Here is a 72089-nt window from a genome sequence, read left to right on the forward strand (position 1 = left end):
AAAATGAAGTGCAACTGAATGCATGTAAATTGCTGAGCACAAGCTAAAGACTCAATTGTGTTGTCTTAGTAATGTCATATGCTGATGTGTGTCCTCACACCAGAAAATAATTACCCTATTAATGCAACCAGATCTAGATCTAACAATGTATATCTGTTTTATTATAAATTGAATTTTAAGTTTATTAAAAAAAACCCTCAGAAGACTGGAAGATCTTTTTTGATTTCTCAGCAGCAGTGCTGTTTTCTCATTGCATTTCAGATTGAATTATGTTTGGAAGAGTGGAATTCTGTATCTCACATAACGTAATAAGTATTCTGGGGTGTAAATTCCGATTTCCTGAGGATTTGACTTGGGAAGGAATGGGGGTCATAAAATGAAGGCATTTGAAAAGCCAAATCTAAAAAATTAAATGCTGATTCCACCGGCCAGCAGAGCAGTCTCCCTGACTCACCAGGGAATACAGACACATACTCACCTCTACACTGGCAGGGATCAGATGCAGACACATTCCCCCCTCCCCCAGGCTGATCAGCATTCCAATGTCACCAGGGAACATGGATGCATGCTTGCCACTAGATTTCCAGGGATTGGATGCACACTAGATGTCCTGGGAAAACTTATGTATTTTTGTCACTGGATTTCCAAGATTTATAATACTCTCCTGTATACCCATTGCCCTTGAAAAAAACTAATGCTTTAGATTGAAAGACTGAAACCACCCATTATCTCACTAGGCAAAAAAAAACACTATTAATGGAAATAAATATTTATTTATAAACTAAAATAATAAGATCTAACTTTACTCCATTGTTTCTGGAAATGAAACAGCAGCTGCTCATCCATCATTTTCCTGTTAAGTGGGAATCTAATGGTTGGACACACAGAAGGATGTCCATCTGTACATGTGCCACACCATTTATTAAAGGGACAGGCCAACTAAACCCAAATGAACTGAGCATATGGGTCATTTCAGGGTTTGAATTTGGTTCAATTCTCATCTATGTAAAAGTAAGCTTCAGATAAAATGGAATAAGGTTCGAAAACCGCTGTACCATCTGCCAATAAGAATCGTGGATGTTCTAAGTGAACATTTTTTCTTTAGAAATAAATGTGAAGTGAGATGACAGAGGCTACACATAAGTGACCTGGGAAAATTTGAACCTTTTGTTCTATCTGGAAATGGTGGAGAAAGTTTTACAGTCCTCCAAAGGACTAACTTTTCTCTTCATTTTCATTGAATCGCTCTGCCTTTCGTGTGTGTGAAGTAAATAGAAATCCACAACCTTTCATAGTCAGAATTTTATTTGAGGTATGCTTGTTCTTTTCTGTTTCCATATTTAGTAGCATAGCCATATACAACAAATTGTACAATAGAGAAAACTTTTCATAAAAATATCTGCCTTGAACCACAAATTTTCTTTTAATGGTAACTACTTAAACTAGTTATTCTATATGAAAATTTACTCCAATAATTTCCCTGTGGTAGCAAGTAATTATGAAAAGAAAGATTCTATGTGGCTAGATAATATAATAGGATTCAGCACTGAATTTCCAGACTACAGTGCCTTACTACTTCCTAGGACTGAGATGCAGAGGTTTACAATGATACTGCACCAATGAGGACAAAATGCATTGCAACAATTTCAGGAACTCAGTCGAGACCTCCAATTTAATTGTAAAGCAGTTTCCAATGCACATACATTCAACCATATAATGATCCCATCACATCAGCAACTGAAAAAACAGTTTAAACCAGAAATGTTTCATTTACACAAATAATGTTCACAAATGATGTGAATTTATTAATTGATCTTTTTCTTAATTAATGATACTGTGCAGCCTAAAAGATGGGAAAGTCTTTACACAGTGCAGTAAAGACAAATTTGGTTTCAGCAGATACAAAATAATATGTGCATATATTTTAAAACCTGCTGAAAATATTTATATTTTATGATACTGTATAGGACTTTTATGTCTATAGAAGCTATTTCTTTCTTTAAAAAAATGTTAATTTACGGATCAAGTTTTCTTTAAATTTTAGTACAATCCTTAATTATTGTTCATTTGATGGGCCAGAATTAAATATGACACACAAAATATTTGTAGCACTTATTGCTACACAAAAAGGCGTATACAGTAACAAACATCCTACAGAAATGGTCTGGTCATGAGTAACATTTTCCAGTCCAACAATATCACCAGTAGGTGTGCATTATCTACACGGCCACACTTTCCTAATGCTTCTATCATTTAAGTTGATAATACTGTTCAGTGTAATGACAGTCTTTCTGAGGTAGACTGTTCCAAGTTCAAGGACAAGTCTTTTATTTTACAAATGCATGACATTCAAAAAGGACATAAAATAATAAATACTACATGTACAATATGTAGCAATGAGGTAGAAATGGTTACAAAGAATGCAACAATGTTTGAATTTACAACAGATGTAGGATAAAAGAAAATTCTGAGTGGCTAAACTGCAAATAATTTTAAGCTCTTTTACAATAGTAGCTTTATGATGTTAAAACAGGAATGATTGTGCTCAAAACACTTCAGTAGGACCATTTTAAATGCTGAACATTCTGTTCTATCATTTCATTTTTCTCAGTCCTGCAGCATGGCTGACCCAAACTGCCTACATTGTAGCTATCATAAGGACTCAGATGTGCCATCCTTCCATTTTAAATTAAACTGCCTTTAACAATGCTGTGTATTGTGCTACACTACTAGTGTTACATTTAAGAACGGGGAAGAATTTAGAATGACAGGCAATGACTGTGTGCTGTAACAGGAACAGCTGATTAGGATTGGGGAAGGAGGTAGAATGTGCCATTGTAATTAAATGCTGCCTATCTCTGTGCTATAAGGTGTTTGTGTAAAATTTAACAATGACTCAAAAACATAATACAGACTTTCGTTGCCTGACACACTCCAGCATCTCTGGCTGAATGACCTCCAGCACAACATTAAACCTATTTACACTTCAAGAGCATGAGTGCTGACTAAAGAGCTTTCACAAATAAAACTAATTTCGCTTTCTGTTAATTAGTTTAGACGGTCAGAATTTAAATTACTGTTAGAAATACTGGGCTGTTAAGAAAATTCTGGAAACAAATAAATTCTACCCATGTAAGCTGGTCTTTTACTGCTCACAAATCGATAAATCAAAAAAAATGTTTAAAAAGGGATAAAATATGAAATTTATTTTGGGACAAAACAAATTATATTTTTCACCAACAAGCCACAAACTTTGGTTTCCACGCTGCATTCACAACAACTATAAATGGTAAGTACAGATGTGGAAAACCCAGGGTAATTTTGTTTTTTTAATAGCTGCAGTCTGATGGCATGCATTGGTTGAAATGTTATGAAATTTTAAAATTTTAAAGCCTATTTTGATATAACATGGATGCACAATGTCACATTTAGGTGGCACATTAGGGTGGAATGACCCACAGCGCTGATGTCTGTAATTACACTTCCACTTCACTCCAAAATAATCCAAGCTAAAGAAAATATTACAACCCATTATTGGTCTTACAATTGATGGGTTAGCTGGAATCATTGAATTAAGTTTCGCATCATCATTTCCAATAAATGCATCAAGACTGAAATAAAAATCTAGTTTGAAAGCAGACACCAAAATTAATGGCTAACCTAAAGACAACAAAAAGGGTCAGCACAGTGCATTGGCAAACTTTAAGAGAAATATTGATTTTAGACTGTAGCTTGTTAAAAAAAAAACTGTAAGAAGGATACTCTGAAATTCTAATTAAAATGAGCTTTTTCCACAAAAATAATACATGGGGGCAAAACCTAACTTCTTTATCTTCTAGTTTGGCGTTTTCAGTGCAGATTTTTTTAAAAATGCTTTTAAACTTACATTATTTAATGGCAACACAAAGTACCAGTGCTTTGCAACAGTTCTTTAACTGTATAAAATAAAGAATTGGAAAAAAACAATACATTCAGCAGCAAGCGAGACTGTTTTGCTCATGCAGTCACAAGCTTTGGGGCAGCTGCAGCCTAAGCTACTCCTGTTCAGAGACATTACCCAACATCAATCAGCTGTCAAAAACAAAAAGTTGCACATAAAGCATTAAAGGATAAAAAGAAAGACAACACAGGAGGGGTGATAAAAATGCCACACATGCCAGCTAATAGTTGTTCCAGAAAGAACACTCCACAGAATGTATGGCTGAAGGAGGGAAAAACGTGAAGCTCACTTGAGGGAAAATTAGCAGCTCACAGAAACTTGTTCTGCAGGTTAGCATACCAAAGTGTAATCTGACTTCAAAAAACCCTCTAATAATCTGCTTTCAGAGAGAATATAACAAAACTGAGGTAGAACAGAAAGCAGGACACACTTCCTCCTTGGGCACATCTATGAGGAATGGTAGTTAAATTAATGTGAAACTGAACACAAAAAGTTTTTTTTTCAGTGTGCTGAAAATCTTGCACTCATTTTCAATGCTTGGCTACTGCTTATCCAGCAGCTAGCCAACTGCCTGCCACATGTAGTAGCTCTGTGACCCATGACCTTCCAACTTTGACATATAATGAACCCTTCCCCACCCCCATCTCAATAACCTAGAAGCTACAACTGTAACCAGTCGGCAGTGGCTTGAAGGTCAACAGTCATAGTTCACAGCTAAGTGTGCCTTTCAGATAGTAGTGAACCACCAAATAAAGAATATGAAAAATTATTTCCCCAAATACTTAATTATTAAAGTGGCTTTCAATTGACATGTGCACCTCCTGACTGGGTACTGCAGCTACTGTAAGATCACAAACATTATTGTCAGTTGCTAAAGTTCACTACGATAAAGAGGAGCTTGGGCTGAATTTACCCCCAAGTTGGAAAGCAATCACTTTCACAATAAGGATTCATCCTTCTGTTTAAGCCTGGAACAGCTAAACAGTGTAAAAGGTTCTGACGGACCACTTCAGAATAAACCTGGATACATTCAAAGTCATCTCCTCGCTATTATTTTTTTTTGAGGTAAACATACAGTAATATTAGTAATGAGAAACCCAGCCTATGACTCTCAGCAGTACATAGTGCTTTCAACACATTCCTTTGAGGTACAAATCACAATCACTTTCCTGAGTATTTGCGGACAGAACATTAAAAGAACTGAACTGCTAAAATTAAGGTCCAGATTATCAATACCCTGCTTTAACTGTTCCCAGGTGATACTGCAGAACAGACAGGATTGAGGAATACTGTTGTCCTAAGAATGGCAAAAGCTGGCTAGCCACCTCCTATTACAACCGTTCATTTCTCAATAAACATTTAGTTCAAAACTGTTTAAAGTTAAAGCTCTTGTATTAGCACATGCCACCTACTGAATTGTGAGGCAAACAAAAAAATAAAGCACCACTTCAGGCACTTGACAGCAACTGAATCTCAAGAACAGCAGAATGGAATCAACACAGAGGGTTCCTGTCCTTTGAAAACAACCCACTTTTCTCTGCACCTTGGTGAGCGTCGTCTTGTTTGAGAAGAACTAAGCATCAACATAAGCTTTTCCATATACAGCTTACATTTGAGTAGCTCTGACATCTTGCGCTCTTCCTTCAAGTTTACCCTGACTCTTAGTCATATGCCAAGGTCACTGTTGTCTCCTTAGTACCTTTTTCAACTGTAATACTACTGAAAAAGGGGTTTCTAATCCCTATGTAGCACATTACTGTGACCAATGATCACTGCATATTCACAGGCTTATCATTGGCTGCAGCCAAACATTTTGTTCCATTCAACATACACGTCCAGCTCTTTCTGGGAAATGCTCGGCTGGATCTTGCAAAAAGCATTATCGAAGTCCTGGTAAGTGATTGGCCTTAACTGATTAGGCATGATGGCTGAAAGGTCTGTGCCCTGCATGGCATGGAGGGGGCCTACCATTGCTTCCTGACACAGTCGAACTACATCCAAGCCAGAGAAGCTCTCAGTACGCTGCACAATCAGTGCAATCTCCTTGTCACTGAGGCAGTAGTTGTGCTGTGAGAGCAAGTGTATTACCATCTGATGCCTTGCTGTACTGTCAGGTAATGGGATTAAAAGTCGTTTCATAAAGTATCTGCGACCAGCTTCGTCTATTTCTTCTGGTTTACTGGTGGCACAAATTACCACAACCTGATCCTCCACAGAGGTCACTGAAGTGTTCAGCTGCATGAGGAGCTCTGTCTTAATACGGCTGATGGGACTGGGTTCTTCGTTCACTTGTGACGAAAGAAGCAAATCAACTTCACTGATGAAAATGACTGAGGGCTGACGACAGCGTGCCACAAGGAAAGAAGCCTGAATGATTTTGTCCCCTTCCCCCAGCCACTTTGAAATAAGTGCTGAGCCATTGATTCTGAAGAAGGTGGCCCCCAGCTGACTAGCTATGCACCTGCCCAATAACGTTTTGCCTGTTCCTTGAGGACCAAAAAAAAGGATGCTTCTAGGTAGAGCACTGAGTCCGGTGAAAACATCAGGCCTCAGTATGGGCCATAAAACCTCCTCCTTTATAGCTGCCTTGGCCATTTCAAGGCCTGCTATGTCACTCCAGTCTATTGGAGGCCCTTGGTTTATAATTTCATTGGTTACAAGTTCTATAAGATGTGAGTCAGTGTTCTTCAACTGTTCATCAGCTGGCCGGTTGGATGAGGTAGCTGCACGAATGCCTGGACCTTGGATTGGATGTGGGAGGAGCTGTCTATGCTCATCACTACGTTCATTCATTACCGGCGAGGTGAATTTGCCAAAGGATTCAGTTGATCTTGATGGTCCCAAGGAGTTTTTACCAGCACTGTACGAAGGGGGTGTGAGGGCCCTGTTTGACTGGCTGCTGAATTTTCTTTGCTGATCAGTCACTATCAGCTGCTTTGTTGGTTTAAATGCTAGAGATGCCGACTCAGCACTCCTGTCAAAGCCATTTCCTCTGTTTGAGTTTGAAATGCTATTATCTGGCATTCTGTACATGGGGCTCTGCGCAGTCCGCTGTTGTCCATAACTGTAATTTCCATAGCTAGGGTCCATTTCTCCTTGTCCAGCCATGTAGAAAGCTTTTCTTTTCAGGGAATTGGCTGAACTGTTACTAAGTGGTGATGGAGCAATTGGTGGTAAGCCATGACTCTGGTAACTGTAACCTGGTACAGTGGTTGGAGGGAGAGGAGTTGGAGCAGCAATGCCTGATGGCAGATATGCAGAAGGAGGTGGGGCTGCACCAGGACTGTATCCAGGGCCAACAGGAGTCTGTGGGGGGTAGCCAGCTGAAGGATAATTATACACAGTGCCAGAAATGTTGGAGGAGCCAGTACTATAGCCTGGGACTAAGGAAGGAGGAGGGGGAGGGGGAGGGGGAGGAGGGGGGGGCTGCAGAAGGCCAGAACTGTGCAAAGGTGATGGATGAGGTGATGGAAGTGCTGGAGCTGACTGGCTACTATAACTTGAATGCAGATAAGAGCCATTGTAAGCTGTGGCATATTCCTGAGATGCACCGACTGGTGGGAGCCCAGAATGGAGACTACCACAGGTACTGCTGGAATAGCTTGGTTCTGGCAGGTTGCTGGCTACTCCAGGAGAGCTCCCTATATTTCCAGGAGCATCTGTCGGTGGAAGGGTAGTGGTCACTCCTGATTTACTTGCAGTTATGACATCCGGAACACAGCTCATAGGGTACACACCTTCAGAGTTCACTGAAGATTGCCAAGGCTCGCCTTCATTTTTCCGTCCATTAACCAGTCCTGGTGGCCCCTCTGAGTAGCTGCTTAAGATAGATCGCTCATTGGGGCCTTCTAAAATTCCAGAGTATTTCTCTGCATATTTTTTCAGCAGGTTTGAGGCAGTCAGTGCAGAGATATCATCGTTGGCCCAGGCATACTGATAGGTGCGTTGCAGATGGCCTCTAAACACGTCTGCTTTGTGGGCTGGTGAACGAGTGGTGGAGGAGATGTCAAAGTGCTGTTCCGGCCACTGGCTCAGAGGCTGGGCATGCTCCGGCGTCCACTGCATCTTCAAGCCTGCAAAAGATAATATTTTAATCCATTAAAAACTGACACTTTGAATGCTGGCTAACCTATTGTGGCACTGAATGTTTACATGAATTTACATGGTGACTTAATGGAGTTATGTGACTGCTGACTTCTCACCTTCAGCAATGACGTCTCACTAGGTATATAAATTTTTATTTGTCTTAAATCTTATTTACTTAAGCTAAAGCTTAATAAGCACATTTCTGCATGCACGGCAAGCCACAAAAGAGGTCTAACTGTGAAAAACTTCGTTCTAAACACAATCCACCTTGCGATAAAGACTAAAATCAAGAACACCCAGTCATGCCACCGGCTTCCATCCTTCACCACAGGCTCAATGATTGGCAGGTACTTGGAGATGAAGGTCAGCAGCACAAGTACACAAACTGCGTGACTGAAACCAAATCCCAATTGGAAAAAGTTACATCTCTTCAGGAGGGATTTAACAAAGGAATAAAATATTTTTATGGTAACCTTCATCAACATCTACCTAGATGGGAAGGAATTATATGACAGACTGGGGGCTAGTGCACCTTTAAATTGCATCTAGCTTTAAATTACTTTATGCCTGCACAACCGTTTTAGTTTATTTTGTGATAAATTTAAACAACAACACTACAGGTATCATTAGCTAATGATTCATATGTTGTCTAAGTCTATCATGATCATTATAATAAAAATGGAAAATTATTCCATGACATGTTGCAATACAAGGCTAACATTACATTTATCTTTTTAATTTATAAAAAACAACACATTACTGCATCCCACAACAGTCTCTGTTACTGAACAGCAATCAGAGAAACTGCATTTGCTGGTTGCTTCTCAATACAGTTTCCGTTTTCTTTTTAATATAAAATATGAGACACAGCTGACATATCACTCCTAGGATACCTTTTTGATTTTATACTGAACACCTAGTTAGCGCGGTATAATGCACCCTGTGCAGAACAATATGACACAGACATTTCAGGTCATTCTATAATCCAACTCTCATCTGAGTGGTCTGAGACAGTTTCAAATCTGCTTCACAGAGTGCAGCAAAGCAATCTCCCAGGCAGCGCTCCATCGCTTTCATCACACAAAGCCTACAACTCGGCATGAATTACAACTGGCCCTTTTGCTTCTTAGTCCTGTTGTCGAAGCTCTGAAAAAACAAGCGTCACTTGTCTGCCAGTCCTCTTTCTTTAGCAGCCTTCAGGGTACAAAAGGCACTGGGCAGCCTAATCCTGCCGTTCTCACACAAACTCAAACACTATTTATTAAACTGAGCAGAGATATTTAAAGTTACATTATATCTGTGGCAATCGGCGGCATGGTATATTTCATTCCCCCAAATCCTCAAATACATAGAGAGACTACCAAAAGCATCAGCTAACTCTATCCAAGTCTTACCTGAGCATGGTACACATTAGTGTTTTGGTGCAGCTGTATCAACAGGCTCCTTTAATCTCGATCATATTACAAAAAGTGATTTTTCACAAACAGTCCAGTGCCCTCTGGCACAGATTCTGTGATAAGGGGGAGGCCCAGTTGAATTGAAGCATCTGTGGCACTGCTCCACTCTGAATTATTACTGTCTTTTTTTACAGCTCCCACCCCCTTCCTCATCTCCTCCCCCTCTTTAGCTGTTCACAGCCTGGATGAGGCATCAGATGCGGCTGCTGTAGCCTTGCTCTACTAAACAAATGCAACATACTGTTTGCCTGGTAACAGAACAGCATGTCGATTCCCATCTGACACCCTCTCCGGCATTAGCGAACCATTGCACCAGACACTGGGAGCTAATTAACAGGATGATGCTTTGCTAATTGTGTTAATTTACAGGGTTTAATTCAAAGAAAATCACAATATAGCTGGCACCTTTGTCATGGTTCCAACTTAGCACTGAAGAAATGTATGAAAATGCAAAGACTGAATATGCTCTCTGGCTGAAAATGCAGGAATCAGTAGCGAGGAAATAAAAGACAAGCATTTCAAGGAAGCAAGGTTGAAACAATATCATACCCACCCATTAAAGTTACAGAGACAAACATCCTGAAAATAAAGCTTCGATATTTAACATTCTAAATATAACCGATTTTATTTTAATTTTGAAGTTAGAACATTAACCAAAAATTATTTACTTATCAACTTGCCACAAGTTTGGTACAATAACCAGCTTAAATGTCAGTGATTTTGTTGTAAAATAATTTGTTGCCAATATTCCTTGGACTTTAATGAGCGACTGCTGTGGGAGGAATCTTTCCTGAAACAAATGCATCAACAGAATATACAAAACTTCAGTTTCAATTCTGTCAAAATCTCTTGCACTTTCTCTGCAATTAGTACTTGTAATTAAATAATTAGAAACAGTCACAGTTCACTATTAGCAATGTTACCTGCCAAAATTTACTTTGTGATTCCTGTGGTCCACAGCTCCGAATGGATTGTTATTTCATCTTGTGGATTAACAGGCTTCTTTAAGTTTAATCATGAATATTTAGCCTATTAGTGAATACGCACTTGGTGTTGTGCCTTGACTTTTATGAATGGTGCTACAGGAGTTAGGTGAGCAGCATTCAAGATCTATGTTTGCTAACAACTGGTCAAAATAAATGTGAAGACGCACCACTTCTTCTTGAGCTCCCTACCTGAAGGAAGGTCCTTGGCAATTATTCAGCGAACCACAGCAAAGTGTCATGAGTTCTTCTGTGGGTAAGGTGAGGAGGCAGGCTCCAAATCTACCTTAGCTGGAAAGGGGACTGAACCCCATGTTGTTGGCACTAAACTGATTCACATACTTAGCTGTCTAGCCAACTGGGCTAACTGGCCCCTCACCCACCTCTACCTTAATTTTAATGAAGAATAATGTAACTGGAACTTGGATTCTTAGGCTAATAGATTCTAATTTAAATTCAGGCAGAAGAACATTCTTTTTAAATCACACTTTCACACCTTGCATTTGCAGATTACATTACATCTTGGAGCAAATTACTTAATTTCTATTCCGTTTCATTTGCATAAAGAGGCACCTCCAACAATCACAGAAGCCTTTCTGCATAAATGTGTGTTTATAGCAGGTACAGTTGCAATCCCACAACATCAAATGCTAAATGAAATGGAAACAGAAAATTAAAATGAAGCACAATGACTGACTTGAAACTATTCAACCATAGCTTGAACCGTGGCTGACAGGCTTTGCCCATTCTCTGTGGATATGGACAAAGCATAACTGTTTGCAAGTCTAGCTTCACTGCAAACATTTCAAGTTATGGACACAAGTATTACCCATGTGCAAAATTCTCTCCTCCACATCAGTGTGACTATAAACATTTAGACAAATAAAGGGGTAGCCAAGTAGTCTGTGGTGGAGGCACTGGTGGATTATTAATTTAGTGTCGGACTCTATTCTTGTCGCGTGCATACTCCCAAATCATCCCAAGACAGTCAACTGTTAGAATTGATTTCTGAGCTTCTGGCAGCATTAGAGCAGCTTCTCAGCTCATGTAAAAGAATCTAGAAACTAACTACTTATGTTGTGCTGCCTTCTGCACAAGAGGAGCAAAGTTCATTCTGCACCAGGAAAAGCTGAGGTTCGTTGTCAGAAAGGGAACCCTAGTTATTGGTAGACAGGGAGTGGAGAGGAATGGAGTGGGGTGTGTGTGTGTGTGTGTGTGTGGTGGGGGGGGGGGGGGGGGGGGATGCGGGGAGGGGGAGGAGGTTGAGATCCAAGTGAAACATCTGATCTTACATTCAAAAAATTGTCACCTCCATGTGCACCAGTCAACAGTAAGTAGGTTGTTTGTTCTTACTGCCTAAAACCACTGAGATCCCTTTCACAGCATATTACCAGAGTAATATCAAACACACAAGCACACAAAACAAAAATCACATTTCGGTTGTTAGTTTGGAAGAGAACTGTGCTGAAAGTCTACAGCAACATTTTTGCCACAGTTTGATTACACAACATCCCAATAATGAAATAGTTTCTGACTGGCTCGAGGGCCTCGGCTCACATTCCACTGATTAGCACCTCAAAAGACTCACAAAGAATGCACTTTTGTATAATTTAACAGCGCTTGGTGGTCGAGCTTTCTGCACAATGATAAAAACCTACAACATTTTACAGCACATTCTTTATGCTTTGTAAATGCCAATCTCCAGCAAAGCATGCAAAAATTAGCCACATAAAGTTAGCTTTTTTTATCCCCTTCACTGTGATGGGCTATAAGAATTTCCTGTATTTGAGCGAGCAATGTTTAGAATTATTTTCTAGGATTAACAAGCCTTTTTCTTGCAAACTCAAAGTAATATTTTCACTACCCTGGCTCAGAGAGCAAACAACACAAAGCTGACCTTATTTAGTACTATTAATCTCTGTATTCTTTGCTGTTTTTAAGCAAACATGACTGTGCCTCCAGTATGTCCATCCAATTTCCCACCACGTAAATTGGACTGCCGTTTGCACAATTCGCTATTCATTATGGAACAGCTGAAAGGAAACACAGAGGTGGCTGTTCTCGTGATGCCTTGTAGCTGGATTCCACCACATCAAAAAAGTATTTTATGCTAGGGGAGCACTGTAATTGAAATTTATTCTCATCAGACTCATTACTGCTTTCATCGATTTACAATACTAAAGATGATTATTAAGTAACTATGTTCAATAAACCACCATGTTAAAAAAAAGTAACAAGTTCTTAACAGCCAATTTTCACCACGATTATAAATGTTAAACTGCTATGTAACCAACAGATTGCAAAACAATGCTGTCACAAAACTGGAGTTTCATTGTCTGGGTTCGCCTTCTTACATACCAAAACATATTTATAGAATCAGCGCTGTTAGTTAAAAAGTGGAGATAATTGGGAATACGACAAACAATTTTAAATATATTACAGCACAGTTAAAGATAAATTGAAAATAACATTTATTAGTACTGTGCACATACTAGAAAATACAATATTGTTGTTTGAAACCAATATCCAACTTAACGACTGTCTGCATAAGCGCCCCAACAGACTACCATCTTGGAAATATTATAAGCAGACGGTAATAATAACTATGTTCGTTGTGCAAGCTTTTGTCGTGTTACAGATAAATAGGTGCAATCTTCCTAGCTAGGTTGGAATCTTTAGCTCTGAAGAAGAGTCATACAGACTCGAAGCATTAACACTGCTTCTTTCTCCACAGATGCTGCCAGACCTGTTGAGTCTTTTCCAGCATTTTCTGTTTTTATTTCATAGTTCCAGCTTCTGCACTATTTTGCTTTTATCTTAGGATAGATATCAGTCAAATTCTAGCTACTTTTTCCCAACAGTTGAGAAGTTTGTGTTTTAGATTGCGGGGCTTGAGCGGAAGTAAATATGACAGTGGTTCTGATGCAGCAATTAAATTTAAGTCATTGGTCAATCTAGCACAATTAATATCAAAACACTGCATTTTGCTCAGCATTTTTTTCTTCATTTATTTGGGCACAAGTTGTCCACTTCGAGCATATCTCAATTATGTACATTGAGCGACATCAAAACTACTGATTACCGAGTTTAACGAGGAAATAGCCTACATCTATCCTTAAGCACTCTTTTGGCAAAGAGTGTATTTTGTGAGATTTTGTGTCAGATGTAAACTCTCCAAATAGAGGTCAAGGTCCAGATTCACGAGCATTTCTGCTGCGTGCATTGTTTGATCAGATTGGAATGGCCCCAAAATGTGTAGCCTTCTTGTACAGTAATGCTTTGAATACATCCAAATGAGCCCAGTAGGCAAGCAGAGAAAACAGTCAAACCCCCAGGACAAAAGAAGAAATGAAAAGAAATAAAATAATCAGATCATGCACAAGGCAGTCCCAATATCACAAAACACTGGCACACTGTTGGTGTATTAATTGCACGGACAGATAGAATCTTATTCCTACTGGTGACTCTGGTAGGTACGGCTCATGCTAGGTACTGCTAATAAATCCACCATCACAGGCACTCAGGGAGACAGCAGTATAATGACCTCACGTTACCACACTGGCATCCCATGCTGCCTTGAGACATGCAGCATAGATCAAAGAAAGATTATTTTGTGATGTGTTGAAACCGCAAGTTGAAACCGCAAGTCGCACTGCAGTGTGGATTATACAATTATTATAATAATACAGAAATGAATATTGTGGATTGAGGGCAGTAGTTTGTGTAGAATTAGGAAAAGGAAAGGAGAACGTGACAATAATCCAAGGAGGCACAACATAATGAACCTTAAAGAATGTTTATTCGTTATCTCAGGAAATTGTAACTCCTGCTGGGATAGTTTTATAGATGTCAGTAATATCCACTGCTTTGCCCAAGCAGTTATTGTTGATGTGTGAGCGTGAACAGCAAATGTCACAAACTATTCAACCATAAAGGCCCCACAGCTAAACCTAATCCTGTCCTCACATGCACATATTTTCAGCACGGATCCCTGAGTAGCAATCAGGAACACTGGCTGATTCTTCCTTCTCTAGCCCAAGGATATCGAATCCAATTGCAGCACCTTAATGTCATCCCAGCTGAGATCAGCTAACTCAGCTCAGCATAGATTGGGAGATATTAGGAAGGATGACCCAAGTTATTCAAAAAGATAGGTGATGAAGAAAGTCTTGAAGAAAAAGGTGGTGGAGTGATGATCAATATTTGTTCACTATAAGCTCACTAACTCCCACCCTGCTTCCAGTAAGGATTCTATTCCCTCATCCCAAGTTCTACATCGTGTCTGATCCGCCAATGCCATCTCCATACCAGTGCTTCAGGTATGTCTTCCTTTTCCCTCAAGTGAGGGTTCACCCCCACCACTGTGGTTGACGGGTCCTTCGTCAGTGTCCATTCTATTTCCCCTACTTCTGCTCTCAACACACCCCCAAACTTACAGTACAATTTCCCTTGTCCTCATCTCCCATGCCATCAACCTCACATTTAACAGATGCTCTGCCATGACCAGCATGATGCCACTACCAAACTTATCATTCCCCCTCTTACCTTTCTGAAGGCACCATTCCATCTGTGACACCCTGATTCATTCCTCAGTCATCCTTAACAAACATTCCCTTCCCATGGCACCTTTCCATATAAATGCAGGGGATGCAACACCTGCCCTTTACTACCTTCCTCCCCTTTGTCCAAGGCCCTAAACCCCAATTCCAGGTGAAATAGCAATTTACATGTACTTCTTTCAATTTAGTGTACTGTATTCACAATTCACAATTTAGTCTAATACACTGGACTAAATACAGATTGGGTGATCAGTTTACAGAACATATCAATTCAGTCTACAAGCCTGACCCTTAGCTTCCAGTTGCTTGTCCTTTTAATTCTCAGCCCCACTGCTACTCACGCCCCTCTGTCCTCGGTCTCCTACACCACTCCATTGAAACTCAATGTAAGCTTAAGAAATAGAACCTCATCTTTAGATTAGGCACTTTACAGCCTTCCTGACTCAGCTTTGAGTTCAAGAATTTCAGATTATAGCCCCTTCTTCCTGTTTCTAGATGGCAATCATTGGTAATGATTCTGCTTTTCCCATTTACGCCTCAAGATTAATTTTTTGTTTCTTTACTTGTCCCATTACCATCTCCTTTTGCCTTTCGCCATCATTCCTTTTGTAAATTAAATTCTCCTGACTTTCACCCCATCATAAACCTTCCCTTTTGTTCTTTCCTCCCCTCCCCACTTCACCTGCTACATGCTTAATACCTCCAGTTGTAGACAAATTATACGTAGCAGTGTTCCCCAAGGATCCATTCTCGACACTTTTTCACTTAAGTGCTGCTTCCTGGGAACATCATATATACACATGGGATCAGCATCCACATGTACGCTGATGGCATTCAGCCATACTTCTCTACTGCCCCTGAACTGTTAGACTGCTCGTCTGACCTGCCATTGTGGATGAGCTGCAATTTCCTCTAGCTAGACAGTAGGAGGATTGGAACCATGGTCTTTGGCTCCACTACAAACTCCTTTCATTTGCTAATGCCTCCATCCATTCCCTGGCCACTGACTCAGGCTGAATCGGACAGCTTGTAATCTCAGTCTCTGGGGCTAATCTCTGGTTTTATATTTTCTTCATCAGTAAGATAGCCTACTTCTTTGCCCTGCCATTGTCTCCATCCTCAAATCAACCCACTTGCTGCTGAGACCTTCACCCTTGAATTTGCTCACCTGTCAGATCTCCCTTTCAATTTTTAACATTTTCCAGTTCTGATGAAAGGTTATCCACCTGAAACGTTAGCTCAGTTTCTCTCTCCATAGGAGCTGTCAGACCAGCCGCATATTTCCAGCAATTTTTAAAAAAATTTAAGATCTCCAGCATCTGCAGCATTTTGCTCCTGTTTGGAGAGCCAAGAGGAGTTAAAGAAAGAAACACAGACTTGGGCCAGACTTTTCCCTGAATTGCACTAAGTGTGGTGGCAGGCATGAAAAAAGGCTTTATTCCTGCCAGCCACAATGGCAGGTTTACACGCCATATCATCCACCTCATTAATTATGTAGCCACAGGAAACACGCCGTCTCGCAGGGGGGGACCTCTGAACCACTCGCCATGCCGTTACCTCATGGTTTCCTCACTCTGGGTGCTATATCTAAGCCTCATATACCGTTCTCAATGCTTTCAGTTCAGGACTGCTCCATTGAAGACAATGCCCCAAAAACCAAGAAGAGTTCAGTGATCCGTCACTGGAATGCCTTTTTGAGGCCTGCCGTGATGTCCTCTACCCCCGCTCTGGCCACTGGAGGTCCAGGAATCTCACCACTTCAGCCTGGCCTGGGAGGCAGTGGCAGTGGTGATCAGTGCCAAAACTACACAGAAGAGGTTGACTATCCAATGCAGAAAGGGGATGAATGATTTTATCTGTGCCACCAGGACAAGTCAACCACCTCATCACTCTAAACTCACATCCTCACAAGCCTTTCACACATTCACTGGCGTCTCACTCACTGCCAACTCAAGGGATATCACCACTCACTTTCTCACACACACACCCTCACATCTTCATTTGGTCTCATCTCCTCTGGAGACTGCCTTCTCAGCTCTCACCATCTTGAGGCCACTTGCACAGATCGACCTGCGCCCCCACACACACACTGGGATACCCCTCTTCCCCAATGTAGCCCTTGCCCTGCAGCCTCTTCCCTTGCCTGAGGCTACTTCTCCTCCATTATCAAGCAAGCCCTAGCCCTGTAGCCGTGGAAGAGCCACCCCCTCCTTACCACTGGTCTGGTAGGTAGAGACTTGCCTGTGAGCCCCCCCTAAAAGTGATGCAGTGCTGCCTGCAAAGCCTGGCACTGATGACTGTTAGTGCTGCACGAAGCAAGATAGGCAAGTAAACCTTGAAGTCCCGAGAGAGGTGCAGGTCGTCAGCTGCATTTATGTTGTGAAACACATAGGCGTGATTTGTGAGCTCATGTTCCAGTATGGGGGAATGATTCCCGTGAGCAGGGCATGTAATCAGACTGTAATGTATTGAAATTAGCTTCCCGATGTGCGGCGGTGGGAAACACGGCCTGCCATTGACAGGTGGAGCAGAATATCGTAAACTGGTTCTATGATGAAGTGAAGCCAATTTTTGTGATCTTCCGATATTTTCCACTCCCGCCCACCACGATGCCCACTGCAGATGGGAGCGGAAAATCATAGCTTCATTGTCGTATAGCTCTTTTCATGACTGTCGCAAGGCTCAACACACTTTACAGCTAATGAAGTGCTTTTGAAGTGTAGTCACTGTTGTAATATGGAAATGTTGTAACATTGTAGTGTTTAGGGAAGGAATTTTGGATCTCAAGGGTTAGACAGTTGAAGGCATGACTCTGAGTGATGAGTCAAACAGAGAGGTAAAGGACAAGATTCGAGGGTCACAGGACTGACAAGTTGCAGGCGATTGATGAGCTGGAGGGAAGAGTAAAATCACTGAATGATTTAAACAGAATGGAAGTTTTGGATTTGAAGGGCAGGGTGGCTAGGAACCAATATAGATCATTGAGGACAAAGGTGATGGGTGATTGGGATTTTATACAGGATGGGATGAGAGCACAAAAGAAGTGAAGCTTATGAAGAATAATGGAAGGGAGATCAGCCAAGTGAGCAGGATGAAGGTCTCATCAGCAAGTGGGTTGAATTGTGGATGGAGACAATGGCAGGGCAAGGAAGTAGGCGATCTTACTGATGAAGAAAATATAAAGCCAGAGATTAGTCCCAGAGACTGAGATTACAAGCAGTCTGATTCAGCCTGAGTCAGTGGCCAGGGAATGGATGGAGACATTAGCAAATGAAAGGAGGTTGTAGTGGGATCAAAGACAATGTTTCCAATCCTCCTACTGTTTAACTGGAGGGAATTGCAGCTCATCCACAATGGCAGGTCAGACGAGCAGTCTAACAGCCCAGAGGCAGTAGAGAGGTAAGGCTGAATGCCTTCAGCGTACATGTGGAAGCTGATACCATGTGTATGGACGATGTTCTCAGGGAGCACCACCTCAGTGAGAAAAAGGAGGGCATGTCCAAGAATGGATCCTTGGGGAACATATACAACTGGAGAGTCAAACCAAATGCTACCAAATTGAACAATGTAAGAAAGGTCTTGGAGAATGATGTAGACAATTGTGTCGAAGGCTGCAGAAAGGTTGAGGAGGACAAGGAGGAATACTATGCCATGGTGACAGTCACAGAGAATGATATTTGAAACGTTGATTAGGGCCATTTTAATGTTGTGAAAGGGGCAGATACTTGACTAAAGGTTGCAAAAGGATTTGTGGGAGAGCTAAATGTAGACCTAAGGGTCAACAACATATTCATGGACTTTGAATAGGAAAGGCAGGATATTATTTTATTTGTTCTTGGGATGTGGGTAACAATGGCAATTCAGCATTTATTTGCATTGGATTCATTTGTGTGTCAGACTGGTATTCATTTCATGAAGAACATTAATAAATCACTTGGGCTTCATTACAATCAGGCAGCTTTCACAATATTGTTTTTCTGATGCTAATTTGTAAATAAGTAGGTTTATTGGACTCAAGTTCACATCTTGCCATGGTGGGATTTGAAGTCAGAACCTCTGAATTACTATTCGAGTACCATAGTCACTAGGCTACCTTACAAGGTTAGACAGGAGGTGATAGTTTGCAGGGACAGAAAGGGCAAGGGTGAATTTTTGAATAGAGGAATGATAACAGCAGTTTTGAAATAAAGGGGAACTACGTCTGAAGAGAGGGTACAATTTACAAAATCCTCAAGCATGAGGACCAGAAAGGGAAATTCAAAGGTCAGGATTTTAATGGGAATGCTGTCATGGGGAGAAAGAGGTAAAAGCATTAGACAGACTTGTAAGATGATGGAGAAATAGAGGAGACAGAGAGAGGATTCAGGGATAGGATGAATAGGAATTGGAGGGAAATTTGGTGAGATGGGAAAAGGGAATGGGGAAGCAGAGGTGGCTAAACAGATATTGTCCACCTTGATGAAGGAACCCATAAGTCCTCAAACTTGACATTTACTGTACAAGGGCACCTACATCTTACAGATGTTAAAATGAATCAATTTCAATAATCACAGGCGATTACTGCAGGAATCACTGCTGCTTTATCTTTTCACCACCTTTTGTCACATTTCATCACATTAATGAAGAGCTTAGACAGCAAAAAAAGATCAATTCTATAATTCACATGGAAACCAACTGAAAATACAAATACTGATGTGCCATTGGAATTGACATTTGAATTTTTAGGGATGAGAGCAGTGGCAAAAAAACATATTTGGAAACAGCTCTGATCCAAAGTAAGATATATGAAGCTGCTTTCAATAAGTTGGTTTCACGTCACCATCAAGTGACAGAGTAACTGGTGTCCATTTTGACGACTTTTCCTGAGACATTCTAGTCTAGTTTCTAGTAGGTTATTGCCCATGACCTCTTCCATGATGGTCTCTGTGCAAATTTATTGATTTAATTTCACTTAGTTTACCTGAAAAACATGGTCGTTACAGCCCATTTTTAAATTTTCCATTGCACATCAACAACCACATAGGCAACGAGTTGCAAATGAAAACAAATGAAATGATGGCATAGTATGAAATTAAACCCAGGAAGTTGTGTTTTTTTCATATTCCTTCATGGGATGGGGCGTTGCTGGCTAGGCCAGCATTCGTTGCCCAACCGAAATTGCCTTTGAGAAGGTGGTGGTGAGCTGCCTTCTTGAATCGCTGCAGTCCCTGTGGTGTAGGTACACCCACAGTGCTGTTAGGGAGGGACTGCCAGGATTTTGACCCAGCGACAGTGAAGGAACGGTGACATAGTTCCAAGTCAGGATGCTGAGTGGCCTGGAGAGGAACATCCAGGTGGTGTATTCCCATGTGTCTGCTGCCCTTGTCCTTCTTGATGGTAGCTGCAGTGGGTTTGGAAGGTGCTGCCTAAGGAACCTCGGTGAGTTCCTGCAGTGCATCTTGTAGATGCTACACACTGCTGCGTGTTTGTTAGCGATGCAGGGAGTGAATGTTTGTGGAAGGGGTGCCAATCAAGCAGGCAACTTTGTCGTGGATGGTCTCAAGCTTCTTGAGTGTTGCTGGAGCTGCACTCATCCAGGCAATTGGGGAGTATTCCATCACATTCTTGACTTGTGCCTTGTAGATGGTGGACAGACTTTGGGGAGTCAGGAACTGAGTTATTCGCTGCAGGATTCCTAGCTTCTGACTTGCCCTTGTAGACACAGTGTTTATATGGCTAGTCCAGTTCAGTTTCTGGTCAATGGTAACCCCCAGGATGTTGATAGTGGGGGAGTCAGCGATGGTAAGGCTACTGAATGTCAAGGGGTGAAGGTTAGATTTTCTCTTGTTGGAGATGGTCATTGCCTGGCACTTGTGTGGCACAAATGTTAATTGCCACTTGTCAGCCCAAGCCTGGATATTGTCCAGGTTTTGCTACTTTTGGACATGGACTGCTTCAGTATCTGAGGAGTCACGAATGGTGCTGAACATTGTGCAGTCCCACTCAACATCCCCACTTTAGACCTTATGATGGAAGGAAGGTCTTTGATGAAGCAGCTGAAGATGGTTAGGCCTAGGACATTACCCTGAGGAACTCCTGCAATGATGTCCTGGGTCTGAGGTGATTGACCTCCAACAAACACAGTCATCTTCCTTTGTGCTAGATATGACTCCAACCTGTAGAGAGTTTTCCCTCTGATTCCCATTGACTCCAACTCTGCTAGGGCTCCTTGATGCCACACTCGGTCAAATGCTGCCTTGATGTCAAGGGCAGTCACTCTCACCTCACCTCAGCTCTTTAGTCCATGATTGAACCAAGGCTGTAGTGATGTCAGGAGCTGAGTGACTTTGGCGGAACCCAAACTGAGCGTCAGTGAGCAGGTTATCGCTAAGGAAGTGCCTCTTGATAACATTGTTAATGACCCCTTCACTTTACTGAAGATTGAGAGTAGGCTGATGCGGTGGTGATTGGCCAGATTAGATTTGTCCTGCTTTTTGTGTACAGGACATACCTGGGCAATTTTTCACATTGCTGGGTAGATGCCAGTGTTTAGCTGTACTGGAACAGCTTGGCTAGGGGCGCGGCAAGTTCTGGAGCACAAGTCTTCAGTACTATTGCCGGAATATTGTCAGGGCCCATACCTTTGCAGTGTACAGTGCCTTCAGCTATTTCTTGATGTCACGTGGAGTGAGTCGAATTGGCTGAAGGCTGGCATCTGTGATGCTGGGTACCTCTGGAATAGGCTGAGATGCGTCATCCACTCAGCACTTCTGACTGAAGATTATTGCAAATGCTTCAGCCTTATCTTTTGCACTATATGTTGCTTAATTGTCCACCACCATTCACGACTGGATGTGGCAGGACTGCAGAGCATAGGTGTTGGTTGTAGAATTGCTCAGCTCTGTCTATTGCATGCCTCTTATGCTGTTTGGCACACAAGTAGTTCTGTGTTGTAGCTTCACCAGGTTGACACCTCATTTTTAGATAAATTGAACAGCATATTTCAAGTCTTTATGAAACAAATTCTTTTATATCTTTCTACTGTGGAATAGTTACTCAATTCTTCATCAGAAGATGAAATTAAGGCTATTAACATAAAAGTGCTTTCTAGATACCTTGGCAACTGCCTATTTCAGAAAATTTTATATTATTGTCAATTTTATATTTTCAGTCAATAGGATGAGTCACAATTATTTCATAAGGCAGAAAAATCGTTCTGGAATAATTAATTTAAACATCTAAAATTTTTAGAATTTCAACTCATTTCAAGAAAAATCTCTGATTTTTTGGGGAATAATCTAATATGTATTATAGTCATCAGCTGTAGATTACTTGAGCACAAATACAAGTAACTTCTAATCTCTTCCTCCCACATTTTTTAATGATTAAAAGTACTTATTCCTTTACAATATTTTCCTAAAAAAGCAAATCCATGCTCCAGGTTGTCAGTGTGAAGTCTGAGTTAAAAATATGCAAAATTGATCCATTTGAGCAGAGTACAGAAATATTCACATTTTACTCAATTTGGGTTATTTTGTATTCATGTTGACACGTTCCTTTAAAAATGGCAGTGCCGAGATACACCAAAGCTTCCACATAGCCGCTCTACCATTTTCAGAAATCCTGCTGTTAGCTTCACAATGTCATTGTGTGTGAGTGGATAGAGCCACAGTGACAGAAACATTTTATATGCACTAGGCAATCTCCCATGGTATTGCACATGGAAAGTCAAAACCAAGCACAGTTTTCAGGTGAAGCAGGTTAAGAGGTCGGGGCATAACTGTACCAGGGCTCACAGATATAATCCAGTCTTTATTTTAAAGTCATACATTGTCATGATTTTTATACTTCCATTATAAATTATTTTCTCCACATATAAAATGGAAACTGCTCATGTAAACTTGTCATGCTGTACACACATACTAAAAATAAATCCATTTAGAATGAGGAAAGAAGCTGCCAGACTACCTTTCACTATACTGATGTCCTTTTTTCTGTTTCTTCACCTTTGTCTCACAGGTTTTAAGTTTGAATCTCTGTTTCATGGTGTACAGAATTAACACTAACCTTATTGTCAATGAAATATAGGTAAGATATGTACTAAGCTTTAGAATGCTTTGAAGCTTGAAGTAACTTTAAGTGAATGCAGACTTCCTTTCTTTCCCTCTCTTTCTCTCTCTCTCTGACCCCAGTCCCTCTCTCACTGTTTTTTACTTGCTAAAGTTTATAAAACACAAAGGCTACAATAGTTGTATGGCATTAGGTCACAAATCAGTCTTGTGGCTGAATTTGATGCCTACCCCCACCATTCACTGCCCCCCACTTCCCCGGTATATTTGAAGGTGGGAGGGGGACAGGGCACATAAAATAAAGTAGGTGCCCAGCCCACTGCCTTCCCGCCCACCCTGACCTGTCCCTCGTATTAAGGGGGGCAAGTAAGGCAGCAGGCAGCTTGCTTGCCCTTAGGCCTCTTGAGGCCCTTAAGTGACCAATTAGTTGCCACTTAAGGGCCTCATTCTGCTTCCACTGCAATTTTCCAGCCTGCACGGGAAGGTGGAAGAAAGGCGAGCAGCCCAGCAGCACTGTCCGCATGGTCTGCTGTCGGGCAGGAAGTAGGGGGAGGGGTGGTTACCTTTTCAGAGGGTTTCCTGAGCCCATCAGTGGCATCATCCCCAAGATGGTACAATGCCTTTATGCCTCCCCCCTTGTCCTATCTAACATGATCCCCAACGCCACCACCCCCTCCACCCCTCCACCCCGACTGGCTGGTGTCTGCAGCCATGCATGCTCAAAATCCCCAGACTTAGTTTCATTTCTTTATGGGGATTGGTTATAGTCCCAACTGTGGCCACTGCTATCTTCTGGCACTGCTCGGGCTACAGAGCTTCCGGCCAATCCGATTGGCCAGCAGCTCCCCTAATGGGGACGGAGGTCCCACTCTTAACTAATTCAGACCACCCCCGGATTTTACATCAGCAACATGCCGGCCAACTTTTATGTTGGGGGACTGAGGCGGGTAATCCCCCACCGTGGGCTAAATGGTTGACTCCTGCTCCTATATTGTGTAATCAAAAGACAGTAACTTTTTTTTCTCTCTCTCACAAATACAACCCCACTTTCGAAAATTGTCCTTTAGCCTGCCCTGAAATATTTTTATTAAAGTAGAAGTGAGCATGAAACCATCTTCTTTAGCAGTTGAGTGGTCAGTTGGGTCTGTGATGCCAGGCAGTCGAAGAACCTTTTTGTATCCCAGAGCAACAAGCTAAATCAGACACTGACTCTCGAGGTCAGTGTCTGATTTAGATTTTCTAACAATCCAGGTATTATCAGTATCATTATTGCACACAATTGGATCGTACTAATGTAATTTCACAGTGCAATATCAGGGAGCATTTCACAGCTGTCCCAGTAGTTAAAATTTCTTCTTTCACCTTTCAGGATAAAAATGTCTTTGAGCGTGAATTGCTGGAAGTGTGAGCTGATAATGTGGTAAGGTGAATGGGACATCTGGGACCTTAGTGAACCACAGGACCAACAATGAGGCTTGAGAATTGAGAAAGAAACAGAGCAAGGATAGGGGAGGAGTAAATTAGAGTCAACTCTGGAACAAAAAGAGAAATAAAAAGAAGGAAAGAAAGATTTGATTAAGAGTAAGAAAAGAGGCAGAGGAGAAATTGAGAAAATTAATCAAAAACGTAAAATTTCCAAGAACAATATACCTGCAGGAATGAGACTTTGGTTCAGATTATTCCCTTTCTTAGTCTGCGTGTTTTGACCAGCTAGCCAATCAGTGGTGAGGGTGCTTGCCTGACATCCAATTAAGAACGGTGAGTGGGAGGGCCAATAGGAGACCTTTCAGCAATGACAGGTTGGTAATCCCACAGTCAGAGGTAGGAGCTGCTGATGTGGGTAGGTAAGAAAGTGCACCACAAGTTGGAGGTGCCCTCTAAAGGCTGTTTGAACAGGTAAAACTAAAACTAGTCACTGGAGTGCTGACCTAGGAAGTTGCTTCCATTCATCGTCTGGGATTCAGCCCCAATGTCGGCGTGGGGGGGGTGTTGGGGAGTGGAAATGAGGCTCTGTTTCTTTCTCAATCCTCAAGCCTCATTGTTGGTTCTGTTGTTCACTAAGGTCCCAGATGTCCCATTCACCTTACCACATTATCAGCTCACACTTCCAGCAGTGTCTACACTGTGTCCTTAACAGCCGTAATTGGCTACCCAACGCTTATGGGTGGGTAAATGTCACTACCCACTCTCCCTCCCCCAAACATCCATTTCTAAAAGGCCATGCGAACAAACTGGCAGGCTGGTCAGTGCCGGGAAATTGCAGGACTGCCCACCTCTGGTCTAGCCTCCACCACCCTTTAAAAATGCAACCCTATGACTTCAGTCCCGCAATGTAAATTTGTCACCCCTGTTGGATAATGGCCTTTTGGATTTATGAATGTAGTCTTGAGACTCTCTTATTCTTATAAAACTAGCAAACATCAGCTAAGCAGCTCTATATATCTCAAAACTGAGCAAATTGTCCCCAAATGATGAAGACGCAAATTATAAAAAGAAAATTCTACACTTCCTAGTTGTGCTAAGGTCGTCCTGACATCCCTAACTTAGCCCATTTCCTGTCTTAAATTGAAGCTAAACGTGCCTCCCTGGTTTGACCCAAATATGCTGCTGGACACTCAGTGAGGCAGTGCTAGATAACAGATCTTACACAGCACACTATAACTTCTTGTTGGTTTTATTAAAATCCTCATCCTCCTTCTCAAAAAAATATACGGACAAGTAGAAAACCACCTCCACTGAGGCTGAGACTGAGGCTCTAGGTGACAAGGCACACGGAACACACGGCTGCTGCCACAGGGCTACATGTTGCTTCTGGTGAAACAGTTGCTTCCGATGCAGGTAATTACTATTGTACATACGTAGCCTGCCTCAGTTGCGAACATTCTGTACTACAATTAGCCAGAGCTTCAAGATGTTGGATTGATTTATAAAATTTTGAACAAAACATAATCTGAAAATAGGTTTCACGTCTTGAGAATTTTATTGAACCTAAATTTTAAAAATACACACAATTTCTTTCTTTCCAACAACTTCTCAGTTCATAAAACAAAGAAAAAAAAGTATATTTTACTGAAGAGTACAGTCTTAAAAGATCTCCAGGTAATGGATGCAGTGCACTGGAAACAAGTCTGTTACTTTGCAAATATAAGACAGCTGAGGCAATGAATAAGATAAATGAGGAGGAAGAAATAAAGTTCAGTACTATATTAGGGACACAAACCTGTTTTGAATTACTTGTTTCTAGATTTTATCAAATTTGGCATCAGAAGAATTTACGTTTTCAGAATTAAATCATCAAAACATAATAAAGCCAATTACTGAAATTAGAGATGGGCAACAGAGTTTTATAAAAAATATAGTGGAAATCAGAATTCTTACTATAAACACCATGGCATTTTATTTATTCTTAATAATAAAGAATCTGTGGTGCAATGAGCAGAGTAAGTAAATGTAATCTGAGAATCAGGTAAGAAAATATTTGTGAGGCTCATTTGTTAAAAGGAAGTACAATCAAGTCATTCCACAAACAATGACTTCTGGAGCAGGATTTTCTGTGTGAGCTTCTGAACTCCACTGTCAGGCTCAAATCAGAAGTCTGCACTATGTGGGGAACAGTCACTCATTGTGATTTTCCCCGCCACAGCCAACTTATGTAGAGGGGGTGGGCTGGCCATCCAATTAGGATGGTGGGTAGGCTCTCGAAGCTGGAGGGTCAGTCGGAGGTCTTCCAGCTGGAAAGCAGCAGTAGTATGCCATGCAGGTAAGTGAGGGAGAGGGCACTACAAATTGAAGTCTTCTTGCCAAATTTTTAAAATTCAAAATGAAAAAATGATCTTTGCAGCCGGGTTATCATAGTAGTAGGGGATTAGGGAGATGGTGAGGAAGAGACCCTCTCCAGGGCAGCCTGTGGCTGCTGCTATACCTAGGCAGACAGGGAGGGTCTCTAAGCCTGCCTGGAGTATTGCACCTCCCACCTCACTGGTCTGCTACTGGGAGGCCACCTCAAGGCAGCTGCACTGTTCCCCACTGCCTGTGAGGACCCTGGCGGCTGACTGCAAAATCCCAGTCAGCCTTTTCTAACAGGTCTTAAGGGCCTTTAATTGAGACAATTGGCTACCCTTTCACAAGCAATGGCCAGGGGCGCAATAGAGCCGGGGAACTGGCACGCTTCTGTTCCTAGCCCAGGCAGAGGCTAAAAGTCCAGCCCCTAATCTTGGCCTTTGTCTTAGGGATCCATGGGGAAGGCTATGTACTTCCCAATGGATGAGAGTGAAAATAAGAGGACAATCCAAAAGGGGGGTTTATACACACCTTCCGATAGCCAATTACAGAGCAGCAGTAACTGAGGTGTGGGGGCAAGTGGCCTACTAACTCTTGCCAGCTCAGATATGGGGCAAACTGGAAAGTGGAGAAAAAGTGGAGATCAATAAAAGATTGGACAGAGTCGTCCAAGATTTGCACAAAGTGCAAAGGCAGGCCGGAGAAAAGCCGTTTCACCTGGCGGCCACAATGGCAGGTTTTTATGCTGTATTGTCCCATTCCCACCTCATTAATTATGCAGCCACAGGAAACATGCCATAGCGCTGGCGGGCAGTCTCTGATTTGCCCACCATACCGTTACCTCGGCGCTTTCTCATGCAGCATGCCATATTTAAACTGCAGCCGCACGCACACTTCTCAATACGCAGCCCAGGACTGCTCCGGTAAAGACATGGCCCCAAAAGCCAAAGAGCATGCAGAGCCCTGATTCAGGGACGCATCCCTGGGATGCCTTCTGGATGCCATGATGTCCTCTACCCCGACTGTGGCACAGGATGCACATCAGCTTCACCACTCCAGCTTGGGAGAAAGTCAGTGCCAATGCTGCACATAAGAGGTCGGCCATTCAGTGCAGAAAATAGATGAATGATCTCATCCATGCTGCCAGGGTGTGGCAACCATCTTATCACTCTAAGCTCACACACTCACAAGCCCATCACACATTCACTGGCATCTCACTCACTGCCAGCTCAAGGGACATCAACACTCACTCTCTCACAGACACAGCCTCACATCTCTATCTGGTCTCATCTCCTCCACAGATTGCCTCCTCAGCCTTCACGCTCTTAAGGCCACTTACATGGATCAACAAATGCCCTCACACACATGTTGGGATACCCCCTTCGCCAGTATAGCCCTCATTCTGCAGCCTCTTTCCTTGCCAGAGGCCACTTCTCCCCCTTCCCCAAGCAAGCCCCAGCCCTGCAGCTGTTGAAAAGCCACCCCTGCCTTATGGCTGATCTCATAGGTAGAGACCCGCCCATAAGCCCCCCCTAAAAGTGATGTGGCGTTGGCCCGCAAAGCCTTGCGCTGAGTGCTGCCGGAAGCAAGGTAGGAAAACAAGCCTCGAAGTCCTGACTGATGTGCAGCTTGCCAGGTGCACGTCACTTATGTACAGTTGGTTGACCCAGCGTGGGAGAATTATTCTGGCAAGCAGGAATTGTAATGATATTTTAATGTATTTAAATAAAGTTCCTCGTGCGGCAGAGGAAAACACGGCCCCACCATTGACAGGTGGAGTGGACAATTGCAAATTGGTTTTACAATGGCTTGAAACCAACTTTTAGCCTTTTTGCCATATTGTTCCCCACCTCCACCAACGGCCCGCCATGACGCCTGACGCCAACAGGGCTGGAAAATTCCAGCCACTTAATCTGACCTGTAGTCTTAGGCCAATGCTTGGTGAAATGTTCAGGAATATAAATGTACAAAGCTACATAACAATGCCATTCCAGAGAATAGCTGTAAAAACTCAATGGTTATTCAGCGTCCATGCATGATCCTCTTCCGATTCAACTGACCTTGAATTTTTGACACTCAACAAAGAGTAAATGCTATCCTATTTCCTGTTCCATGATTTTTTTCTTGCCATCTGTATCTACCCTTCAATCTCTGCTTGGTTCACTTCTGAGCTCACCAGCACAGAATTTAGGAAACATTGAAGGTGAATAAGTAAAAACAGATGAATAAATGAGATGGGATTCCTGAAATGCAATCTGGATCTGCAACAGACTCTCTTTTCAATATTAATAAACCCAACCTGGAACATAAAATGAAAGAACTAAGTCAAAAACCTCACATCTCACAGATATTGCTAGGCTAAAAGAATGTATAGATTAATATCTGTTTGGACAGGTACCAGCTGAGGATTAGGTGCTTTTTCTGAAATGTATCTGTCTATTAACTATTGGTGGGCTATTTCTAAATGAAAATCACCCATTTGTTTGGACAGGTATAATGAGAACATCACCTGTCTCAATCTGAAATCTACCTGTCAAGGACTGGCTCACAGGTTACTCTTAAAGCACTGTTCTGTTTTATTAAATGGTATATTCCCAAAGGGGTTTTGCTGCAGACTGGATTTAGCTTCTGAGTAAATAATCTTGTGTAAATGCTACCAGAGTCGTAACAGGATTCAATAAAACTCATCTCCCCTGGATGCAGTTTGATTTGGAAGTGAGTCATGAACCAGAACTGGCTATAAAAACAGTAGCTTAACATGAGTTCTGAGCAATGGGAGATGCCAATGATTTCTCATCACTTTTCCTTGGTCATACTGTGCACCTGTGTGATATGTTGTCCAAAGTCTTATTGACCAAGTTGAAACCTTCTTTTTTATGGCCGGCCAGTGTGTGTAAAATTCAAGCATTTGTTAGTGAAGACTAACCTCAATTCCACAGGCCGACAGATGAGACTTGCCGGATTGATTGTGAAGATAGACACCCCTCAAATTTCCGGTCAAACCTCTAGGAAATACAGATGCATACTCATATTTACACAGCCAGGGACTGAATGCAGACAGCAACTTACCATTAAATCCTGAACACAGACGTCACACTCTTCCCCAGGAACAATCAGGTCAGCAACACAAAACACTACATTTCCTCCACCACCATTGCTGGACCACGAGAGATTGTTTTTCCTCACGCCTGGACTAAACCACCAAGGGTTATATTTCCATCACCAAAATGTACTTACAGCTACTTTTGCTGCTGTAATTTCAGCCAAAGACAGCTGGCATTTGCTCCTTGACAACACATAACTAATTTTGGCAATGTGTTCCCATCAAAAGACCTATCTTTTTCCCCTTTAAATGTTGACTAGCCTGCAGTGCCTGCTCAAGCTATTCTGTTTTTATTTTCCATATATGTTATTTTTAATTCTTTCAACAGAAAATTAATGGTGAGATATGAAAATGGCTGCAGACATGTGCTTTCACAAGAGTATCCAACATATGGGCACAGTCAATATATGGGATTAAAGGTTATCATCCTGAAATGTTGGGCAGAATTTTCATTCTGAGGTGGAGGCAGGTTTGGAGTTCGGCGTGCTGACAATTTCTCGCTACAAGCCGGTGTGTCGGCCTGCTGACATGTTCCCGCCTCTAGCCTATTTTCTGGGAGGTGGTTTCTTGGCGGAGGGGGATGATGGTGTGGGCAATTAAAGTACCAAATGTCAGAACTCTGCAAATGCCATCCAGATTTCTCAGTGGGTGGCAACCATCCCACCCTGCCTAATATGGCTAAACCTGCAGATGGAATAGTGGTAGCCTCCCAATGCCAGGCCAGGACAGGGAGGGTACCAGAGGCACATTCTGCAAAGCAGCCGGCTGCGAGCGCCACAGCCATGGCCGCAAGCCCTTCTGTGGAGGGGTACCCCCTCTGCTATGATGACCTGGCAGCTGTGGTCACAAAATACATCGTATCATTTACAAATCTTCAGAGGGCGCCTCCATCTTGAGATTCCCACCTCCAGCAACAGCGTCCACATCATCCAGTGGGGCTGCCTGCCGCCCAATGCCTCGGCGGTCCCACTGACCCTCCAGCCTGCCCGCCATCCTTAATTGGGCAGGATTTCCAGAGCTCCCAGTGGTAACTTCTTATTTGGCCACCTCCTCAAAAATCTCATCCAGTGTCCCGCCACAGTCATCTCGGGCTTCCCAACCCGGATCGGAGCCGTAGAAGGAAACTCCGCTGGCCAAATCTGTTTCTCCCACCACAGATGTTGCCAGATTTGCTGAGTATTTCCAGCATTTCTGTTCTTATATGCATTATATGGGCTCTACACTGTGTGCTAATTTTATTTGCAGGACAAGGAAGAAGCCATGGTATAAATGGGGAAGGTGTGCTGGCCCCCACCAACCTCATCCCCATTCAACCATAGCTATTTCGTAAAGTCAATAAACCCTGTTGTTATTGCTATTTGATTAACATGGGCATGTTAGGATTTATTTTTTTCAATGCCAAAGAAAGCCATCTGCATAAACTGAAGAGGCATAAAATACCTTTCAGAAGAATAGAATCTACAAAGGGTTAAACAGCTTTCAAAAAGTGTTTACATCTGTGATAATTCATACCTTTATTATGATTAGATTACACCTCCTAATCGGTCTTATTTTTCAACAAAACAAAATTGTCAATCAAAATCTTTTTGAAGAGGCTGATTGTATCAATAACAAAGAAAAGTGCTTATGTATTAAAATATATAGAATAGTATGCAATTGTGGTTAGTTTAATCGTGTTGTCAATCAATCAGAATTACATTGTGACAAGGCATAATCTGCTAATGGTATAAACATATACTGTATTTGTGTTACTGCACAAGTTGTTGAATGGAGACAAAAGTCTAACAGCATTACTATTCCAGGCTTTAGCAAGCCTCATCTTTCTATGTACTGCACTGCGCTCACTGCTTGCTTTGTAAAATTGGTAATCATCAATGCTTTTGATATACTTACGATTTGTTTCTCTGCCTGTCAATTACTATATCATGTGATTTCAAAAGCCCTGTAATTGGCAAATGTTTGTGCAGCAGGTCATACTAAGCTTCTTCCCAGGATAAAGACAGCTCCCTTGCTAAAGAGCTTCCCAGCTCTGTTCCTGATTACAGATTCTGAACTGCAAAGATCAGTGTCACAATGATTGCAGCAGATCTATGCAAAAGTTAATGCTTTATAAGTACACCACATAGCACTGTACAAAATATGTTCTATGGAAGCTTAACAGCACTTACTAACAATTTTGGAGCCTCGTTTGTAAATCACTAGCTTCATTTAAACTAGAGGAAACGAACTGTTGCAGCACTCCATAATTTTTAATCAAGTAATATGCAATTGCTCTATTTCATCTCAAGCATTTTACAGTCATGCAGGGAATCCCTTCATTACTGGATACCAATGTTTGTATCCTTTAATACTTGGACAAAGATGACCCAAGAAGATTGGGAGAGGGTGGGACGCAGAGTGAGGAAACACCCATGAGACGTTAGCATAAAGCCTGGGATATTTTAACTCCTGGGCCTACTTAAACACTGCAGCACTGTTTTCTACCTCAAACTGTCGGGTAGAAGCAGAAGATGGAACCCTAAGGATGCTGGGGGTGTAGAAGAATGGATCCTAACACACAGTTAGTCTGGAGTGGATGTTTACACACGTGATGCTAGTGCTGGAAGAGAGATTCTAGAACATGGCTGTGGAGGTCCAAGGATTCCTTGCAGTGTCCACAGAGAGAGGGCAACTTTAAGCACTCATCTTGGCCTGTTCTGGTTTTGATTGCCGTCAGTTGCTGCTGTCAGTTTCAGCACTGCTCTGGTCTTCCAGATGTTTTAGTTCAAATGGCACTGTGATACTGCAGACAATATTGGGCAGTGATATTTGGATGTAAAGCAGCTCTCCACCTGCCTGGGATAGGCATCTCCCATGCCTGTTGTGAGGTGAGTTGGCAGGGCAGGAATGTGGGTGGCAGGAACGCATTGGGAATTCTGGCATGACCCATCACTATTTTTAATCGTTGCTTGCACCATTCTTTCATGTGGGTAGGGTTAAAATCAATGTTAATATATGTGTGTATTTCAGTGTTAGCTTGGAGCACCCTTGCCTCTGAGTCAGAAAGATTTTGGTTCAAGCCACATCCTGGAACTATAATTTATAATTTAGGCTGACATTCCAGTGCTTTTTGTTGCAATGATGAGTTTCCTTTTGGTGGCACTATTCAAGGAACCAGAAGAAGTCATTTTAACTTCAGACAACAATGTACAACGTCACCTGTTGTACACTCTGCATCATTTTCTTATCCGTTGAAGTCAATGGATGATCATCCACTATCACCCATTTTGCTATCACAAGCATTTAAGATGATCCCTATGGAGTTCTGTCAGTGTACTGTCCAGCAATTTTCACTCAGCCAGCTGTACCAAAACAACAGGTGAACTACTCATTCATCTTCTTACTGTGTTGTGAGATCTTTCTGTGTGCAAAGTGACTGCCTATGTAGCAACAGTTACTGCCCCTCAACGGGATTCTTTGGGATGTTTCCTAAAAGCATATTAAGCTGTTCTGGAAGCAAATAATTTCCCTTCTATTTCTACTGTTGTTTAACATAAATAAAACCAGACAACCACTGAATATGCCTTTGCTCATCGCTTTTCATTCAGTTTATAATGATTTTTGTAACTTTGGTGAAGAAGTTTTTGTCCAGCACTCAAAAGGATTTTAATGGCAAAGGAACACATGTCCCACTTACGAATTAAAAGGCAGAGGTGCGACTGCCAAAAACACTGAATACTGTTAATTCCATTCTACTATGAGCCTGCTATAAAAAGAGAAACTGAAGCTTAAATTCGATCAAATATCGGAAGCACATCTTAGTGACAAGATTGGGATTCTGCCTGCAACTAAAACTTGATATGAACTTTGACCATAATCCTGTATTTGATTTGTCTAATGTCAAACTATGTTATAAGGGCAGGTTGTACAATAAGGTTTTTGTAACTCCAATTCTTCTGCATCTCTTTGCTGTACCAAAATACCATCACATGTATGAAATGTATTTATAAAAATATCAAGAAGCAGTTACTTTATAAGCTACATCACAATAGAAAGTAATTTAATCACTGACATTGAAAATTTGAATGAGATTCTCAATTTGTTTCACATTTCAGAAAAAGGAGGAGAAGAAGAATAAGAAGAAATGAAGGCTGGTATAAATTTGCAAACTTGCATCTATCAGCATGCTATTTCATCGTGTAATACTCAGCTTTGTTAACTTGCAACACCTCCCACCTATCTAATTCTTCAGCTTTAACAACGCACATCTGGTACTCTGCTGATGGCAGCTGACTAAACTGACACTATCGCAGTAAATATTAAATAATTAAAATACTTTACTTGACCAAATAATACCATGGGCTGCATAATTGCACTAATTTGGTACAAAGCATTTCTACAGAACAAACTTTGAATATCACAGAAGACACAACTGCATAGTATTTTTTTTAAAAAAGGCCTTTCAGCTGTTGGTACACTTGACATCTTTAATTGTTTTTGCAGGCCTTGTCATAAATTCTAAGCAGATTCATTAAAAATCTATAAAATATGCTACCCCCATATTCAGACTTATTATGAACAGAAATGGACTACTAGAAAATTGCACACAAATTTACAAGTCATTTGTAAAAGAAACACAGAAGCCACTGTTTGACTTTTTATAGTTTTGACCTGTAGCCAAAACAATTTAGTAAAAAGAAATGCCAGCATCTTTAATATTAATGCGCTGTCAGTGATTGATTATAACGTGCTCAGTTCAAAATCAGGTCTGAAGCGTATTCTTCATTTGCTGAGATTTTCCCTGCAAGTTTTTGCAGCTGATGTGATGTGCACATAAACTCTAAACAGCACCAGAGTCAAAAGGAATTTCCACAAACATCTGCAAGCGTTCCTGACTCTTCCCTAATGTTAAGCTGGAAGCACATCAACAGAGGAACTTGTTGCAATGAGCTGATTTGTTCATGTGCATTCCAGTGCTGTAAATAGGATGATGTGGAAATAGCAGGCAAGTCATCTGGTCAATGTTCTAGTTCTCCAGAGATTGCACACAATGATAAGACTTCACCTTTTGGAACTTTCTGCAATTTTCATGTCAAATGCAGATCATTTAAATTGATAGCACTAGAATACAGTTATTAAAGCTAATGGTAACAGGCAAGTATGTGAGAACACATTATGAAACTTTGTGGCTCAGGATATGCTATCAATCACTAAACTGGGATAATTACAGATCTTTTTATATACAGTAGCTACCAAGAAATGTTTCTTTAATAAAGATGCTTCTATATCACTGCTACTTTATAATTCAGTAACATAAATAGTTTGATTGGAGTTGCTGTTCAAAACATGCAAAAATTAATTATGTCTGAAAAAATGAATATACAATCTGATTTTCTAGCCACAATTAGAATTAGTACCAGCTAACAGTGAACAATTGAATATTTGTTCTTGGTCTCATATATTACTTTAAATGTCAGAGCTTTGAATTGATCAGTACTGCCATTTTAATCATTTCACAGAAAGTGGCACATATATCTGGCACATTCGAATGCTGCAGATGCTTAATGCTAGAGAAAAATGGACATAGTTCAGAGCCTATCTGCACTAATTTTTTTCAGATTCTTTCCACTGCCAAAACTGAGAGAATGTATAATCCGTCAATTTTCTTTACAAACCTATTCACATTACTTTTCCCAGATAGGAACAAATTCAAAACCTCAAGATCAGCATAGCATTTTTACAAAATAACATTATTTTGTTGAAGAGTCATACGGACTCAAAACACTAACTGTGTTCCTCTCCACAGATGCTGCCAGACCTGCTGAGTTTTTCCAGCTATCTTTATTTTTTTCTCTATTATTTTCGATTACATCACTGAAAGTCAAAATGGATTTGAATGCCACAAGAAAGCAGGGTCTACGGTCCAATAATTCCACTTTTTAAAGAAAGACTGAATGCCAATTATTAAAGTTGAAGATCTCCCAGAGCAAAACTGATATTAAGCAAATACTTAGTGAATGTGGATGTTTGTTGGATAGAAGGTGAAAGTTTGTAAAGCAATTCTGAACACAAAGAATCATTATGAACTGATGGAGGTGAAACTATACAAAAGTAATTAAATAGTGAGAAATATGTAATTGGGTAATGCCAATGCACTATCTTTCCTTTCAACATACATCAAATACACCAAACTATAATATCTACTGGGAAATTGTGGGCCACATTAATGTACACTTCAGAGAAACATGACAAAGAGCGGGGATTTTTTGGAAGAAGACAACTAATCAATGACACTGGATTGAAAGACTCACATGTTTTGTAGACACACATGAGCATGAAGTCCAGACTCCAATTAGTATACTTTCCACAGACCACTGTTCTCAAGTCATGTTCCATCGAGACACGGTCTGTGAGTACAGTATATATGGACATTTGAAACAGGGGAAAATGAGTAAGTAATTTGTTTTATTTTGAACCAATAGTTTTCAGAGGAATTTAGGTTTGAAACCAATAACTTAAATATACCATTTAAATTGCAGCACAACACACAAATATCACAATAGAAATGGGGAAAATGCATTGCTGAAGTTTATTTGTGAATAATTCACTTCCTTGTTTAATATACTGTACTCATAATTCATCTATTGTTAAATAGCAAATTCCACAAAGCTGTAAATGTTTTATTTTTTTCAAAAGGATCTGTTCACTACACACATCATATGTGTTCTCCTCCACTAAGCAATTACTCAGGCCTTACTATGAGAGGGAAAATGAATGTATTCCTTATTCTATAAAACAGAGCATCCAAAAGATGACTAGTGTCTTGTTTCTGTGTTCCTTGTCATTCTCAAAGACACATCTATTGCTGTTTGACAGAGAAACTGCATTAGTTAAATTTCTACTGCATTTCTTTTCTATGACTGAAACATTTCTAGTCTGTTCCTTTTCAGGAATGTAGACATTTTTATGTAAAGAAAACGATAATTACTTGACAAGACTGGCCTAAAATGTCCATTTATGAATAATAATTTATATCATGGAGTATATTTGCTTTATTCTCATATTGCTGTTGACCAGATCAGCAAGATTAAAAGATTTTAAATTAAACCTCAGGGAAATGCTATGTGGGTAACTGTCAGAGAATGTACAATACCCTACCACACAGATACATAAAATCATTTATTTGACAAGAAGAGTAGCAAATTAGCTGAAAATTCATTAATATTGCTCAATCTAATATTGTGCTGGTATCTACTGGCGACTTATAAACATGACTTTCAGAAATCTGTTGCCAACACACTTTTTAATAATTACACAATAAAATCATCAGAAATGAGCTTTCACAGCAATATCCTTAACAAGTAAATATCTCATTCTTCATTTATTTCCAACAGACTGTTTTAGTATTTTATACATTAACAATATGCCAATATTAACACAGTGACTTGATTAACATCTACGTCTGGACCACTGACGGAATCTTCAACTAATTTAAAAATCCATAAGAATCTATATTTCATATGGACTAAAAATAAACGCATGGAATTTCTATTTAGAATTGCTGTTTGTGAAAGTTAAGATTTGCTAATATTTACTTTTCATACAGGATTATTTTACTTGCCTCTATAGGTGCCTGTTAACAAGTATGTAATGTACCCAAACATGTTAAATGGGATTTAGTAAATGCAGCAGCATGTAAAATTTGTTTTGCTAACTACATAAAATGCAAATCCCGCAAAATGCAAACTTTATTTTATTTAAAATTTCACAATTTCCTGAAACACAGTCCCTCCTATATGTTGAACAAAAATGCTGTACACATTTCAGAAAGGCAGATTTTTGTTTTAAGATTGTCAACATTAGTTTTTTTTAATATCTTTGAATCAAAGCTGTCCGACAACTATCAGTCATAATAGCATTGTCTATTAGTACTCCAGTGGGTTGTGTCAGGAGAGTGGTTGGAAAAGAATTTGGCCAACAGATCCCACACAGAGGGACTCCAACCCTGGATTGTTGCCAGGAGAGGTGCTGGCCAGAAAGGTGTTTCACCACAGGAAGGATAGAAAATTAGAGGGCATAAGAAAATTAGGGGCATGGGAGCAGCTCACCTGCCTATCTTCTTGAAGAAAGCAAAAGAGAGAAATGTGAAAACATTTAAGTTGTATGGGATGGCGGGGGGAGGGGGGCAAGGAGCAGGGATGCAACATTACCCTCCGTTTTCCTCTCTCCACTGCACAGAAATCAAAGACAAAATCTAAAATGCATGACTTGTACTCAGTTTAAAGTAAACAATAGATAGTAGTTCCAATCCCCTAGTGTCACTGCAATCATGGTTTGCTTGACAGGATAGACTATGAGCAGACAGAAATGAAAGCTATGACTTTAAAAATGAAAGTTTGCTGAATTAAATTTAAAGAGCCTGCCCTATTATCAGAACTCTGTTTGAAAATTATGTAATTACACACAATTATTAATCATAACATAATTTATTCTGAAATGTTTAAAAAGGATAGCTGATGATTTTGCAAAGTTGATGAGTCAGCGTATGAAAGCAAGGGAAGGACAAGAAGAGGGAAGGAACAGCAAAAAGAATAAAGACAGGAATAAATATGAATAATGGGCAGAAAGAGAAAGAGAGAAGAGAATGCAAGCAAACTAGCTATGGAGAGAAAAGGAAGAAAAAGAATGGGTTGAAATTGGTCCAGGATAGTAGCATGATACAAACTCATAATTGGTAACCTGTTTTACTCTGTGTCGGCTTTCCTTTTCAATGCAAAGCAGGCTGGCAAGTCACTATGAGGTCATTACGTGCTACTGGCGTAGACCAATTTCACTCTCAATGAGACTCAGAAAAAAAAGCGTGCAAGGAGAATATTGGAAAGACAGAGTAACAATTGGAAGTATAAATATTGCATTTAATCTTTGATTGGTATTTTTCCTGTGCACACACAGAACAGTCATATACATTTTCATTGGTTTGTACCAGAAGAAATCAAAATGAAACATGCTGGGATAAGAAAAAGAAAAAAAGTGTTGATTTACAGGAAAAATTTGATCATGTTCTGGGTGCATCGTGATTTTCGGAAAGAATACTCTTTAAAGCAGTTTCTCAAAAACAAAATAGCTTGAAGTGGAGATTTTTTTTGCTGTTGCTATTACTTCTTGGGACAAACATTATTGATTTGATCAACTCAAACATACGCCTTGGAGTTCAATATTGAGTTCTTTTTTAATTAAAATGTGTGTGTTTACAAAGAAAACCGTAAAACCATAAGAACTGAAAACAGCAAATCTTTGTCAAAAACTCAATTATAGTAAATACTCAAAACTTGTCAAAGAGTAGAAGACCCTTCAACATGCCATTGCCATTCAACATTTAATGATCCTTTATCCTCGTTTGAATTTTACTTAAATTTTAATGAAAAAATCAGTAATTAGTAGGTGACTTGATATACAATTGTATGCTAAGATACAACAAATCTTTCTGTAATAAATTAAAATAAGGCACTTTATAAGATATTTTGTTCAGCAACATTATCCTTTGAGAAATACATTGTCTATGGTGCACCCTGCAAATGTAATTGCTGTGATAAATCCAAATGTAATGTTTTAAATTCCCAGTTTCATCAATTTTGCAATATTTTCACCAAATAGTAAAATTGCAAGCAATGGTTTCTCTCACTGATCCTGGGTGCAAAATTGCATACGCTACCATTCTTAAAAAAGCACCAAATGTGGAAGCAAGCTTTTCTTAAGAAGTTCTTAAAAAAAATCTAGAAGGAATGACTCTGAACATTGCCCTGTGCTGAATGCCTTCTAATACGTTAGGTGGGCATGCTAAGGTTCCTGTTAGGATTTTCAAAGTTAAGTCCTAGAGGCTCAATTCTAATCAGTGTTCAGCTGTCTTCAGTTGGCATAGCCCTTTGAAACTGAATGAGATACGCCAACTTAAAGCAGCTGATCACTGATTAAAGTCCAGCCTGTGGGACTTAAAGGATCTTAAATGTTAAGTTGTAAGCAGCAAAATTCAAGTCACACCTTACAGAGATATACAGGTTTTAAATTTTCCCACAAGAAAAATTGCATATATACTGCGCTCATTCCTTAAACTTGATATAATATGGTATACATTTAACAATAGAATATAGAAAAATGACCATGTTTTTCCATGATTGCAAGTGATAACCATCCAGAGACAATGCGTAAGTAAATTGGTCTATCAGCAGTCAATTCATGGAACTGTGTTTATCGGAGTAATGGAAGATTACATGGCTCTACTGGCGGTGATTTAAGCAGAATTCAGAAACTAATAAAAATGTGCTTTATTACACAAATGTTTAATGTGTTAACTTATAGCTATGGTCATTTGGCGTCCCACTAGTTTAAAGTAATGATTAAATCAAAATACCCAAAGGGTTCAGTGGATTTAAATAAATAAACTTCAAGTGACATGTACATCTTATAATTCCCAGTCCACAAGAAAATATCAGTCATGTGTTCTGACTCTTGCAGCAGTTTATATTTTAGGTAAAATGATGAGTGAACTTTATTCTGACTTAAAGAAAATAAAAAGAGCAATAAATCCAATGCAAGAAAAAAGGCAGGAATGAAAATCCAGGACCGGGGTTCTAAAACAAAGAGAGATAAAGATATGCCTTTAAAGGTAAGGCCAGTCATCTTTCCCGATCTGTGCCAAAACTTGAACAATAAGGAAAGAATCAAAGCTGGAACTGGTGACCTTGGTACAGTGAAAATGTTAGAACGCAATCGAGGCAGAAACACAAGCTACTGAAAATAAATCAGATCTACCATTGTGATGTATATAAAAAATATGCAACATGAACAATGTCAGGCAGATTGCAATGCATTTTCTGTGAGCTTCTTACCTTTCCAACCCTCAAAAGAAATCCTATCACAGCCATGCTCTGCAACACTTGCCCTTGCAGTGTTTACTTTTGTTGAAGTCCAACAGCAGCCATATTAATAGCTGAATCAAGACTAAAATAGCTTAGATTTCCAAGTGCAGAGCTATGCGTATCATTCTTTTCTTCCAGAATACCTTTTGTTATTCTGTGGCATTTAAAAGAACATAAAAAATATAAATGCCACATAGGGTAGAATTTACTTTGGTACACATCATTTTACATGACCAGAATATCCTTGGGCCAAAACAGGATACATGGTTTATGAATGGCTATATAATATAAAAAGGACCAATTGTTACATGTTTTATTCCACCTCCTTAACTCTTGATCATTTTTTAGTTTTTCCCATACAACGCACATGAATCCACAGCTGAGCCAATAAGGAAGTCACTCATTTAAATGCTTTTGTTAATCATGCTCCATAACTGGCCATTGGAGTGTGTGCAGGAGTGATCAGGGGGACTCACTCCCCAGCTTTCCCTTTATCACCCTCAGGAAACCTTTTGGCCTCAACTCAATGCTTTTCCCAGTGAACCAGCAAAGATCAGGACTGGTCCAGTAATGAACAGCAGACATGAACCATTACCTTCCCATCCATGGCACATCACATTGGCACACTAAGCAATCACATCACCTCTGCCATACAACTATTAGATTGTAATGCAGCTATTCATTCCAACACATTAAAATTCTAGCTGTGAATACAAACACTCGTTTAAAATTGAACTTTTGGATTACAAAATATTCTAGTGTTCAATAACTATGCAAATCAGCGTTCCATATTGCAGTTTCAATGAAAGTTGGAAATTTTTGTTTCAAAATTTACTTTATACCTCAATGCTACATGTGTTTTAAATTAAGCACTGTTAACCCTTTCACAAACTTTTTTGATAAAGTAGAAGCTCACATTTCATTGCTGGTCATTGGATTATGTTGACTGCTAAGTATGTTCATTAATTACTGGTAACTATTTTATGTTGCTGTTTAAAATTCTCAATTAATTGCATCTGGTGAATATTTTGAACTTAATTTTATGCAGATGTGACCTTTCACTGACTGAACAAAAAATAAAGATAAATCAAACTGGGGATGCAACCACATTACCCAGCCCCCGATACACAGGATTAGGTTATATAAACCTCACGTGTTCACTGCAATATATATTCCTTATTGTGAAAATATTAAACCTTAAAATTCTGCTAATCAGGATAAACTGGCAGCAAAAGTGGTTATGACACCTGTGACAAGACCATTTCACCCATGCATAAACAGTCCCATTTTCTCTAAATGGCAGGACTAATGGAATGCCACCATATCACAATCATGTATATGTTGGTTGGTTTTAAGTGATTATTGTAGCAATGAAAAGATCATATCATAACACCCTAGTTTAAACAGAAACACAGGTCAATATTGGCTAACATACATTCTGTTGAAACCTGAATCAAGGTTTCTGCTGCTGAAGCAGAGGAGTAACAGGATTTGACTGCATCTTCTGTATAGAAACTGGATGTGATTAATAGCATTGCTTACAATGACACAGAAGAGGGTCGTCCCCTAATCCTAAACTCACCGTGGTAAAGAGGAAAGCAGATGGGTCACAACTCGACATTTGCACTTGAATAAATGACAAGTCATAACAGACTCAAAATAACCAATTATTCCCGGAGTTTAGCAAATAAAATTTGCTTTAAAATTCTGCAGTTTAATCCATGCTTCATTACAATATCTAAGAATTGGACTCCTTTATTCATGAAAGTGTGCGCAGACAGTTGAGCAGGGGAAATACAAGCAGCTGTCCTTGTGATTATGGACCTGATACATTTAAAACAGTGGCTACTGAAAAAGTGCAAACTAAATTCCAGGTCTACTGCAATGGTAAAACATACCAGCCAAGCTTGATCTTCTATTAGTGACTACTGGTGACTTTGTAATGCTTTCCATGGAAAACACATACAGCAACTACCAATTACAGCATTAATATGGAACCCTGCAGTATGCTAATGAATATCATAATGGTGAATACGCAGCTAATGCTTTGTTAATGCTAAATTCAGAATAGCTTAGTTTTCTCACTCACTAGTAATTATGGTCACATGACTAGACTAATACAATGAAAATAAATGTTAAAAAATAGAAACAGTTATTTGAAGAAATGAAATAAGGTCAAACTTTGAATCCTTCAAAATGCCCATTGTGCTAATTCAAAACCTATCAGATTTTGTGTTTTGTAATTTGTTGATTCATGCTGTCTTTCTTATTTACATGAAAATGTCTAATTTTCTGTTTTTGTACTTGAAACACATCTGCTTCGGATGTATTATCTACATAGAGTACAGAGAATGTCATGAAGATGGTACCGGTAAGTTTACTTTGATCTTGTAAAAACAATGAGTATTATAAGCAAAGACATGTAGAATTGGAGCAAATGAAAAATGTTATTTAAATATAAACAGTCCAAAGAAACCAATCGGTGCTGTGTACAGTTATAACGAGTGATTTTTATAACTACCTTGAATATATTAAAGCTTTTGTAGAATAAAAATTCTACACCTTTCTGCATATATTGACCATAAAATAAATTAGTGTATAAAATTAATCTGAATTCAAAACAAAACTGCATGCGCTTATAAAGCAGATAATGGAACCTATGTAATATATTATTTTGAGTCAATTGTTGCAGAGAATAACAGCTAAAACGCACTTTATACAGCTATTAAAGATATGACCCTATTGCAGCTCTCTTTTGTGGTGCACTTTCTACATCGGCAAGGCTATTAATCAAATGGCAGGTTCAAATTGATGCGTTTTATATAGACAGCCCTGACCACACACTTTAATTGCCTAGTATTAAATAGTAATTAAGTTTCCAAGCTTTAAAGTTTAATTAAAAAATTAAGTGGATGTTACAGCCATTTATTGGTTTGAAGAAGTCTTTAGCAGCCACAGTACTCTTGGTCTGAATGGCAAAGATGCTGCAATTTGTTATCGACAGTCACTCAAATAAGAGGTCATTTCACAAGTCTGCTGTGAACAAAGGTGAACGAGACAACTAATGAATGCTATGACCAAGAAGAACATAGACAATCTGGAGGCAAACAGTATTAAAGTTACTAAAAAGTAACAGTGATGGGACACATCTTCATGAAAAGAAGTATTGCCATTAAGCTGTTTTACCCATAATCTTATTGCTTTTATGTACTAAAGTGTTAGCCACCTGAGCATTTTCCATTTACAGTAGTAACAAAACCAAAAAAACATAAAGTTGCTTAATTCAATAAGTGATTAAAGAGAATTTGACAACACATAGCACTTTTATTTACCCAGAGTAAAACATTCCACTTTACACTACTAATCTACCGAAGTAAAATTAAACCTATCTAAATTTTACACCACACAAATGTGCAATGAAATTATTCATGGCTAAAATTGCCTGTTCACTTTCTATATTTCAAATCTAAAATTTGAACACAATTTAAAGACACAGGGCTCTGCCCTACTTAACTGTACATGATCCAAAAGCACTTATTTAACATAATATCAGGTTTATATACTAACCGAATTTTGTTCCTGTCCTTTCTATTTATACCATGTTTCTGAATTATAATTGTCTTTTATTATTCTGCATTCCCAAACTTTCACAGCAAAAATCATTCTGTCACTTGTTATTAAAATTAAATTTAAGCAAAATAAACAATAAAGATTAAGAGACTTCCTGATTATTTAATAAGTCAATTCAGTGAGCAGCAACCAGACCAATCCGGATGATCCTGGGTTCAATGCTACTCTATGCTAAATTAATTCTTCATCAAAGGTGCTAAAGTATTATATTGGCTACAGCACCTCAGGGTTAGGGAGGGAATAAAACAGCCATGGTTCATACTCCTGATCCAGTGACTCCTGTTGAAAGTGGGTGCACATGTGGATGTTGAAAAGCCTACCAACACATATTGTCAAGCCTATGTTAATAACAACCACCTTGGTAGTGTACTGGAGGGTAACTGCGGCCTGCGTATGCACACTCCCACAAAAAGTCAATGCTTTCCAGAGAGGAGCAGAATGGAGAAAATTAGTGAGAAATCAGGGGGAAAAAATAGCATAAACCTCCACGCTGTCATTCTTGAGCTAACTGTAGTGAAATAGTGTTCAGTATAATTACGGTTGGGGTATCATCAAAATATAAAAGCTATTAAAGTATATTTTTTAAAGAATTTACAATGCAGAGCAACTTTGAACTACGGAATTTTAGCCAAATTTGGTAAGGATCACATCAATAATTTAAGGTAAATACAACCGTAGGAAAACCATCATTGCCAAATATTTTCGCAAAACATTTGTGAATATGCACACAAAAAAGTATTGCAAATAAATGTTTTTACAGTCTCAGCTGGTAGATTCCAGTAATTAGAAGGTCTGATTTTCGCCAGGACTAATGCACTTCACAAGGCAAAGAATTGTAATTGTGTTTTTCAGTTTCATATTGCAGCAAAGTAAAAAATCAATACCGTTTGTCTAGCCTGCAGTAAAAATGGAATCTCTTATTGAGTAATTAAACACCCATTATTGTCACGGACAGCAAAACAATGAATTTTAAAAGAGAACAAATTTTTGTAATGAAATACTGGAGTGACAAATTTGTTTCTAAAAACAGACGGACAATAAAATTCCTAAATGCTTTTGCTATTGAACATGGCAAAGGAACTGGAAGAAAAAAAAATGATCATGCAATAACAGTGTAACCTTGAACTAAAATCACTTCAGCTGGAAATAAAATACAGGGTCCAGAATTTGAACATACTTTGAACTTTATCTGTGGATCACTGTCGGGGTTTAAGGAAAGTAAAGGATCCTAGCAGCCGTGCAATTAATTTGAATAGATAGGAATTTGCTACTTTGATGTTTTTGGACCAAATTAATTCACATTTTGTTGATACAGAAATGAATCATTGTGGCCATAAACAGTTCTGGCTTAGCATTTGGCTATGTAGGTAATTTCCCCATTATTTCACTGTGGCATCAGATTTATTTTGCAATTCTTTTACATATGTTTCCATATTTCATTTAAAAAGTTAGTATTGTATATGGTATTTATGTAAATAGTGACCCTGTTACCAAAGTAATCTGTGGTCACCGCAACAAATCGTTGATTTACTAATGTACTGGTCAGCAAGCAGGCTTTCTACCAGCACACTTCTGGTCAATAGGCAGTTATTTCCAGTGCAGGGTGTCTCAGGCTGGAGTTAGAATCTGATTACATGGACCTTTTTCCGACATTCCCTAAACCTTCATGGCAGTTTACCAACATTTTCATCACATTTTTACAGAGCAGGGAACTGATAAGCTCTCAGGTGCCAAGGCTCCTGCAGTCAATGTCTGGCACACTGCCAAGTATGTAGCCATACAATGCTTCAGGGCCTGGATGTATAAAGCATTCATTGGACAGCAAAAAAGGGAACTCTGCAGAATATTGGAACATAAACAATACAATCTGAAAATCATGCTGCTTGGATTCAATAACTTAAAAATGTTTCCAAAGTTAATATCTCTTTAGTCCCACTGTTTTATATTTATGTTAAAAAGTTATAACTGAAGTTAAATTTTTATTTTGCTAAAAAGTTTATCTCATCCACACTGCAACTTTGCATACACCAGAAACTGTAATCTGTTTAATTAAAATGTAAACACTGTAATGAAGACATCAGTTTTTAGGCAAATGCCTTCCTGTGCCACTTGGGATATGATAATTACTAGTGTAAATCTATGGATGCTCATGAATCCTCTACATGTTCAGATTAAAAGCATTACCACTAAACCTCCTTTTTTTCCATTGGGGACTGGCTGTTCTAGCCAATTCCCAATTTGCACACCAACAATCCAGACCCCACTTTCTGCCATGAATTGATCTTTTTTAAATTGTAAAGTAAGCAACTAATAAGCAAAGTACAAAATTCTGTGTCTTCCTACCATATTATTTCACAATGCTGCTGCCTTAATTATTTGGAAAGAAACATTCTTTCAGCTTCCTTCTCCCTTACTAGAGTGAATATTTCACTGGTGAAATGTACTTTGAGGAGCCGGTGCTGATGCTTCAAACAGAATCACAGAGATTCCACAGAAGAAAAAAAAGGAAAGCATTGCATTTGCGCTCAAACTTTTTCCTTTAATTTGTTTGTGCTGCATGCTGTCAGTCAGAACAAAAAAAAAATTGACCAAGCAGACAATCTCAGCAGCTGAATGTTGATCATGTCAGGGAAGTGTGTCAAGGATTTGTGGTCCTTCATCTTCGCAGCAGAGCAAGCACATCCCTCAGAGCAGCGACAGACAGCTGGTTTCACTTTATAATGTAGCCCAACCTAGATCTGTACAAAAATTGTCAGCACTCACAGAAATAACACAAGAAAACATATCCAGCTGCTGGAAGGGTGAACATCATGCATATTAGAAATGGGATTTGTTATATTTGCATGATGCTAGCTCCCCTGGGTCTCTTCTTTCTAATCTAAAGCACAAACACAACACTTAACATATTTGCTTACAGCTGACAAGCTGAGGTTGATGGTATTTTACTCCAGCACTCCTTACAGATACTGTAAAATGCATTATGCTTGTAACTAGTACAGAGCAAATACATATGCGCATACCTACTCAAATATTCATTACATTTACTGCTTAACTAATAAACAATCAAATATAAACACCTAAAAATCAATTCCTTAACAAAGTTCAAAATAATTACATTTGAAGCTGCAGTGAAGGTTACAAGTGTGACCAACTGTTTATACTTTTCCACAAATGCAAGTTTTTAACTAATTCTGTTCCACATAAAGATGCACAAACAATGTTCAGTGTTCTTCAAGATGCAATGTTTTACTGGTGGTGGCATTTTCATAAATTCAAACTTAGGTAACCAGGAATTGCTCCATATTTGTGCTCATTTTAGCCCCTTTCTGAAATGAATTATTTGTTAATTATACGTTACATTTAGTTGCTTAAACACATAGGAACCTATATAATTCTGCCATGTATGCAGCTGGTATGTGGTCTACACTCCTGAGTGCAAGGATGTTTTCAAATATTTGCACCTCGGCAATTCGCTCGCATGCAAAATACTTTAGCGAAGTTCCCAGCACCTTTCCGCATACTTATTTAAATACCACGTTTTGCATGTGGATACGAGGACTCACTTTCCTGGATGTGGAAGGGGGTCGGGTGGGGTAGGCAACTGTCATCATCAATATGTGGAAGTATACTTCACTGGTGTTTACGTGATGCAACTGAAGGACTTCCATTCATTGACCACCTCGAGACAAAAAAATGACCCTGACATAGTGTCTTCACACGTTCGTGGATCGAGTGAAATTAGGAAGTTTTTAGTCTTATTTCGACAGAGAGCCACGAACACAGAAGTCTTTCATACCAACATTAAGTGACGGTGCTATTGATTGGAAGGATTCCTATAAATGTCTCGTTAAAACAAACTAAGCGTTTAAATTAGATCTCACTACACATATCTAACAGCGTAAGATCTTTATTACTATCTTCAATTTCTGACTTTCCAGCAATTAATTGGCGCAACATTTTATTTCCCTTGTCTAACTCAAACCACTCTGCGTTTGCTCTGGTTGTGTACACATCTGTATCCACGCATTGCAATTAAATGACATCCAAATTCACATCAAATCCTTGGAAAGAAGCTCCCGACTCGGCTCACAACCCGTTTCATAAACTGCAACTGATTGATGCTTTCAAGTGTTGTTGGCAATAGCTTTTTGAATAAATGGCGCAGACGTATTTAAAATAAATCCTAAATCATATGATTGTTAAGTACAGGCAACCGTTGGCTAACCCTAACCTGCTGTTTTCTGCCGGCCGCTCGCTGTGAATTTCGTACTAATGAATACCAAGCGCAAAAATCGCATTCCCGTCAAATACCAGCTCTCATCACTTGTAGTGCCCCCGATTTAAAATTTATAAACGCGATAGCCTCTCCACCGCATCCTGTGCACAGCACTGCCAAATCCGCTATGAATATATATTACAGCTCCAGCATGAGATCGGGAGAATCTCTAAAGCTCCAAATTATGAATCGTGCACATTAAACATCTTTAAAGGTGAAAGAGGCTTCCGCTCTCAGATGCTTTGCAAAAGGACAAAATGTAACAACAGAAACATACCATAAACACTCGCGCTACTGATCATTTCTTGCAACCGCACAATTGGATTCACATTCAGGATTCCGACGGTTGGGTTTTCATGAGCCACTTCCCCCCCCCCCCACCCCCCTTCTTGGCTATCAAATTTCACTGCTGAAACGTGGGCCCTTTCTCAGGTATTCATTTAACCTACATGCATATAATTAGGGGGGAAAGCGACATCAACAAAAAGGGATCTGAGAGACGAGAGGAGAGACAGAGAGCGCACCACACACACACATAAAATACAAGCACATGATCACGAATCCAAGTCGCTGTCAATTTCACTCACTTCCATGGAAACTAACAAGAAGCTCCGGGGAGGACAGTAATAGGATCACTGTACTGTATATACCATTAGATTATACATCTCGCTCTGTCTCTCCTCTGTTCCACAGCACAATACGCCCACCATGCTTCCTTTGCAGCCTGAAAATAGATGATGTGGTTATCTCTTCAGCTCCCAACAGTTACAACGCAGCTTCAGCCTCGGCTCTGGACACTTGGGTGCCTTTTTAAATAAAAATCACGAGTATGTACCACGCCAAGTAAAGGAGATCTGCCTTTATTTACACTCCTGTTTTGCTCAGAAGTTGTTTCCCTGGCAAGCCAAGCTGCAAAGCGCTCTCCCCCCTCTTCACTGCTGCCCGATTCGACAGCAGAATAACTCTACTCAGCTCCAATGGGGAGAGAATATGCACATGGGAGGGGAGGGTGGGGGGGGGGGGGTGGTAGGGGGGAGGCTGGTGGTGTGGTGAACTCCTGAATTCTCACTACTGCAATTAACCCGTTTACTTTAAGGAAAAGTCCCAGTCTCCCTTTGTTTTGCACAGTCTGTAGTGCAGGGCACAGAGAATGCAAGTGATCACTGGGGAAGTCAGGCGCGGGTTTTTCTCTCTCTCTCTCCCTCTCTCTCTCTTCCATGCCCTAATCTCCCTGCGATCGCTTCGATTTTACGGGATTCAGATGGAAATGTTGCTGCCAACCGGGGCGAAATCAAGTCCTTACCTGGGATTGCTCAGAGGGTCGCCGCGGAAGTTCGAAACATCGACCCCGTGTTTTACTGGTAAACGGGAGCTCGGGTTAAGTGAGGATGACAAGGATTTGAAATCATTCCAAGTTTTCAAACCAGTGCGCTCGGAGGACTGCCATGTTGGAATTCGGACCCAAAACAGCTGCCTCGGCCGAGGAGAGGGACACGCATGCGTCAGAGCCGGAGAGGCAATTTCAAACAAGACATCAGGAGTGAAACAACAGGGTATTCATTCATCCAGCATTTTACTCTGATAAACTACGGGAGAGTCACTGCTTCTTAACAAGATTCCATTGTTGCCACGTCCCGAATGCAAACTCCTTCTCTCTCCTGCACTGGAGTATCAGCCCAGTTTATGCTCAAGTCCTGGGGTGGGGCTTGAACCCAGAACTTCTATCTCAGTCATATTCGGATATAATGCATGACTTAGCATACTCTTCACCTTGTTGAACATGCACTGTTTAATGTTGGTGCGCATCCAGGGAAATGTTCCATTTACTACTTCTCTGAATGAACACATTTTTAAAAGCACCGATTTTACATAAATTAATCATGGACCAATATAATGTTCCCCTGTACATCTAGTTTGCATTGTGTCAACATGTCAACATGGTTCATTTAAGTAAGATTTTTAGTGGCAGATATCCTAAATCTTATTTTGACTGACAATTGTGAAACACCCGCTTGTCATCGTAATGTAATAGTTGAAAAATGAATACAGAGGAAAATACTGTGGATGCTGGAAATTTGACATAAATATTGGATATGCTGGAAGCGGGAATACTCAAAATTGATGAAAGGTTATTGACCTGAAACGTTAGCTCTGTTTCTCTCTCTTCACAGATGCTGCCTGACCTGCTGAGTATTTCCAGCGTTTTCTGTACAAAATGAAGAGGGAATAACACCACAGTGAAGGTCAATTGGAGAGTCTAAAACTAACAAATAACAAAAATATGCTTCTATAAACACTATGCTGTGTTCAGCCCAGAAATTGAAACTATGCGCAGTTATTCTCCAATGGAACATTACCATAGTGCTTGTAGTACAAGTTATCACATTAAATCTTAACTATGGAGATAAGAAGAAAATTGTTAAAACTTGAAATCTGAAATAAGAACAGAAAATGCTGTTGAAAATAATGTATTTCTAACATGTTCTATTTACAAATCAACAAGTTATTTATAAGATTTTAAATGGCTTTCTAAAGATTATTTTTTAAGTGACAACAATGGCAGGATATGCCTATAAAATTTACCAAGAAATTTGTAGGGAAAATGAAGCAAGCCCTTTGTAATTCAAAAATAAAACATACAAATCCATTATCAACTGTGCAATTAAAGTCCAGCTGGACTACTGCTAGGCTGAAATTGCAACTGTAATTGTTCCTTATAAGATACCCTTCAGTTAATAGTGTAATGTACATATAATAGTACATTAATCAATGGACCAGATTGAGCAACACAGGCACTAAATTCATAGGTGTATTTCCAGTTCAGTTCATGAGCTTTGTAAATATTGCATCACAAAGGATGCGCTATTTATTTCATGAAAGTACCGAGAAATGTTTGCCCTTGCACTGTGATAAGTAAAGTTTTATTTAAAATGTAACATTTAAATAATCAACTTTTGCACTCCCAGGGCAAGGCCACTTTAAAGTGAAAAGGAAAGCTGCAAATTATGGAAAGATGAAAAAAAAATCTGCAGCAGTTCAAAGCTCAACTGTAAAGAGTAAAAGCAGTTATAACATTTTGGGTGTGTACCTTTCCTCAGACCGAAGGCTAAGAAATACATAAACATTTTGGTATTTTCAAAAATAGAAAGTAAAAGAGTTAGGGGATGGAAAGAGAATGGACAAAAGAATGTTCAAATAATGGAGGAAGATGAAAAGACAAAGGAAAGGTCCATATAGAAGAAACGCTTAGGAAATATAGAAACTGAAACAAGGGCCTATAAATGCAGCAGATGTGACATTTAAACACATTAAAAACAAAATGTTGAGCCCACCAATTGTAAGAAAAGAAACCTAATGATGTGGGCCAACACCACAGTGCTCTGACAGAGGATGCCTTTCCTTCTCCTCCATATTGACAGATCCTCCTAAATTCAAGCACACACTGATGTGAAGAAAATGAAGGATGGGGTGAAGCTCTGGAGATAGTAAAGTCAGCATTAAGACCAGGAGATTGCAGAATGCCTAACAGAAGGATGAGGCACTGTTCTTGAACTTTGCATTGAGCTTCATCGGAGCAATGTGAAAGGCTGAAGATGGAGATCAGAACTAGAATGGGAGAGGGGGAGCTGCACTAACTGCATCTCATATGTTGCTGGACGCTCTGCATTCTTTTGTCTTTTTACCCACCCACACCCCACTATTTTCATGTTCCTTTGTTCTTTCTACAGGGTAGATTTTAACACAGCAGAAGGGGCCAGCTAGCTACCTGACAGTTCCAGAGAGAGATCTGAGCCATACTGAGAAGCAAGATTCGTTAATATGTATGTGGCAGTGTACTGATGAAAAATGCACCTCAACAGCTCTGGGCTATAATCATATTATATAGTAATATAATAACACCTGGGCAATCTTTGAGACTAACCTGGCTGGTTAAGAAATTGGTTCGCAGGTGTGGGGGAAGGGTGTTGTGATCTTTAGGGGAGGGAGAGATTCCAGCCAGAGTATCAGTGACCCACATTGTTATTGTGCAGATGAGTAAGCACTCTCGCTCCTCCTGGCCTCACAAAAAATAATTTCACATTTATTTAGAAAGGCCTCTTCTGCTGTTTTGCGAAGGTTTACTGAGCAGGCATCCATGGTGGATTCTCTACCAAATGGATAGTTATATTGCATCAAAGTCCTGTACATATCATCAGTTACCAATTTTTATTAATGAAGCTCCTATTTGACCCAGCTGGATGCTTTGACCACCCAGCAGAACGTCCTGGAAAATATGATGCCAAGGTGACTAGGAGCGCTAATTTTAACATTGCTATAGAAGTTCAGTACTGTCCCATTTCTGCTGGGAGAGGAATTTAAAATCCTGTTTATCTGCAGTATCTTACTTTTATATCACCTGACCATTTTCTATAAAGCAATTTACAAGTCATTTAACACATTAACACCCTCTCTGATATTGCCCTATCTGTTGTTGTCTCCCCCACTCTCCACGATTTACTTCACTCCCCCAATTCCTTCTTTATATCTTCTCAATAATACATATCCAAAGATCACAACTTGTCTTTCCTCACTAGAGATGCTGATTAGCTTGCTGAATATATTCAGCATTTTCTGCTTTCTTTTCACTTAAAACTGCTTTCCTCACACTTCAAAATCAGGTTGAAGAATCGTATAACATCACTGTAGAAATGTTACTATAATTTTAGGAATGGTTCTATTACAGAAATATAAATGTAACATTAATGAAGTACACACTTCAAAAATACTAAATAAAATGTTATCCGGGTTTTCCTGTTCTTTTCTATTTGTTCTCTTCACTTTGCCCCTAGTCTTTTTTGCCTATCATTTGTTTTATCTTTTGCATTATTTCTTATCTCATCTGTTTTATGTTTATTTTCTATTTTTAAATTTCCAACTATATTTATGAACTTGTCCACTTTTCTCTGCCTTTAGCAATCTTTTCATCATTCTTGTTTTCATGATCACCTTAATAAAAAAGTATTGTCAACCTAAATGGATCTCTTTTTTACCCCCAACTAATCAAATTATACTTTATTAAAATTTAACTGGTAGTGTCATTAGAATGGCAGCTGATACTATGAGATTTCCACAAGCAAATGTTGTTGGGTGAGCTACCTCACCAATGGTCTAGGAAAGCTGGTATGCCAAAAGGAGCCACAACGACTTCAATACTGGGGAGTTAATGTAGATACTTATATTAGCAGTGTAAGAGAGACACCTAACAAAGCCCTCTGCTGTGATCTGTGGCTTTAGCATATTGATAAGGATCTTTGTGAATCCAGAAAAAAATGCCATCACATTAGTAAAACTACAGTGATCATATCTCAGGTATTGCATGAAAGAAAGAAAGTCTTGCATCTACAAGTCACTGTTGTAATGTAAGAAACACAGCAGCCAATTTGTACACAGCAAACTCCCAGAAAGTGCAATGTGTCAGTGATCAGATCATCTGTTTTGTGATTCAGAGATGAATATTGGCCTAGACACTGGGAATAACTCTCCTGCTTTTCTTCAAAATAGGTTCAAGGGATCCACCCAAGCAGGCAGATGTCTCATCTGAAACACCACGATCCAACAGTGCAGCATTCCTTTAGTACTGTACTGAAATGTCAGACTTGACTTTTGTGTTCAAGCCCTAGAGTGGGACTTGAACTCAGAATCTTGTGACTCAGAGGCAAAAGTGCTACCAAGTAAGTCATGGTTGACACTTACAAAACAAAATTTAATGTTAACTGCTTTGTATATGACATTACATCCTACCCTGTTCCCCGTACAGTAATTTACAGGCTTTTGTTTTTGTATTGTTATCATTATGATTTTATATTGCACTGCAGCAACTCAACAAGGCTCCTTCAACAGCACCTTCCAAACCCATGACCTCATCCACCTAGAAGACAAGAGCAGCAGATGCAAGGGAACACCTCTACCTGAAAGTTCCCCTCCACACACACCTATCTCTATCACCATTCTTTTACTATCGCTGGGTCAAGACCCTGGAACTCCCTCCTTAACAGCATTGTGGGTGTACCTATACCATATGAACTGCACCGGTTAAAGGAGGCAGCCCACCACCACTTTCTCAAGGGCGATTAGGGATGGGCAATAAATGCTGGCCTGGCCAGCGATGCCCACGTCCCGTGAAAGAATTTTTGAAAAAAAATTAAATACAGATTTTTGAACATCGCTTGACATGCATCTTTTCCCAAAATTCAAAATACGAGTTTAGCTACTAAATCCTTGGCTAATCTCTGTGGAACGCACAATATCTATATAAAGGTTCTACTTTATCCATATTTTGTTATATTTATATGAAAGTGAGGAATACATCAGCTTTCAATCAATCAGAAGCAAAATCTTCTCCATACTAGATTTTATTAAAATATTATGATCACATTAAACTTCACTCTTTATCAAGAATGTAGCATCAATTTTCAGCTAGAACCCGTTATTATTGAAGAAAAAATAGCCATTACACAATACGGTTACTTGCACTCTAACTAATTACATTGCTTGATTGTTGCTGAAATTATTCTAAAAATAAACCTAGATGTCAAACTACAGAACCTTACAGACATTTTACAAATTTTCACCTGAAATTGAAGAATCAAAAGAATTATCAGAATTGAACATTGTGTTTTTATTGCAGGCAATAATATGTAATACATGTGACATTAATACAGCATAAATTGCGGTTTCATTACTTAGTTATTGTTGTTTGATATATTATGTCTTAAAAATCAAATACTGAACAAACAGAAATCTAACATACCTTCATAAAAATAGCCTCTTGCATTTAAACTCAATCCATTTATGTTTCAATCAGAGCTTAAGAATGTTTAAAGATTACATTAACATTATACTGGTACACTTTTATTGACCTTCATATTTAAAATATTCCTACTTAGTCATTTCTTACATGGTACATGGCACCTATACACATTCACTAATGATAATTATAGAACAGATGCTGATTTAGTCATTTTAAGAAAGAGTGGAGCATAATTAGTGCTTAAATGGCCTAGTTATTGCAGTGCTATAGGAACTAGACAAATTTTAAAATGAGAACATCTAGCCTGATAACAGAAAACATGAAATACATAATTCATTCATTTGGAAAATTTATATCAGTGGGTAACCATGAACAGTAATAATGATCCAATTCTTTGTGAGTGGTTTTTAGGTACTGCACTCATCTGCAATCATTTAACAAACCTTTGGAGATCAAATAGCATTTTGTGGAATTCTCAGTGGTGTTTGTGCAATAAAGTATGAACAAACAGAAAATGTGTGCTCCTGGTCATTCTTAAAGAATTCAAAATGTTATCAGCTGGGAATTTCATTTCAAACGTAACATTGTAAAAATGTATAAATATGTCATAAAAGATAGAAAGGTCAGTTCACCTTGCTTAAACAATAGGATTTATACTGTTCAAATATTGTATTTATCTTACTGTACTCAGGTCAACTGTTATGGAGTAGAGTGTGTATCACATTTGAAGCTAAAGAAGTAATTTTCAGCACAAACACATGGGACTGTACTTGCACAGACACTAATATCAGTCACTTGCTGTAAAATCCGGGGTAGAAGTATATTGGCGTCTATCTCAAAGTCCTTTAAGTATAAGTGGATTAGTTATGTACCAGAATAATTTGGTACCATTGTAATAATACAAAACTTGATTAACAATTAGTATGGGCTTTAGACCGAAAGACACGTACTTTGGATTTTATGATGTTTTCACTACTGATGTCCTGGGCCAACTGCAGTTCAGGGAGTACCTTTGTAAGACTGTTGTCTTTAGTAGCTCTGGTAGAGGCAGTCATAGCTGAATTACATTAGGGCAGTCTCCAGTGAACCTGAGACCTCAGTACAAGCCTAACTCAAGTTTAACACCTGATGTGGTTGCCTTAACCCAAAGAAGCCTAATCCCAACACTCAGAAGAATGGAACATCTCATGGTACATCGGAGAATGCTCTTCTGAAATAGTTGTAAAGTTGCAGTGTGGGCAACTTAACACAGCAAAGCCCAGTATTGCCATTATGATGTATTATACATACTAAAATAGGAATAATTGATCCTTTCAAGATTGTAGCAACATTTTTGCACTCAGATTAACTAGACTGCTTCTCTATTTGGTTTATTTTTTTTTAAAAGGGTGAAGCTAAATTCTTTCATTTTTTTTTAGTCCATGAGAAATTATTTGCATGTCAGTTTTTGCTCCATATATGGGCATGCAAGATTAAACATTTAAACTGCAATAATCAAAGTATCAATAGATCGTAAAAATATTTCACAGATACATTTTATTTATATCTACCAAACATATTACAAAAATATTATGCCACTGCACCAAAGTATTTTATAGCTGCCATTAAAGAAAAGGGGATTTGTCAAAGTCTCAATGGGGAACTGCAGCATGTCACTACGTAGACCTCAATCATTCCAGATCTGATCTATGATCTGTGCTGAATTGTTTGGTCTTAGTAAGGGAGGTAACGGCAGGGCTGGAGAGAAATGGTAAAATTGCTCTCAGTAATGCAAGACAAAATCTGCCATACCTTCTGCTCCTAACTGCTACCAGTGGTCTATGTTACAAGTGCCTAAGTACGGAGATCAGGTGGAGAAAGTGTTGTTTGGTGATGCATTATTTTCAATCCACTCCCCACTTCTTATGTTTAGATTATAAAGACAAATTTTACATGGCCCTGCCATCACTAGAAAGAGCCTTGCATGCAGCCAGTACATATCGGAAAAACAGCGGACCAGCTATACACAGAAAAGCATGAGTAGTTCACCCACTATTTTCTGCTAAGTTTTACACATGAAAGATGACCACTTAACTAAGGTGCCAGAAGGTGTCAGCATCTGTACAACTGGGAATATGACGTTGTGGCAATAATGGAGGCCTGGCTCAAAAAAGGGCACTAAATGTTCCTAAATACAAGGTTTTCAGAAAGATAGGGAAGAAAAAAATGGAGAAGGGGTAGCAGCATCAATTAGGAGAATATTACAGTGCTGGTGAGAAAGAGTGTCCTAGAGAAGTCAAGAACAGAACCTATTTGGTGAGAGTTAAGAAACAAGAGAGGTAACATTGCTAGTTGTGTTCTAAGGACCACTAGCTAGTGGAAAAGAGAGCAAATTTTCCGGGGAATTACACTGAGGTGCAAAACCTGTAGAGTAGTTATAATGCAGGACTTTAATTATCCTAGTTTAAACTTGATATTAATAGTGCAAAGGGCAGGGAGGGGAAAGGGTGTTTGAAATGTGTTCAGGAGAAGAGTGTGTTTCTGGGCCAATGAGAAAGGAGCATTGCTGGATTTGGTCGTGAGAAATGAGATGGGTCAAGTAGATCAAGTGTCAGTAGGGGAACATTGAGGGAAGAATGATTATTGCATCATAAGGTTGAGGTTAACCATGGAAAAGGACAAGGAGCAATCTAGAGTAAAAATTTTTAACTGCTGGAGGGCAAGGAGAGTATGGGAAGACAATGGCAGTTAACATAAAAGGGAATTCAAAAGTCCTCTATAGGCAAAATATGTCAACAAGTTAGTAAGAGAAGGCTTAGATCAGTTGGGGATCAAACAGGGGATTTGTGCATGGAGGCACAAGGCATGGCTGAATTATTAAATAAATACATTACATCTGTCTTTACCAAGGAAGAAGATGCTGCTGAAATCAGAGTCAAAAAGGAGGTAGTTGAGACACTGAATGGGCTAAAAATTGTTAATGAGGGTGCATTAGATAGGCTGGCAGTAATTAAAATTGACAAGTCACTTGGAGGGCCAGATGAAATGCATCCCAGGTTGCTGAGGGACCTAAGGGTGGAAATGATGGAGGTATTGGCTATAGTCTTCCAATTCTCCTTAGATTATCCCTTGTTCAGAAAAAAAGGGGACAAGGATAAACCCTGGAATGACTGTTTAACCTCAGTAGTGGGAAAGCTTTTAGAAATGACAATGCCGGACAAAATTAACACTCACTTGGACAAACGTGGATTATTTGAGGAAAGTCAGTATGGAATTGTCAAAAATAAGTCATGTTGAACAAATTTGATTGAGTTTTTTTGATAAGGTAACTGAGATGGCTGATGATGGTAATGTGGTTGATATGATACACATGGACTTAAGAAGATGTTTGATTAAGTGTCACATGACAGGCTTACCAGCAAAGTTGAAGCCCATGGAATAAAAAGGACAATGGCAGCATGGATGTAAAGTGGGCTGAGAGACAGCAAATAGAGGACTGGATTTTATGTGCCCCCACCAGGTGTGTTTTCAGTGGGGGTGGGGGAGGCACGTAAAATAGGGTTGGTGCCCAGCCCACCACCTTCCCACCCAACCCTGAGCTCACCCCCATTAGATGGTAGGTGGGCAGGTGCCGAAATCCCATCCACCATATGTAGATAAATAATTGTGAGTCAATTGAGTTTGTTAACAAGCCAATTGGTCCCAATAATATGCTGCCCACACTATAACACGGCTGGCACGGGCACGGGGGCAGGAGTGGGCAGCCCGCATTTAAAAAAAAAAAATTTTAAAAGGGCAGGAAGCAAGGGGGGGGGTTCACTATCTTCAGGGAGTGTCCTATGAAAACTCCCTCCCTTTCTACCTGCCTGCCTGGTCTCCAAATTCCACTCGCCCACCCCCCTCCCTAAGCTGACCAATTTCCTCACCAATACTCCGGGTTGACGTCACTCTGGGATCCATTGGGCCTTCTTTTTGAGATTGGTTGCAGTCCTGGCAGTGCCCACTACTGAGCTCTTGGTGCTGCCAGAAGTGCTGGAGCTGCTGGCCAATCCGATTGGCAGGCAGCTCCTAAGGGCAGGACTACCTCCCCAGGTGGGGGCGGAAGTCTCACTGTGAGCCAATTTAGCCCCCCTGCAGTGTATTATGGCTGCGGGGCAGGCTTGCACAGAGTGAGTTGGCTTCCAGCAGGCAGGTGAGCCGTCTGCCACCTCCCACGCAAAATGCAGCAAGTGAGTCATGGTGAACGGTTGTTTATCGGACTGGAGGAAGGCATACAGTGGGGTTTCCCAGTGGCCATATTAGAAATACTGCTTTTCCTGACCTATATTAATGACATAGACTTAGTTGTGCAGGGTATAATTTCAAAATTTGAAGGTGACAGAAAACTTGGATATATTGTGAAGTGTGAGGAAGGTAGTGATAGACTCCAAGAGGACATTGACAGGGTGGTGGAATGGGCGACATGTGGATGATGAAATTTAATGCAGAGAAGTGTGAAGTGATACATTTTGTTGGGAAAAAATAAAAGGTGTAATTCTATAGAGGGGCAGGCACAAAGACAGCTGGAAGTATATGTATATTCTTGAAGGTGGCACGGCAGGTTGAGAAAGTGGTTAAACAGGCATTTGGGATCTTGGGTTTTGCAGGGGATTTGAACTAACTGGCTCTTGCAGAGAATCGTCATGAACACAATGAGCTGAATGGCCTCTTTCTGTGCTGTTGCCATTCTGTGATCCCCTGCACAAGTCATATCTTTGGGCTGGGAGACAAAAGGAAAATATCTGTAATAAAACGAGTTGTGAGGAAAGTTGTACCACTGGGTGAGAAAGAAATGGTAAAATGTCTTCAGTGTTTTACAAAAACAACAAATGGTAGGCTGGTTTGTAAAACATTGAAGACATTTTACCGCATATATACAATATTTTTGGAAATGGCTCTAATAGACATCACTGAATATCTGTAATCTCATCATAAATATCTCTACTTCCTACTCTAAATTTTCTAGCTCCCTTAGGGATCCTGAAGGCACAAAGAGGAGAGAGAATCTCAGAGACATGAAGTTGGCAGATCAAACTCAATGGCTGTTAAGCGGGACACAGAGGTCACAAAGATGTGGGGGAAGAAACTAGAATGGATTGATGAGAGTCAGCTGTTTTTTCCTACTGTTCAAATAGCAAATGTTGGTTATATTTGGCCTCATATGCGCAAAAGGAGTTAATAATATCATTAATTACAATGCATAAGCATTGTAGGGGATTCAGTATTGGAATCAGTAAATTATTAAACATCCTGTTATGATTTGCAATGAATATATTTGCACGTAACTAGTTATGTGAAGCACACAATTTTAAAAGTAAGGCTTCCAACATAGACTGATAGGTATGAATTCCAGACTCATGCCATTAGCACAGGAGTTATAGTACAGCTCCATTTCAAGACCTTTAAAGCTCTGACCCAGATGTTCTGAATCTCCTCCTCTTTGCTAGATTGCAGTTACCTTTGAAGGTATCGGATCTGTACTGGCCTGTTGTCTACTTCATTGTTTATGTATGGAGTAAACTTGTTCGAAACTTGGTTCTTAGTCAGAATGTAAAATAATTATTGAGTTGTTATCTTATTCAACAATGCTGATTTATTTTGCATCTGAAATATTTCAACAATAAAAGGAACAGGACTAGGCTGTTATCCCCTCCCCTATTATAGTGCATTCACTGTCTCTGATATTACTTATATAAATAGCACTTTAGCACTTTAAAGTGGTTTGCCCAAGCCTTTTGTTTTTATGGACCACATGGTTGTGAAATATGTACTTCAGCATCTAGATAAAGAGTGGAATTTTCCAGTCCCACCTGTGGTGGGAATCGTGGCGAATGGTGGCACAACTCCCGGCATGATGACACAAGTCTTTTTCCTGCCATCGGGAAATCAATTTGGAATTTTGTTCTCCTGGCTTTGCTGTCGGGTTAAAGGTGGTTTGACTTTCCTGCTGATCCATGACAGGAACCACATTTGCATTCAATTGCATCTCATGAAGATCAGCTTCCATTTCTTTCCCACCCAGTGATACATCTCTCCATGCTACTCATTTTATTACAGATATTTTCATTGAAAGGCCAATTCAGCAGAATCATGTTCCCCCTCCAGATTAAGTACCGCACCAGCAGATAATTAAAACAATCTGTTTCATGACAGGACATGATTAGTGTGCTCCTGGTGGGCTTTACTTCTTTGAGGTACGTAGATGCTGCTTTCGCCTACATTTAAAAGGGTCACAATTCAGGTGCATGTATCACGGGCAGCTCCAAAGCTGGATAGGGCAGGCAGACTTACGGGGCAAGGTGAGGGGGTTGCCTGGGGAAGGAGGTGGGGCGTTGTCTGGGGAAGGGGGAAGAGTGTCTTGGAGGGTCACTCAGTGGAGTCAATGGTGGGATCCTGGCAGGCTGTGAACTCAGAGTACTGGTGGTAGAAGGGAACAGTCACAATCAGAGGGGAAGTGGTATGTGGTGGGGTGGCAAGTTCAGGGTGTGAGCCAGGTAGGTGAAAGTATCATCGGGTGGGTCAAGGAGGGGACAAGACAGGTGGCTTGGATAATGGAAGGGACAGGGTCGGTGTGGGCATCTGGGCAGTAACAGGTATTGACTCTGAGGGGGGGAATGGCACGTGGAAGTGGACGGTTACAGGGTCCAGGGTAATGGGGATGACTCAATGATGACGGAAGGGAGACAATAGGTGATAATGGGTGGGTCTATGATGATGGATGGAAGTTGGTGGGTGACAGGAGGAGGGTAGAAGGTGGTGGAGTGAGTCTGGAAAATTACACGCACCATATTTCCACAAAACTGCAATGCCTTGAAGTGAGAGCAGGGTCTTTTTGGGTAGGTGGAATTCAAGGGCAGAGCAATCAGTTGACTAAAGGGACACCCCCATGATTATCATAATATACAGTTGTGATCTCCACTCTGAGGTAAAGCCAACACAGCAGCAGGTTTGTTCCTGATTCATGTCTCATAACATCCCAGCAAGGTGTGGAGCTGTCGTTTGTTCTGTGCCATTTACCAACAGCTGCAGTCAGAGGCAGGGATGAAGGGAGGGAGGGAGGGCTGATGGAGAGTGGCAAACTCATGTCTCCGAACCTCCATCCTCCCAGGTGAATGGTCATGGCTGACAAGGGATCATGCAGTTGGTCTTGCATGCTGCCAAGGCAATTGTCTCTATAGAGTTCCAAAGGTAGTGCAGGCAAGTGAAAAAGTGCCTGTGTGAGGCTTCCTGCACATGGCTCTCATCACCCTGGTCAAAGAGCATTCTCTCCATATGCTTTCAAGTAGGAACGGGAGGAACATCCATCTCTGGTCCTTTACCAGGAAGGGGTGGGGTAGGGATGCCATGTCTAGATGTAGTCCAGGTGAGGGACTTAGCACTTGCTTGCTGGCTTTAAGATGGAGAGAAACCTGTAAAGGACATGTTCACTAAGTGTTATCACTTCAATTCATTCACACATCCACTGAGGCATCGATGATGCAGGCTGCAGGCAACCCTGCTTTGGTAATGGCTCTCACCCATCTGAAGAGATGGAGACCCTGTCACTGGTTGGCATAGGTCCATGTGGAGTAAGGTCCTGAGCAGCAAGAGTCAATGGGGCCTTTAGAAGATCAAGATGCTAGCAAACATGGACCACTGCAACACTGAGCATTGGCCCAACTCTCGAAGGGTAATGCGGACCTCCTGGCCTGCAATGATTGAATGTCTGTCCAGGTGCCCTTTAAATATGGTGCTAGGACCTTTAACCTCATGAGGTGATGGTGAGGTGGACGATTTCCTGACCACCCCACCACGAAATTTGCTGAGCTCCTCAGTCATGCATAATTAGTGAGTTCAAAAGTGGAAATCACACATGTTCACCTGCCTTGCCACCCAGCAGGAATCATGCTGAGTTCCTCACATGCCACTGCACTTCACTTTCAAAATGGAAAATTCCTCCTATGTTAGACGTTAGAATCTAAGTTTCCATAATGTTGTTGGTATCTCAATTTGTTGATACTGTGTCTCCTTTAGAGCTTATTCATCAATGAGGCACAGCACTAAGAACAACCCTTTACAGATGTCTTTGTCCATAATATTAGGACTTAGTTGTAGGAGGCAGTGGGTGATGACAGAAGGATGCTTTAGTGACTGGAAGCCAGTGTCTAGTGGCGTACCATAGGGATCTGTGCTTGGTCCCCTATTACTCATCATTTATATAAGTGACATAGATGACTATGTGGGGGGTAGGATTAGTAAGTTTGCGGATGACACAAAGATTGGCCGGGTGGTTAACAGTGAGGTTGAGTATCTTGGGCTACAGGAAGATATAGACGGGATGGTCAAATGGGCAGATAAGTGGCAGATGGAATTTAACCCTGAAAAGTGTGAGGTGATACACTTTGGAAGGAGTAATTTGACAAGGAAGTATTCAATGAACGGCATGGCAGTAGGAAGTTCTGAGAAACAAAGGGACCTTGGCGTGTGTGCCCATAGGTCTCTGAAGGCAGAGGGGCATGTTAGTGGGGTGGTGAAAAAGGCATATGGGACACTTGCCTTTATCAATTGAGGCATAGATTACAAAAGTAGGGAGGTCATGTTGGAGTTGTATAGAACCTTGGTAAGGCCACAGCTGGAGTACTGTGTGCAGTTCTGGTCGCCACATTATAGGAAGGATGTGATTGCAGTGGAGGGGTTGCAGAGGAGATTCACCAGGATGTTGCCTGGGATGAAACATGTAAGTAATGAAGAGAGGTTGGATAGACTTGGGTTGTTTTCATTGGAGCAGAGAAGACTGAGGGGTGACCTGATCGAGGTGTACAAGATTATGAGGGGCATGGACAGGGTGGATTGGGAGCAGCTGTTCCCCTTAGTTGAAGGGTCAGTCATGAGGGGACACAAGTTCAAGGTGAGAGGCAGGAGGTTTAGGGGGATGAGAGGAAAAGTTTTTTTACCCAGAGGGTGGTGACAGTCTGGAATGCGCTGCCTGGGAGGGTGATGGAAGCGGGTTGCCTCACATCCTTTAAAAAGTACCTGGATGAGCACTTGGCATGTCATAACATTCAAGGCTATGGGCCAAGTGCTGGTAAATGGGATTAGGTAGGTAGGTCAGGTGTTTCTCACGTGCTGGTGCAGACTCGATAGGCCGAAGGGCCTCTTTTGCACTGTGATTCTGTCATTCTGTGATTCTGTGAATATTCAAACAGGACAAACCAGCAATTAAAGAAATGTCAGAATTAACTGTGCTTTGAAGGCTGGATTGCTGGAACTTGCTGGCAGCATTCAGCCCACGGTAATGATCAGGGTACTATCAACTTTGAAAAAATGAAACTGAACATATTAAATTTGTAATCATTTTCAAAACGGAAGCATTCCAAGTTTTTGTCTTTTAGGAATATTACATCAACATCAACTTGTGTTTATATAGCACCTTTAATGTAATAAAATCTCTCCAGGTGCTTCACAGAGGCATTATAATACAAAATATGACAACAATTCACGTAAGGTGATATTAGGGCTGATGACTAAAAGCCGAGGTAGGTTTTAAGGAATACCCTAAAAGGTGAAAGCAAGTTAGAGAGGTGGAAGGTTTTAGGGTGAGAATTTCAGAGCTTAGGTCTAGGCAGCTGAAGGTATAGTCACCAATGCTGCAATGATTAAAATTGGGAATTCTCAAGTGACCAGAATCAGAGGAACACAGAAAGTTAAGTGGTTGGAGGAGGTTACAGAGGGTTCAAGCTGTGGAGAGATTTGAAAGCAAGTAAGGGAATTTTAAAATTGAGGCATTGCTCAGTTGAAAACCAGGGTAGATCAGTGAGGACAGGGCAGATGGGTGAATGGGATTTGATGTGGGTTAGGCAGCAGAGATTTGGATGACCTCAAATTTACAGAGAGTAAAATTTGAAAAGCCAGCGGAGTGCATTAGATTCTTAATTCTGGAGATAGCAAAGGCAAGGATGAGGGTTTCAACAGCAGAAGAGCTGAGGCAGGACCAGAGTCAGGCGATGTTATGTAGGTAGAAATAAGCGGTCTTAGTGATAGTGTGGATGAGTTGAAAGCTCATCTCAGGGTCAAATATGGCACCAAGGTTGTGAGCAATCAAGTTCAGCCTCAGGCAGTTGCCAAGGAGATGGATGGAGTCGATAGTGAGGGAGTGGGGTTTGCAGCAGGGACAGATGGCATTAGCTTCAGTCTTCTCAATATTTAATTGGAAGAACCTTTCTGCACATCCAGTAACGAATGTCAGAAAAACTGGCCAATAATTTAGAGACAGTGGAGCAGTTGACGAGGTGGTGCTGAGGTAAAGCTGAGAGTTGTCAGCATGCATGTGGAAACTGACATGTGATTGGATGGTGTCACCAAGGGTCAGCATGTAGATGAGGAATAGGATGGGACCAAGCATAGATCTTTGGGAGGCACCAGAGGTAACTGCATGGGAATGGGAAAAGAAGTCATTGATGGTGATTCTCTGGCTATAATTAGATAGTTAAGAATAGAACCAGGTGAGTGCACCCATTAAGCTGGAAGATGGTGGGTCAGATTACTACAATAGAGGAAATCTCCTCTTCCATTTTATTTTCTTTCTCTTCCATATCTAGCGGCACTTGAGGCAACTATTTATTCCACATACAGGGGAGAACTAGGCTGAAAACAGATAGTTCAGAGGGAAAACGGAAAAGAAAGAAAGAGGGGCAAAAGGACTGTATGAGAAGAGACTGGCAGTTAACATAAAAGGAGTGCAAAGATCATCTATAGGTATACAAACAGTGAAACAGTAGTAAGAAGAGGGGTGTGGTTATTTGGTGACCAAAAGGGAGACCGATAGAGGCAAAGGCTTAAGAAATTCTGGGCAGCATAAATAGACACATAGAGTACAAAAGCAAGGAAGTTATGATGAAGCTTCACAAAACATTGGTTCAGCTTCTAATTCTGGGCACCACACTTTAGGAATGATGTGAAGGCCTTAGTGCAATAAAAGTTTACGTGGATCGTTCCAGTGATGAGGGACTTGGATTACTTGGATAGATTGGAGAAGGTAGGGTTGTTTTCCTTAGAGAAGGTTGAGAGGGGATTTGATAGATGTGTTCCATATCATGAAAGGTCCAGATAGAGTAGATAAAGAGATTTGCAGAAAGGTTGAGAACAAGAACATACATATTTAAAGTGTTTGGCAAAGGGGTCCAAAGGCAACATGAGGGGTAAAAATATTCAGGCCTATAGGGAAAGTTTGGGGGAATAGGACTAGCTAAATTGCTCTTGCAGAGAGTCAGCATGAGGTTGATGGGCTGTAACCAGTTTGTGATACTATGCTGCTTTTATATGCAGTAGATCATGCTCTAAAGAAGAATTAAGCGTTCTAAGGAAGAGTCATACAGACTCAAAGCATTAACTCTGTTTTAGATGCTGCCAGAGTTGCTGAGTTTTTCCAGCATTTTCTGTTTCTAGGTCATGCTCTGGGTTGTTTCTGTAACAAAGACCCTTTTATGTGGGCAGATCATTAGCCTGACTCATAACCTCACACTGGCAGAACTAACTAAATATGATGGGAGTTGGTGGAGTGGGTGTTATTTTAGCCCCTTCCAGTATCCCATTGGGTGTCAACCCAGGATGCAGAGACCTGAACTTAATCTCCAAATGCTGGGGCTGTCCGGAGTGGGAAGGAAACCATGACATTCCAACTCAAAGGCCGAATGTTACTGGCCCAAAGCTCATTTCTACCAATTTAGCCAAAATCAATCTAACCACCTCAGTATTCAAAACTAAACAAGACAAGAAGTGAAAAAATATTACCTGATTCTGGATTCCAAACATTCCAGAAAATGGAAAGAGATAACGAGGAGATTGCAAAGGCAATTAGAGTTTTCCAAAAAAAATTATGGAATTGGGAATTGTGCCAAGGGACTGAGTGGTAGTGCCAAGAAAGGGAAAGAGGTTAACCAGGAAATTATAAGCCCAAGTATCTTACTATGGTTGTCAATGAACCTATCCACGAGACCCACATTCTGCTCTGTTGATTCCATTCCCAACAAACTCCCTTCTTGTCTCCTACATTGGCTGACAATGTAAATGGTTTGCTCTCCTAAGGGACTGTACAAATCTCTTTCAAAACTGCTGCCATCCCTTCCTCAAAAATTCTACTCTTGATCCCAAAACATTTTCATACATAACCCTCCATAACTAACATCCAATTTCCTTTCCAATATCCTTGAACATGCTTTTACCAAACCCATGTCTATTCTTTCCACAACCCCATGTTCCACTCTTTCCAATCAGGTTTCCCCTGCCAACTGAAAATAGTTCTAATCAGCATCAGAAATGGCATCCTCCCTGACTGTAACCATGGTGCATTATCCTGCTTTGTGCTCTCTGCAGTGTTTGACATGACTGATCACAATATCCTCTTCCAATGCCTCTTCTCTGTTTTTCAGCTCAATGAGACTGTATTTTAATGTATTAATGTAACTTGTCCAATTGTAGCTATAGCAGCTCCAGAGATGGCTTCTTTTCCTGTTCCTGCATCTTCACCTCTCATGTCCTCCAATCAATAAATGAGTTTAATAATGGAGACAAATTTACTTATGCTATTTCCTCACATGTAAGCTTGCTAACAACTCCCTGAGATATAACAGCATGATTTTCCACAGACAGGAAAGTAGACCAGGTAACCTGCTCCCATACCATGACCATTGTTACTGTGAACCTATCTCCTGTGATGTGAAAAAAAGTGATTTGAAGTGATGTTTAAATCATTCCTGCATGGAAGTATGTGACCTCTGCTTTGCATCTCTGTATAATCAATGTATCATTATGTGGAGGATCATAGCATAAACTGTGCTTTATTAGTCTACAGGATTGTGAAATTCTTAAGACTTAAGCCTGGAAATTCCTGTTGATATAGCAGGTATTGTGCTTGTGGGGGTCAGAAACAGCTAGGTTCGAGAGAGCATCCAATGTTGAGAGGAGGGGGAAGCCTGAGCAGCAAAATCCATGCTGGCTTTCTGGAGCCGGGAGGAGCATTTCTAATCTTTCCAACCCCATGAAATAACTGAAAATGAACCTGCGGGCTTCTGGCTAGCTGATCCACCCACTCAGTCACTTCTGAAAATGGAAAATGAGGTCCTAAATACATCATAGCACCTTTATGTGCATATGAAAGGAATCTAATAAGGAGGGCATCCCAGTCATCCAATTGTTTTCATAAAGAAATGTTGTGTTGGCTAAATGCAAAAGAGCACTTAAACACAATTTTATATTGGTTTCATTATTCCTTCTGGTAGTGGAGGTCGCTGGCTTGGGAGGTGCTATCAAAGAAGTCTTGGTGAATTGGTGGAGTGCATCTTATAGATGGTACTCTCCACAGCCATAGTGCACCAATGATGAAGAGGCTGGGTGTTTTTAGTGGTAGATGCACTGATCAAGTGGACAGATTTGTCACTTCAGGTGTTGAATTTCTTCTGTGCTGTTGTAAGTGCATCCATCTGGACAAGTGAAGAGTATTCCCTTACACTTCTGACTTGTGCCTTATAGGAAGCAGCAAGGCTTTGGGCTCAGGTGAGTTACTGCAGAAAACCCACTCTCTGGCATGCATTAAATGGGTTGAGCTAAATTGCGTTTCTGGTCAATGGCAACCCACAGGATATTGATGGTGGACATTTCTGCCTAATTTGCTGGATTTTGCTAGTTGATGGGCACAGTGGAGGTTGGGGTGGTGGTAGGGTTGGTGGGGGGGTGGGGGGTGGTGAACTGACATTTGATGCATTTTACCATTTTCTGTTTCCTCCCATATCATGAGCATTAGAACTTCGTAATTTGTGAAGAGAAATCTTTCTTCCATAATTAATTCACCTTAGAAGTCCCAATACTGTCATAGCTTGGGATCTACTTCAAACTCCATTCCTGAAAATCCTTTTCACAGAATCATTGAGTTGCCACAGTGCAGGAGGCCATTCAGCCCATCATTGTCTGCACCACCTCTCCAAATGAGCCAATTCACTTAGTGCCATTCTCCTGCCATCTCCCCACCCTGAACATTCTTCCTTTTCAGATAACAACCTAATTTTCTGTTGAATGCTTTGATTGCAACTGCCTCCACCACACTCACATGGTGCACTCCAGACCTTCACTAGCCACTGCATGAAAAAGTTTTTTCTCATATTGCTTTTGCTTCTTTAGCCAATTATTTTAAACCTGTGCCCTCTCGTTCTCAATCCTTTCTTGAGTGGGAACAGTTTCTCCCTATCCACTCTGCCCAGACCCCTCATGATTTTAAGTACTTCTAGAAAATTCCCTTTCAGCCTTCTTTTCTTAAGGAAAATAGTCCCAACTTCTCCAATTTGTCTTCATAACTGAAGTTCCTCATCTCTAACCATTCTCGTGAATCTTTACTGCACTCTCTCCAATGCCTTCATGTTTTCCTGAAAGTGCGGCACTCAGAATTGGAGGTAATACTCCAGCTGAGACTGAACTAGTATCTTATACAAGTTCAACATAACCTCCTTGCTCTTGTACTCTATGCTCCTATTAATAAAACCCAGAATACTGTATGCTTTAGTATCTTCTCTCTCAACCTGTCCTGCCACCTTCAATTACTTATTCACATATATACCCAAGTTCCTCTGCTCCTGCACTCCCTTACAGTTGTATCCTTTATTTTATATTGTCTCTCCATGTTCTTCCTAGCAAAATGAATCACTTAATTTTTCATTGCATTGAACTTCATCTGCCACCTGTCCGCCCATTCCACCAGCTTGCCTATGCCCTTATGAAGTTCTGCACCATCCTGCTCAGTGTTCGTATCATCCATAAATTTTGAAATTTTGCCCTGTAAACCAATATCTAGGTCTTTAATATATATCAGGAAAAGCAAAGGTCCCAACACTGACCCCTGGGAAACTCCACTACAAACTTTCTCCCAACCCAAAAAACATCCATTAACCACTACTCCGTTTCCTGTCATTTAGTCAATTTCAGATCCATGTTGCCACTGTTCCTTTTATTCCATGAGCTATAACTTTGTTCACAAGTCTGTAGTGCGGTGTAAGAAATAGAACCTTTAATAAATGATACTTTTCAGAATAAGTATAGAATTGTTATGAAATTGGTAAGCATAGCACAAAGCAGAGAACCTGTTTTATTTCCCTCGCTGGAAAAACATGGACCCTAGAAATGTCAAAGTCTCTTGGTTCAGGCTTCCATATTGACATTCCTAAGTTGATAGGATGGCACCTCCTGTATCCTTCTATCTATACAAGTGTCTAGTAAGGACTAGCAAATGATCCTCAGCATGAGGTAAACTAAAAAGTGGCCTCAAGCTTAAGTGATGGACAGGAGAAGGTGATGGTCTGGACATCTTGGATACTTGCCCTGTATTCATTGGTTGGAGAGGTTCAAACAAGTGATTGACACAGATTAAACTACCAGCCCCTAGAGATAAAGTATGTTAACAAGTACTTGGAGACAAGGGACAGTCCTCCTCTGGCAGCCGCCTTCTTTAGATGGAAGCTGGACCAGGGAAGACGGAGGAAGATTGCATTAAGAGTTCCCTAACACTTTGACTGGAGAGCAAAATGTTGCCATCACAAGCTGCTGAGATCAACACATTCTGTGTCCATCATCTGTTTGTCCTCTGGGATCTGTGAACCACTCTCATCTGTCACGTGTCATCTACTTATCCTGTCTATTTAGCTAATACATCATATCTAAACTATGGCTTCTTCATAAACTTAATAAACTACCTTAAAATCACTTATGAGTTTTATGACACTTTGACCCTCAATCTTTCAGCGGCACTTTATCAAATGTCTTTTGGAAGTCCATGTACACCACATCAACAAGATTGCCTTCATCAACCCTCTCTGTTACTTCTTCAAAAAACTCCAGGAAGTTAGTTAAAAAAATTCCCTTAAGAAATCCATGCTGGCTTTCCTTAATTAACTCGCATTTGTCCATGTGACAATTAAAATTGTCGGGAATTATTGTTTCTAGAAGTTTCCCACCACCAAAGTTAAACTGACTGGTCTATAGTTGCTGGGTTTATCTTTACACCCTTTTTTGAACAAGGGTATAACATTGGCAATTCTCCAGTCCTCTGGCACCTAAGGAAGACTGAAAGATTATGGCCAGTGCCTGTGCAATTTCTACCCTCAGTATCCTTAGGCACATCTCAGCTGGTCCTGGTGCCCTATCAACTTTAAGTACAGACAGCCTATCCAATACCTCCTCCTTATCAATTTTTAACTCTTTTAGCATCTGAATTACCTTCTCCTTCATCATGGCCTGGGTAGCATCTTCTTTCTTGGTAAAGACATACAAAGTATTCATTTAATACCTCAGCTATGCCCTCTGCCTCCATGCCTAAATCCCCTTTTTGTTCCATCATTGGCCATGCTCCTCCTTTTACTACCCTTTTACTATTTCTATGCCTTTGGAATACTTTGATATTCCCTTTTATGCTGGCTGCCAGTCTTTTCTCATGCTCCCCCTTTGCTTCCCTCATTTGCTTTTCACCTCCCCTCTGAACCTTCTACATTCCTCCTGGTTCTCAAT

General features: G+C 40.3%; 1 protein-coding gene across 1 annotated transcript; it reads right to left on the reverse strand.

The window, feature by feature from the left end:
* Positions 1-5036: 5036 nt before the first annotated feature.
* Positions 5037-50184, reverse strand: fign (fidgetin). The gene is made up of 2 exons (XM_041201405.1): positions 50061-50184; positions 5037-8013 (listed from the first exon to the last, which is right to left on the reverse strand). Exon 2 carries the CDS (start codon positions 8003-8005, stop codon positions 5732-5734), a length of 2274 nt encoding a protein of 757 aa, XP_041057339.1. The 5' UTR covers positions 8006-8013; positions 50061-50184; the 3' UTR covers positions 5037-5731.
* Positions 50185-72089: the final 21905 nt, after the last annotated feature.

This window comes from Carcharodon carcharias, chromosome 12, assembly GCF_017639515.1.
Source record: "Carcharodon carcharias isolate sCarCar2 chromosome 12, sCarCar2.pri, whole genome shotgun sequence".
Classification (NCBI taxonomy): Eukaryota; Metazoa; Chordata; class Chondrichthyes; order Lamniformes; family Lamnidae; genus Carcharodon; species Carcharodon carcharias.

Bases quoted from the DNA above. Each gene is read 5' to 3' on its own strand.
- fign (XM_041201405.1), bottom strand. From the start codon at position 8,005: ATGCAGTGGACGCCGGAGCATGCCCAGCCTCTGAGCCAGTGGCCGGAA.